Source organism: Elgaria multicarinata, chromosome 10, assembly GCF_023053635.1.
Source record: "Elgaria multicarinata webbii isolate HBS135686 ecotype San Diego chromosome 10, rElgMul1.1.pri, whole genome shotgun sequence".
NCBI classification, from domain to species: Eukaryota; Metazoa; Chordata; class Lepidosauria; order Squamata; family Anguidae; genus Elgaria; species Elgaria multicarinata.
In genome coordinates this window covers 11,561,766-11,633,854 of record NC_086180.1, presented here as the reverse complement: position 1 = coordinate 11,633,854, position 72,089 = coordinate 11,561,766, and the positions used below count along the sequence as shown (strand labels likewise).

General features: G+C 45.9%; 1 protein-coding gene across 1 annotated transcript; it reads left to right on the top strand.

Moving 5' to 3' along the window:
- Positions 1–20,335: 20,335 nt before the first annotated feature.
- NPFFR2 (neuropeptide FF receptor 2) lies at positions 20,336–59,031 on the top strand. The gene is made up of 4 exons (XM_063135207.1): positions 20,336–20,469; positions 54,114–54,456; positions 56,435–56,534; positions 58,145–59,031. Exons 2-4 carry the CDS (start codon positions 54,126–54,128, stop codon positions 58,989–58,991), a joined length of 1,278 nt encoding a protein of 425 aa, XP_062991277.1. The 5' UTR covers positions 20,336–20,469; positions 54,114–54,125; the 3' UTR covers positions 58,992–59,031.
- The last annotated feature ends 13,058 nt before the right edge of the window (positions 59,032–72,089 follow it).

The following is a 72,089-nucleotide window of genomic DNA, read 5'->3' as shown; positions in this document are numbered from 1 at the left end:
TCGTTGACCGGAGTAAGCGTGACATCGTTGACAGTAAGAGAGAATGAGAGGTGAGGAGAAGGTTTAGGAGGAAAAACAAGCAGTTCAGTTTTTGCCATATTAAGTTTCAAACGACGATGAAGCAGCCAGGCTGAGATATCTGAAAGACATGCCGAGATACGATCGTGGACATCAGGAGAAAGTTCCGGAGATGAAAGATATAATTGTGTATCATCGGCATACAGGTGATATTGGAGGCCATGAGATTGAATAAGCTTACCCAAGGGCAGCATGTATAAAGAAAACAGCAACGGGCCAAGCACCGAGCCTTGCGGAACCCCTACTGAAAGGGGAAAAGAGGAGGACGAGCTGCCGTTAGCCGACACGCTGAAAGAGCGACCCTCTAGATAGGAGGCGAACCAGTTATAGACAGAGCCACATCATTCTTCATGCAGCCAATAAAAAAAAATCCACTGGCAAAAGATCTATATCCAGACTGCTGTTTTATATGCTTGCGTGAAAGCTGTTTTCCCAAGAATGTTGACTGAGCTGGGAGAAGGGCATACAAAATAAATGACTCTTCTCAGAAAGTGTCTCTTGACAACAGATCTGTACAGATGCCCGTGTGTACTGTTGCTGGTGCATCGCAAAGTAATGCCTCACAGCACCGGCATCATTTAGTGCAGTAGCAAAGGAGTGAAAGAGGACAAGCTCTTTTAGAAGCGTTGGAGCAATCTTTTCTCTCTCTGTCAAGACTAGAGACTGTGGTGAGTCTTGAAATGATGACCTGAAGGGTGAAACATAGAGATTCAGCCTGTGCATCACCAACTGGAGAGAGAGAGAAAGAGAGACAGACAGACTGACAGACAGACAGACAGACAGAAAGGGCCTTGCTAGAGCTACCGTAGAATCTGGGCCTGTAGAGGGGCCAGGCCGTGCTAGAAGTAGCGCAGCCTGTCGGCCCCATCTACACAGCAGATGCGACGGGGTCTAGGATAGCCCTGTCACGTCCGCCATTTTTAATTGCAGTTAAAGGGGCCACGTGCGCAGGAGCACACTACCGCTCCAAGTAGGGTTTTTTAAAAACAAAATTGGGTCCCCTGCTCCCCCTTCCCCCGATTTCCTACCCCCACAACCTCCCCTGGCCTCCGATCCCCCCCAATCCCCCCATCTCTCCATGTCTCGCCACCGCCACCACTGATGTCCCCACCTCCATGTCCTGCTGCCGCCACCAATGTCCCCACCTCCATGTCCCACCGCCGCCGATGTCCCCAGCTGCCATTTCCCGCCAGGCATCACAGGCCGGGGGACATGGCAGCGCCGGGCATCACAGGCTGGGGGACATGGTGACGGCGGGAAATGGCAGATGGGGACATCAGCGGTGGCGGGAGCACTGTTGCCCGTCCGCTGCTTTTCCCGGCTACTCACTCGTAAATGCGGTAGCCGGGAAAAGTGGCGGAACGGAAAAACCGGGCCAAAAGTGGTGCCGGTTAGCCCAGGGCCAGGGCGGTTTGAACCCTGCCTGAGCCCGGGATCCTCTGTGCGTCATTTGGATGCACAGAGATGAGCCTGGGCCTTGCACCGGGCTAACCTGCCATCTAGCAAGGCCCACAGACAGACAGACAGACTGGAGAGGGAGAGGAACAAGGGAAGACAACATCAGGCATCTGTTCATGCTCCAGTTGGCTGGTTTGGTTTTTTGCATGCATACCAGTTGCTGGGGAACATGGGAGGGAGGGTGCTGCTGCACTCATGTCCTATTTTTGGGTATTGTGTTGACACCTGGTTGGCCACTGTCTGTATGAACAAATGCTGGACTAGATGGACCCTTGGTCTGATCCAGCAGGGCTGCTCATGTTCTTAAGGTGGCATGGCCATAAGGAGAACCTTGGAAGGCCAGATAGGGACCCCAGGTGGTCTGAATTCAGCCTGCATGTCAAAGATTCTGCACACCTCACATAGGCAACCTGACTCTTGTAGGGGGAAAACCTTAAGGCTAAAATTCCAGGGTCCCTGGTATTAAATACTCAAGCACACCCATCTCAAATAACCTCAGTTTGGCTCAAGTGGTGTAGGTGCAGGTGCTCTTGAGGATTAAGAACCTAAGAACATAAAAAGTGCCATGCTGGATCAGACCAAGGGTCCATCTAGTCCAGCACTCTGTTCACACAGTGGTCAACCAGCCATCCACCAGGGATGAACAAGCAGGACATGGTGCAACAGCACCCTCCCACTCATGTTCCCCAGCAACTGGTGCACACAGGCTTACTGCCTCGAATACTGGAGAGAGCACACAACCATCAGGGCTTGTAGCCATTGATAGCCTTCACCTCCAGGAATTTATCCAACCCCCTTTTAAAGCCATCCAAATTGGTGGCCATCACTACATCTTGTGGTAGTGAGTTAAATAATTTAACTATGCGCTGTGTGAAGAAGTCCTTCCTTTTATTTGTTCTGGATCTCCCACCAACCAGCTTCATGGGATGATCCCGGGTTCTAGTATTTTGAGGGGGGGGGGAAATGTCTCCCTGTCCACATTCTCCATACCATGCATCATTTTGTACACCTCTATCATGTCTCCCCTTAGTCTCCTTTTTTTCCAAGCTAAACAATCCCAGTTGATGTAACCTTCCCTCGTAAGGGAGATGCTTCAGCCCCTTAATCATTTTAGTCGCCCTTTTCTGCACTTTTTCCAGCTCTATAATATCCTTTTTTAGATGTGGTGACCAGAACTGTACACAGTATTCTAAGAGTGGTCGCACCGTAAATTTGTATTCAAGACAGAATGTTTCCATTCACCCAGATTACACTTAGATTAAAACATCTATTAAAGAAAAGACAAAGTTTCACACAGTCACAAACCTTTCACCAAGGCAAAGCAAAATGACATAATCACAAATCTTGTAGCTGTATACTCACAAATTCTGCACCACTCATACTGACTCTGCAATGGGACCCTTTCCCTGTAATGGGACTTCCTCCTCTCTCAGGAATAACCAAGAAGTCCCTGAGGCCTACATGCTAGGCTCAGAGCAGCATCCTGGATCTCATGCATGAGGGAAAAGAAATCTCTTCTTCCTCTGTGTTCCAACTTAAAAACTCTTCTCAAAGTGAGGGACCTCCCTCAGAGTCAGAGACATTTATTTATTTTACCATGTCTTTTATTGGTCCACATCATTGGTTTAGACTATCCTCTTCCCATAACGTCTCATCCCTTCTGACGTACTTGTTTATCCCTAAACTGGACATCACTTCTGGGGGAGATCTACACTGGTATATATAACGTTGTTTGGTCAGTCTGTAAACGTAATATGTTAAACCGATTTAAAACGTCGCTGGGCACACGTAGGTATTAAGACGTTTCTTACCATTTTCTTCTCCGGTAGGAATGCAGCACTCTGGGCCACACAATGTATGTTGTGACTTTTTTTTCAATTCCCCATCTGCTTGGGGGGATCTACACAGCGTCATGAAGGCGCTTGCGTGCGCCTGCAGTGCGCCCTGAAACTCATTGTGTAGATCCTGCCCTATCCTGGCCAGAAGAGGCGGAGGAGGAGGCAGCGGCGGCGGCCCCGCATCGCCCCTCATGGGGATGGGGCAAAAAGTTTCCGGGCTCGGCGGCTTCGGTGGGGAATCCAGCCGTGTCCTTGCTGCCGCCGCCGCCCACCTCCCCGCTGGCCTCCTGCTGCCGGTGAAAGAGCCACCTGGGTTGGAGAGCTCAGCGGAAGAAGCCGCCACCCCTCCTTCTTCCGCCGAGCTCTCCAACCCGGGTGGCTCTTTCACCGGCAGCAGGATGCCGGCGGGGAGGTGGGTGGCGGCGGCGGCAAGGACGCGGCCGGATTCCCCAGCGAAGCCACCGAGCCCTGAAACTTTTCGCCCCGTCCCTGTGAGGGGCGATGCGGGGCCTCCTCCTCCTCCTCCTCCTCCTCTTCTGGCCAGGATAGGGCAGGATCTACACAATGAGTTTTGGGGCGCACTGCAAGCACACGCAAGTGCCTTCATGACGCTGCGTAGATCCCCCCTTGTTGTTCCTCCCACTTCCTCTTTTCTTCCATTGTCCCTCCTCGGAGAGAAAAGGTGAAGGGTGGTGTGGTGGAAAGATTTCTCCTCTTTCCACACCTGGAGCCATGGAGGGAGAGAGGGAGGGAGCCTCCAGGCAGGGTTAGGGGATTTACTCTACTCAAAAGTAAATCCCATTGTTTTCAACTGCTAACACGACCTGCTGCCCCTTGGTCTTGGAATAAGTCAAACAAATTGCTCCATCAACTAGGAATGGACTTGCACCCTCCAGTTCAAAATTTAGTTGCTGTGTCCATAACTCCCATGTTCACCCATATTTATTTATTTATTTATTTATTTAAAACATTTGTATCCCGCCCTATATCACTGGGATCTCAGGGCAGCATACAGATAAAACCATACACTATAGAACAATAAATATACACAGCTAAAACAAATTAAAACATGAATCAAGTTGATGAGGAGCTGTTTCATTCTCGTCTTCATGGGTGATTGCTGTGCTTACACTCCAACCCTGCATCAAGAACAGCCTCAGCATTTAAGAGAACGAGGCTTCCAGATTCTCACAGGACTGTGTGTGTATTGGAGACCCAATAGATCAACCAATGCCTGAGTACTCCCCCCACCCGCCCGATGTAAGCCATTCATTTACAGCTCACAGAAAGTTACAGCTTAGCTGATAATTAATTTGTGATGAAAATGAAATGTTGGCTACAAAGGATATTGCAGCTCTTTGGCCGTGTTATCCATGGGTGCACATTCATCCTAGAATTCTCTCTCCTCATAGCTACTGCAAAATTCTGTAGCACTATGGAAACCTGAAAAGCTCTACAGGCAACAGTGAGACAGAAAGAAAATGAACGTGAGTCCTGGGGGGAAAGGCACCACTGGCACATTGCCTTCAACACCTGAAAATAAAATACTGTTTGTCTCTAGCTACAAACTGTTCTTTAATTTTCTTTCCTTAGCTAACTTAAACTGCAAGGTTTTACAAGGCTATTTCATAATTGGGATATTAAACACTTCAGCTTGAACAGGGAGACGAACATCGCATTACTGGGTGGCTTGTTTTTGCTCTAGCTGAAGCCAAAATTCAAAAACACTGTGCTTGTGCAGTCAAGTCACAATCTAGAAGTGAATGACAGTTGTTACTCTCCTGCTGACATCTTATTAATGGTTTTTGGTCTCATGTTCAAACTGTTTGATTTTTTTAAAAAAAATATTTTGTGGGACAATGTATGCTAGTAGCATCTGTTATAGCATCTATGGCCAAAAGCAAACAACACTCCCTACCCGCCAGGATTTCATAGGTAAGGAGGTATGGATTTTGCAACATCTGTTATGTCTGCATTTCACCGAGTGACTCATAGAATCATAGAATTGTAGAGTTGGAATGGGCCTATAAGGCCATCGAGTCCAACCCCCTGCTCAATGCAGGAATCCACCCTAAAGCATCCCTGACAGACATCCCAGTCCAGCTGCCTCTTGAATGCCTCTAGTGTGGGAGAGCCCACGACCTCCCTAGGTAACTGATTCCATTGTCGTACTGCTCTAACAGTCAGGAAGTTTTTCCTGATGTCCAGCTGGAATCTGGCTTCCTGTAACTTGAGCCCACTATTCCATGTCCTGCACTCTGGGATGATTGAGAAGAGATCCTGGCCCTCCTCTGTTTGACAACCTTATAAATATTTGAAGAGTGCTATCATGTCTCCCCTCAATCTTCTCTTCTCCAGTCTGAACATGCCCAGTTGTTTCAGTCCCTGTTCATAGGGCTTTGTTTCCAGACCCCTGATCATCCTGGTTGCCCTCCTCTGAACATATCCCAGATTGTCTGTGTCCTTCTTGAAGTGTGATGCCCAGAACTGGACACAATACTCAAGATGAAGCCTAAGCAGGGCTGAATAGAAAGGAACCAGTACCTCACACGATTTGGAAGCTATACTTCTATTAATGCAGCCCCAAATAGCACCACACTCATTGATGGACTCAGTTTCCTTCCCAGTTTCCCAAACTTGTGCAAATTCGCATATGTGAAAATGTGCAACCCCCCCTCCCCCAAATCCAGACCCCCAAATGTGCATTTTCATGCCTAAGTGGGAATGTGGATTTTTGGCTATTAATTTTTTAATTTGAGATGATGATGATGATGATGATGATGATGATGATGATGATTAAAAACAGCTTCGCAAGTCCGTGGAATCCATGTGATTCGGGAGAAGCCAGCCTGCTGCAGAATGCACAGGTCGGAGTCATAGAAATCCAAAATCATTTGATTCCATGGTATTCTCTGATAGCCCTATTCACACATAGCAATGGGGGACACTCATAACTCCCGTATTCCTATTCCCAGGATCAATGTCCTAGATCAGGGGTGGGCAGAAGATAGATCTCCAGCTGTTTGGGGCTTGAGCTCCCAGAAGCCCCTACCAGCTTGGCCAATAGTCAGGAATGCTGGGACTTGAAGTCCCAAAACCCAGAGATCTACTTTCTGCTCAGCCCTGCCCTAAACTCCTCCCCCAATCAGCACACTCCAATACACATTGCTGAAGAGCCTACTTCATCCGCTGAGTCCTTGTTTGTTTATTCAGCAATAGCTTCTCTTCCACTGTTTTAAAAATCACAAAAAGATGCTGGAAAAATCATATTTGCTCTGCAATCTGTTATCCATAGTAGGAATGTATGAGAATTTCAGAAATGTTTGCAAATCATGCAAATACGCCATGAATGCAACTCTGAACATGAATACCTATTCGCTGCTGGGCCAGGTTTAAGGTTCTTGTACTTGTGTTCAAAGCCCTAAACAACTTGGGACCAGGATACTTGAGAGCGCCTTCTCCCCTACCAACCTGCCCGGTCACTGAGGTCATCCAAGGCCTGCTCCTGGTGGTTCCACATAGACCCATCCTCTGACTGGAGTCCACCAGGGGAAGAGCCTTCAGCGTGGTGGCCCCCCTCCTATGGAATTCCCTGCCATGGGAGGTCAGGCAGGCACCAACTTTGTATTCCTTTCAGCGCCTCCTGAAAACGTCATTGTTCCAGGAAGCCTTTCCTTAATGACCAGCCATTACCAATGACCACTGTACATTTTGCTTCTTTTCAAATTTATTTTAAAGTGTTTTATTCTGTTTTTATTTTATTTTATCTTGTATACCACTCCAAAATTTCCAATGGGGAGCAGTATATAAATATTGTAAATAAATAAATAAAATAAATGTGAGCGGGAGAGCATTTTCTCCAAAAATGCTTGCGAATTCCGAAACTTGTATTCCTGCTGAGAAATACATCATCATCATCATCATCTTTTAAAAAAATCACTAAATTTCTTCATATTTGTAATGGCAATACCTTGAGACTTTAAAAATTTGAATGCAGGACAATGTGAAACTGACCAATCCATCCATTTCTAAGTTCTATAATGCCAAGGATGAATGACCAGGAGGCCTCTAGCTTTTGTATTATAAATCATATATTTTCCTCTTTCTGGTCAAAGCCCTCCCAAGGAATTCTACAATCATAATTAAAACATGAATTGTATTTCTGCACTGCTGCTGATTTTATCCTGTTTGTGTTTTTATATTGCATTTTATATCATGTTTTTATACTGTTTGTTTTGTATTTTGAATGGTTTTTTAATCTGTGTGAACCGCCCAGAGAGCGGTATAAAAATGCAATAAATAAATAACACATAAAACAATCCAATTGCAAAAGTAAATACAGCAACAGTTAAAAGCCTGATGCAACACTTCTACAAAAATGCTGATGGTCACAAAGAAGTTTTTAAAGTCAACTTAAAACCAAAAAATATAGCGCCAAAACTCATTCCAAGCAATAAAGAGAGTGTTCCAGAGATATTCTATTCCCCGTCCCATTTACTCCATTGTTGCTTTAGTTTGTAAGCACTTTGGGAGCAGAAACCTATCCCTCTTTGCCTGTGAAACTCTGTAAAATGCCAGGTAGAAATAATAATAATAATAATAACAACAAAAACTCACTGCAGGGCATTCTTTCTCTGAAGAACTGTCCATGGCCAGCTAGTTGCCAACGCCAATAATACGTATTGATCCATATAATGCCTGTTTCAGATACTGCAATTTCCTTTTCCATTTTATGGAGGACATTTGTCATGGTTAATTTTATTACCATTAATCTTATACATTCTGCAACCTATCATTATTTGAAGTTCGTAGCTTATGATCCCTTTGGTAAGTCGTCATTGGTGCTCTCAGAATGAATCTTTACATTTCACACTTCTTGTTTTGACCTCCTGAGTTCTGTTATTGTGCAATCAATAGGAACATGTGGTAGGACGGCTGAAGACATAAATTTCCTCTCCAGGTAGGGCTGACATAAAGCTGCTCTCAGAAATTCTCTGTAAATGTTAGTGCTGAATGTATTCTCCAAACTATACCCTGAATATAAGAACATAAGAAGATCCCTGCTGAATCAAATGGAAGATCCATTTAATCCACCCACCCATTTCCTGCAGTGGTCAAAATCAGATAATTCCAGGGAGTCTACAAACAAGTCATGAAGGCAGTTCGCTGTCCTGAGAACATAAAAAAGAGCCTTGCTGGATCAGACCATCTTGTCCAGAATTCTGTTCATACAGTGGCCAACCAACTGCCAACGAGAAACCGCAAGTAGGACAAGCGTGCAACAGTACTGTCCTGCCCATGTTCCCCAGCAACTGGCATACATATGCATACTGTCTCTGATACTGGAGGTCCTGTGCTCTTTGCCCCCAGCATCTGCCATTTAGAGGTAGACTGCTTCTGAACACGGAGGATTTATTTATTTATTGCATTTTTATACCGCCCAATAGCCGAAGCTCTCTGGGCAGTTCCCTTTGGTCCAATTTCCCTTCTGCCTAATCCCCCCTTTTTGCTAATCATGAACAGGATATGGATCCATACGGATCAGGGTCAAATTCACCTCTCGAGGTCGAATCCAATTTGAGAAAAGTTCTCAGGGGCCACATGGTTGTAGTAGATGGGGCCAAAGGAAAAAGGCACAGGAGTCAAGGCAAAGCAGGCAGAGCCAACATACTAAAAATATTCATATGTTTTAGCCTGATCACAAGAACATAAGAAGAGCCATGCTGCATCAGACCAAGGGTCCATCTAGTCCAGCACTAGTGGCCACTCAGCAATTTGTGGGAAACCCAAACAGGAATGCAACAGCACCCTCCTGCTTATGTACCCTATTAACAGGCATGTAGAAGCAAGCTATCTTTGATATTAGAGCTAACATATAGCCATTATGATTAGTAGCCACTGATAGCCTTATCCTCCATGAATCTTGGGGCATGGCTAGATTGGGTGATATCCCAGGGATCACTCCAGGATCGTCATTGTGCGTCCACATGACACACAGGGGATCCCGGGAGCGGGGAGGGATGATCTTTCCCTTTCCCCAGGATATCACCCTACCCTTTAGTTGGGGTTTTCCCACGGTCTCGGGATAATCCCAAGACCACAGGACGTGTGGCCTGCTGTCGCGGTTTTGTCCTGGCTCCTTGCAAGTAACCACGAGGAGCCGGGACCCACTGGGGGTGGGGGGAGTGAGAATGGAAGTGGTTTTTTTAACTCACTTTTTCAGTGAAGTGCTCCTACGCTCTTTCTCGATTAAAAAAAATAAACAAAATGGCGGGTGCGACGTCCACCATCCTCCCGGGATGTCATGCACTGTGTGTAGACTGAGGCAGTCAGTCCCCCCCACCCTCTTGGAAAGCCAGGAGGTCTAGACATGCCCTTGCTCTCACTGCCAGTGAAGTTTTAGGAGAAGTATTTCAACCTTTTAGAATGGGAGAAAAATGTCCAAAAGCCACGAAGCCGTGAAATGATTGGTGGTCAGGGAAAGAGAAGCAGTCCAGGGAAAAGGGGCGCTGGGTAACTTCAGAGAGATGGATAGGGACCATGGGCAGCTCGTGAACTGTCACGAGATGCTGGATCCAACTGTTCCATAGAACGGATCTCCTTTTGCATTCTGTAGTTGCCTTCGGGGTTTGTGCTGCAGCTGCTTCTGAACGCCTTGAAAACATGGGAGGTCTTATCGTTTCACCAGATCAGTAGTGGCAGAGGCGAACAGCGATGGAACACAATTCAGTTAAACAAGAAAGGAAGAACCAGCTTACATTAAATCTAACACTTGCATTGATAACGTCGATGTCAACCTCTTCTACGCTGAAGCTGGAAATTGCCTTGTAGCAAACACCTGGGCCATCCTGGGCAACCACCTTTCATTTTAAGTGGATCTTTTGACTACAAACCCTTACTGTGTAATGAAATTCTGTATATTCAATCCTTAGATAAAGCACTGCTATTATACTCTCACCTCTGTATAACCCCAAATGCAGTAGAGATAGACAATCGTCCCCCTCTTTCACAATGTTGGCATTTGGCATGATAAGCGCTGCGTGGGTTTTTCAAAGCCAGATTCAACCTTTTGCAGAAAGTCAATTGGCCTTTTATTGTCACAGTGTTTAATGCATGTCTGCAGCAGAGATGAAGGCTGCACAGGTGCTTTTAATAGGATGGGCCTTTTCTTAATATTTGATGCAAAGTGAGGGTGACCCAATGCAATAGAGGACAGAACCCTGGTGCCGTTAATAGAAAATAGGAAGTTGACTTAGGCCAAGTAATTGTCAGCATCAGTGGTAGACTGTAGTAGTATCCCCTTGAGATCATGAAAGCATAGTTGAAGCAAGAGGGTTGAAATATAAATATTCATTACCTGAGATATCAACTAGTTAAGTTATACCAACAATAGGCCAATGCACTGAAGTTCTCCAAATTACTTCTTCAGGCTCATTCTGAGTCAAGTCTGTATCAGATGGTGAGCTTTTTGTTTTGTTTTTGCATGAAAATCCAAGGGTATGTTTGTTCATCTTTTCCCATATGTCCACATCAATTGCGCACTTTCTCCTCCCATTGATAAAAGTGCATTTATTTGCATTTTTCACAAGTAGGCATTTTTTACAATGTGCATTTTTCAAATGTATGCATGCTGTAGAATACATTATTTTGAGGGGGGGGATGTCCATGAATCACATTGCAAGAACAGAAATGTATGGACTGTGTCTGTAGATTGCATGTGTCTGTGTCTGTAGAGTCCATGTTTGATACGGAAGGTGTGAACTGGATAAATCCTGATCAAAAACGAACCGACGCATATTTCTCAAACATCCCTAGCTCCTCCAGCTCCTAGCCATTATTATTATTATTATTATTATTATTATTATTATTATTATTATTATTAGCATTTGTATACTGCCCCATAGCCGAGGCTCTCTGGATGGTTTACATACTATTATTAAGACACTTAAAAACAATATACAAAAATTTAAAACCACAAAAACATACAATATACACATGACTATTTACTTCCTGCTAGAGATCATGTGACTAGCTGCTTCCTGCTAGAGATCCTCTGGGTGTTGCTCATAAAGCAACAGTAACATATATGACATGGGCAACTGCAGGAGGTCTTAGGGCCATTTTTGCCCCTGGATCTCCACCCACCCACTGTGGGCCAAACTTCATGGGGTGCTGCACAGCCTGTGTGCTGCCCTGATTTTTGATGGTTGTTGTTTTTGTTGGTTTGCCACCAAAATTTGGTCAGCACATCTATGGAATCTGTTCAACTTAGAAAAAACTGGTTTGCGGCAGAATCTGTGGGTCAGATTCACAGAAATCCACACTTCTTTGAAAATGTTCCAGATTTCTTTGCCATCCCTAGACAAGGAAGTTGGCTCCGTTAAAATCCATGCAGTCAGGAGCTGGAATCTTTCTCCACCAAACCCCCATGAGCTCTTCTCATTGATTTCTTCCACCCCCTCCTTTCCCCCCCAAGTCACATCCATAAATTCAGTCAATGACAATCTCTTCCAGGAAGGGAAATGACGGAGTGGAATTGAAATCAAATTTTTGCCAGAATGAATTTTAATTGCTAAAAACCATCCTTCCACTATGGCCACCCCCACACTGTAGACTCAATTTGGGTGATACCCAATCTGCCTGTGTGCCTGCTATTTGCATTGAAAGCAAAAGCTTCCATCCGTGTAAAAGGGTGTGTCTCTTTCAATGCAAAGATCAGGTGTGTGGCCTGTCCCCACACTTGGATTGCAAGTTCCAGATCAGGACCAGAGGGGAGGGTTCTATCTGGATTTTGCGTGGTCAAATCCAGATCAGGACCACAACAGGTGGCAAAGGGTTAATGCCCTCTATCCCACACCAGGATCCCAATCCAGATCAGGCCCATGCCTGCTCTACAACAAAAATTCACACTATTTCTAATTGTGTGGATAACATCATAGGAACATAGGAATCTGCCTTAAACTGAGTCGGACCCTTGGTCCATCTAACCCAGTATTGTCCACACTGACTGGCAGCAGTGGCTCTCCAGGCTTTCAGGCAGGAATTCTTTCCTAGCCCTACCTGGAGAAGCCAATGATTGAACCTGGGACCTTCCACATGCAATCAGATGCTCTACCACTGAGCTATGGACCCTCCACTGTCAGGCACCCAATTCTCTCATGCTGCTGTGAAAAACACATGATATGCCATGTGAAGTCACCCTCTACGGACTCATGCGTTGGGTCCACCTAGTCTGGTACTATCTTGTCAACAGCGGTTTTAATGTAGAGACTATTTCCCCCCTTGATTCTTGCACATTTTAACTGGAAATGCCAAGGGTTGAACTCCAGCTATTCTGTATAAAGAGAACGTGCTCTACTCTCTATCACTCTAAACTAGCCTTTCTCAATCTAGCTTGATAAAGGGGAGTTCTCAGAGTTGTAGCCATAAAAGCATAAGAAGAGCCGTGCTGGATCAGACCAAGGGTCCATCTAGAACCGCACTCTGTTCACACAGTGGCCAAGCAGCTGTTGACCAGGAACCCACAAGCAGGACACAGTGCAACAGCACCATCCCACCCATGTTCCCCAGCAACTGGTGCATATAAGCTTACTGCCTTGGATACTGGAGGTAGCACTTAGCTATCAGGACTAGTAGCCATTTAATACACTTCTCCTCCAGGAGTTTATCCAACCCCCTTTTAAAGCCAACCAAAGTGGTGGCCATCACCACATCTTGTAGAAGTGAAGTCCAGAGTTTAACTATGGCAAACAAAAATTCCATAGTCCCACACACTTGGGAAAGGATGCTGTAAGTAAGGTGTGATGAGTTGGGCCTTTTAAGACAACATACTAGTGAGGTCATGTTGCCATGACAACCACATCTCCCTTGTGGGTGCTCGTAGGAGATATTGGCATTGTCTTTGGGAACTCAGCCCTGCAGATATTGCAACTACATTGCAATGAACACTTCACAATACTGAACTGGGATTAAGGAACAAAGGATGCAGTCACCCATGTGACTTCCAAGGAGACTTAACTTCATTGCTAGCCTTGAAGTTTGTCCTTTGAGCTTTTCCATGATGTCTAAGATGCTTTTATGGCTGTGATTAGCTGCTGTCTGTTTTTATCATCTTTTTTTAAAAAACAACTTTTTTTTTTTGCTTTTGTTTAGGGTGACCATATGAAAAGGAGGACAGGGCTCCTCTATCTTTAACAGTTGCATAGAAAAGAGAAGTTCACCTGGTGCCATTTGTATGCATGCAGCACCTGGTGAAATACCCCCTTTATCACAACAGTTAAAGCTGCAGGAGCCCCGCCTAACATGACCAGATGCAAAAGAGCGCAGGGCTGCTGAAGTTCCCTTTTCAATACAACTGTTAAAGATACAGTAGCCCTGTCCTCCTTTCCATATAGTCACCTTATTCAAATCCAAAGCTGTGGTGTAAATGCCTCAGGTAAAACCAAATAAGTTATGTGATGGAAGGCTGGGGTCCACCCAACCTCCCTGCAAGGTAGGCGCTGGACCAATCACAGGGTAACCCAGATCCCCACCTCCCTAACCCCATACCAAGATGGTATTAGCCAGCCCTTCAGAGAATAACCACGCACACCACAAGCTAAGGACTGAAGCAGTTTTATTTACACACACTAAGTCTAACACGTTAGTCCCCAGTCAAAAGCACAAGTAAAGGAATGTAAAGAGAAGGGAGAGAGGAGGAGAATGAGGAAAGAGGATTGAGGAAAAACTTCCTGACTGTTAGAGCAGTATGACAATGGAACCTGTTACCTAGGGAGGTTGTGGGCTCTCCCACACTAGAGGCATTCAAGAGGCAGCTGGACAACCATCTGTCAGGGATGCTTTAGGGTGGATTCCTGCATTGAGCAGGGGGTTGGACTCGATGGCCTTGTAGGCCCCTTCCAACTCTGCTATTCTATGATTCTAGGTTTAGCAACAATCAAACAGCAACCAACCACTTAAAACATTGGCCCTCCATAAATCATGCCACAAAGGCAACTAGCCCTCCCTGGAGTGTCCAGGCACTTAAAACACAAAAAAAGCCTTCCTAAAACCAAGCCATAACCCAACTCGCCGGGGCTCTCCCACTCCACACGCGTGTAGTTCCAGGGAAGATGGCTGGCCCTTGGTTGTCCACTCGTTTATTCCTTTTTGGGCCTGGCAATACCGTGACCGGTTCCAACCAATCCCAAGCCCCACTCAGGCCTCTGGCTCCCCCCTCCATTGCGAAGGCCCCCGTCCCCACCAGGTCATTTTTTCCGTAGCTGAAGCGAGTCAGGACCCAATTAGCACGACCTTGAGCTAATAACTTCCCAGGTGCTTTTTTTGGGGGGGGGGAGGGAGGGGGATGGAGAGTGTTCACCTTAACGAGCTGTTTTCTCCGAGATGGACCTTGAGAGCTGCTCTCATAAACTCCCCCTCCCTCCCTGTTAGGAGGTTTGAACAAATCTGAGCAAAACCGCAGCCATCTTGGCGGTTCTTCACAGCCGCTAGGGTTGCCAACTTTTCAACTGACTTCTGCGACTGTGCTTTTAACAGCAGCTCGATTCGCAAACTGCAAACATAAAGTTTATCTCCATACTGTGAAAAGTTTCACTTGCTGAATTTTGCAGATCAATCTGCTGTTGAAGAAGGCACAAGAGCTGGTCAGACCATTTTTCCCCCCTGGTCACTTGACAACCCTATTATTAATAATTATTATTAATATTTATTTATAAAGCGCTATCCATTTTCATGGTGCTGTACAGAATAATAATAAAAAAGACAATCTGCCATATGGCTTACAATCTAAAATCACAGTAACAGACACGGGAGGGAGGGGAAAAACCAACCGGAGTAGGGGGCATTACAACTAAAATATAGACTAGTATGACCACGTTATGATTGAAAAGCTTTTGAGAAAAGAAACGTTTTCGAGCGAGATTTAAAAACTGAAATTGACGTAGCGGTCCCCAAATACACTGGAAGAGAATTCCAGGCATAGGGGGCAGCGAGCGAGAACGGGAGAAGAGGAGCGAGGGAAGTGGAAACTCTTGGGCAGGTAAGAGACATGGTGTTATTGGAGCGGAAGGTATGAGCAGGATGATGAAGTGAAATAAGGGACGAAAGGTAGGGAGGAGCCAGATCATGACAGGCTCTAAAAGTGAGAATAGAATCATAGAATAGTAGAGTTGGAAGGGGCCTATAAGGCCATCAAGTCCAACCCCCTGCTCAATGCAGGAATCCACCCTAAAGCACACCTGACTTGTCCAGCTGCCTCTTGAAGGCCTCAAGTGTGGGCTCTCCCACAACCTCCCTAGGTAACTGGGTCTACTCTACATAGGGCTCATATTGGATACTACGCATAAAATCTGATAAGAAGCTTTGTATCGGATTCTATAAGAGATAGGAAGCCAGTGGAGGGATTTTAGAAGCAGGGCGACATGATCAAAACGACGAGCCAAGAAAATAATCCTAGATCTTGCTTTATGGCAAGGGTTCCTTTGTAATTAAATCTTTCTCCCTTCCAGCCTCTCAGTCCCGTTGCCTTTGTGAAAAATACATTGCCAGTGATTGAGAAGGGTTTGGCTTTTAAGACCAGTATAGGTCAAGTCACATTTGTGTAAATAGGGAATTGATTGTATTAGGCTGTATAAGTGCTTATTTAACACAGATCAATTAACAGGGAGGGGGGAAATGAGGTGTTCTTTCTTCTTCTTTTTTGAAAAAAACACACACACACGTAATGATGAGATTGGGAATTCATTTTGAAGCATGAAAGGCTCTGGCATATTGGAGGATGAACATGAAAAAAGAGACCTCAGCATCCATGATCATTTTATGAAGTATTAAGGAACACTCCAGGCTCACTTTAAACAAAAGACATTTACTTCTTCTGAATCTGTTTGGTGTGGACTTGTAGTTAGCAGTGAGTGAGCTGCCCCACGTCTGAACTGCACTGGCTTGAATTAAGGGCTCCTCGAAATGAGTGATTGATTGCATACTCACAGAAGCTTTTGAGTCAATTTCAGGACAGTGTCAACAACCAGGACATCGCCCACTGAATCCTCCAGAAATTTTGCAATAAAAACCCCACTTTTAAAGTGGTAATAGTTGGGAAACAGCAGGATATTCCACCCCCAGATGGTGCTGTCTTAATAAAATTCAATGGAACTGAATGGAGGGGAAGCATTCAATTCAAACCCTTTCTCACCCCTCTCCTCCCATGTAATGCAGCCCATAACAATGACGCCAAAGCAACAGAAAGCACAAAACACTCCAAGTGAAACACCGCACCTGTTCAGAAGTCACCTTAAACCACAGTGATTAAGGCTTTTTTGTTAACAAAAAAAGCCTTAACCACGATTTCCTGATTTGTTGGGGAAATAACTCTGCGTAGGGCCAAAACAGACATTCCTTTAAATTAGGGCTGTGCATGGTTTTCCTGATCCACCTTAGAGGCCATTTTGGAGCCCCCCAAATGCCCCCGATTCGCCTCAGGGGTTGCCCGCTTCGCTTTAGTGACTCGGCCTTGTGGGTCCCTGGGTGCCAGCCACGCAGCCAGCACCCAGGAAAGCCGGGTGCAAGTCTGGGCAGAAATCCATTGGACTTCTGACTCCGTATTTCCCCCTCATCCCCCCAACCCAGAGCTGCTGCCACTGGGACTTACTTGCTCACCTGCTGCCACTCTGCTGCCGCCACTGCTGCAGTTACAGTTACTCTTCCTTGGAAGCCCTTTAGATTAAAGGGGAATCGTGTTTGCTTACCGTCGCTTTGCTCCCTGCTTCTCTTCCGCATTTGAAATGAGCTGAATTACACAGGGGAAGAGCACAGCAACCATGTGGTCCGTAAATTAAAACTTCCAAGCCCATATAGTTCAATGGGACAGGGCCCCCTGCGGGTGTTTTTGTAGCGCAACTTCAACTGCACACAGCAGGACCCCCCAATATATTTCAGAAGAATCGGGTTTTCCAAGGTTTATTTTTAAGCGGGATAACAAAGGGAAGGAGCGGGAGACATGCAGGAGCCCCCAGAATGACCCACAAACTATAATGTGCTATAAATTGCTCATTTAAAGAAGCCCTGGATCTATTATTACCCAGCCCTGGCTCATGAGGCTGCCATCAGTGACCGAAGGTAAAAATGACTTTGATCAGCGATAGTGCTGCCACTCTTCTCACACAGTACTTAATTTCTACAAAGAGTATTCTGGGAGCTGAAAATGAACCATCTGCCCAATCTGAATGTCTCTTTTTTTCCTCCACTCCCATATGCACACTGAAGCTGGCTGTGGTTAGTCTAAAGATAAGCAAAGGAACTCCGTGCATGCACGATAAGCACTCCGTCTTCTTTTGTTCTTTCAAACGTCTCGGTGGCTAGAGTTATGGGATTGTAAACCCGTCATCTGCATGTTGATTCTCTAAGTCCCATCTGGAGCAATGGGATTGATACCTGAGTCATCCCTGAAGAAAGGATCCCAGCTGTAGCACAACGATAAGGGCTCCTGCTGAATTCTGACTGAAGGCCGGGAAGTAGTGTGGAAAGGTAAGCAATTGGAAACACCTTTCGATTATCCTGTTAATTTTTATTGCCAAGCTGTACATGTACTGAACGCATTTTCCTACATTCCCGCCTCCTCTCCCGTTTCCACACTGTCTGTTTTATAGATTGTAAGTTCCCTAAGGGCAGGGACCTGTCTGTGTTGTCTGCATAATTCTATGAGCCATCACTTTAGTTGATGGTGCAGTGGAGATGATGATGAATATGATGATGGAACAGGTGAAGATTATTCCTAACAGTGGAGTTCCCTAATCAAAATCCTCACTTGGTGGATAGCCCTCACCATGCCTACAAGAGCACAGATAAATGTTGAATCCAGAAAGTATCTGATTGCCTGCATTTCTCGTAAGGCTACAATCGAAAACGATCTTGTTAGGGGAAGAAAAAACCCTCACACTTTCCTTGGGGCTTGCTAGGACTGGATCATAACACGGTCATATTGTGCAAGGCGATTCAGAAGTCAATTTCACAGAGTTTCAGGGGATTGTGTAATATTATTTTTTGTTTATTACATTTCTATACAGCCTAATAGTAGGGTGACCATATGAAAAGGAGGACAGGGCTCCTGTATCTTTAACAGTTGTAGAGAAAAGGGATTTTCAGTAGGTGTCATTTGTATGCATGCAGCATCTGGTGAAATTCCCTCTTCATTGCAATAGTTAAAGCTGCAGGTGCCCTCTTCTCTTTAGTATCTGGTCAAGAGGCCAGGACTCCTGCAGCTTTAATTGTTATGATGAAGACGAAATTTCACCAGGTGGTACATGCATTCAAATGACACTTGCTGAAATTCCCTTTTCTATACACCTTTAAAGATACAGGAGCCCTGTCCTCCTTTTCATATGGTCACCCTACTAATAGCCAAAGTGCTCTGGGCAGTTCACAAATATGCAATCCTCAAATATGTCTGTTCAGAAGTCAGTCCCATTTAATTCAATTGAGCTTACTCCTGAGTAAATCGCATCAGGATTGCAGGCGAAGTGTGCGTCTCTCGATGCAATCTTACTTCGAAGTTAGCCCCATTGTATTTTGTAGGACTTACTTCTGAATAAGGCAGGATTGCACCTACCATTCTGATCCTATGCAGTGCTATGTGTGCTCCCCACCCCAGGAATTATAACCAGTATTTTCCCCAGGTTTTATAACATAGGATCAGACTTTTAACCTCACAAATCTATGCATGCCTACTTAGAAGTATGTCCCCGCAAAATCAGTGGGCCTTACTCCTAGATAGGTGGGTATATGACTGCAGCAGGTTTAGGACGAAATCCTATTTTATGCGGAGATAGAAAAGAATCCTACAATTCTCGCATTGATGGGAGTTGTAGGACTTTCCCCGCCTGTGCACAGGATTCCGCCGTAAATTTAGAATCCAAGAAAGTTCTATTTAAAGCAGACCCATTGAAATGAATGGGACTCCAATGCATTTCAATGGGTCTACTTTAAATCAGCCTTTTGTTGGATTCTACCCTAAGTACAAAACCCAGCTTTCAGACCTCGATATGCCCAACCAAACCCAATGGCATTTCCTTCTGACAGGCCACACTCTCCGAAGATCGCAGAGATCAAAAAATCGTACCGCGTTTTCTTTACCAACAGAAAAAATCTCTCGCCTTTTCGGTGGTGGCCCCCAGACTATGGAACGATCTCCCTGACAAGGCTCGCCTGGCACCAACGTTGCTATCTTTCCGGCACCAGGTTAAGACTTTCCTCTTTGCCCAGGCATATGGCGGCACATCTTAATCACCCACATGTTTACAGTTTTTAATGCTTTATGTGTGTATGTTCTGTGTTTTAGAATTTAAAATTTTGTATACTCGTTTTTATCTTAGTTTTAGAATTTCTGTAAACCGCCCAGAGAGCCCTGGCTATGGGGGCGGTATATAAGTGTAATAAATAAATAAATAAATAAAATACGCACTGGGCGACACTTTCCACGCCCGTCTATACAGCCACGTGGACTAGCGACTTATTCAAACCGAACTGGACGGCGCCTCGCTTCGGATCGGGAACGCGACCAGTCCGGGGAGGTCCGCCGCCTCGTCTGGAGGGATGCGGCGGAAAGGAGCGTAAATTCCGTCCCCCGCCCCTTTCCCCAGGCGATCCGGGGCGCGCGCGTGTGAGCCGCGGAGGGCGGGCCGGTGGCAAGGGGCTTCTGGGTCGCCTCCGGAGGACGCGGGAGGCTTCGGGTGCCGCCCAGATCCGCCCCCTTCGCCCGATGCTCAAAACGCCACGGGGGCGGGCGGAGCGCGCCAGAGCCGAGCGCTTGGCTGTCGCCGTCTGGTCGCCGAAACGCGCGGCGGCGGCGGCGGCAGCAGCAGCAGCAAGAGCGCCGCGCCGTCCAAGCTGTGCCGCCTCCCGCCCAGGCGAAAGCAGGCAGGCAGGGAAAGGAGGCTGCTAGGAAGTCGATCCCAGGCCATGGAGCACGTGGAGCCGGGAGCGACGGGGAGCGCTGGATCGCGTTGGGGCTGCGCGCCCGCCGGGGGAAACTTCGGGGAGCCCTACCCAGCGGGCGCCCGCCGCTCAGGCACTTCGCTTCCGTGGGGCGCCTTGCCCTAATCCGGTGAGTGCTTCGAAAGAGAGCGAGAAGTTGGGAGCGGGGGTGGGGGGCGTGTTTGTTTTTGCTGGGGGCGGGAGCGAGAAGGGGAAGACGTCTACAGGTTGGTCGCAAAGCCGGTTGAAAAGTGGTGGTCCTGGGTTCAGGAGAGCTCGCGCGCATCCGTCTTGCGTTCTGAAGTTCTAAAAGCCCGGCGCACACGCCTGGAGGGATCGCAACACACCCCTTTCCCTCCGCTCCCAGGACGTAGCTAGACCTAAGGTTTATCCCAGGATTGTCCTGGGGTCAAACCTGTTCATCTAAGTGCCACACAGGGCATCCAGTGCTCAGGCAGGGACGAACCCGGGATGATCCTGGGATAAACCTTAGGTCTAGCTAAATCCCCAGATGCCTCATGTGTTGGGGCTGCTGCCGTCCCTCCCTAAGCCTAATAAGCGCTCTGGACATGCACCGAGGCTCCTCTGTTTCTGGAGGCTTTGCACTGACATCAAGCCTGGGGAAGGGTGGGGGTGGGGGTATTTGATTTCAATTCATTCCAAGCGTTTGCAGCCAAGGTTGGCACGTTTCAAAAACAACTTTCCTTGGCCATCTCTCTCTCTCTCTCTCTCTCTCTCTCTCTCTCTCTCTCGAGAGAGAGAGAGAGAGAGAGAGAGAGAGAGTTGAAACTTGATGAACCAACAGTAAAATCAGCAACAGATGAAAGAACCACATAAAATAAAAATAAACACCAGGAACAACCTGAGACTGGGTTTTCGGTGGTGCGATCAAGACTGCATTGGCTGCTCTTGTTGGGGATGGTGGGAATTGTAGTCCAACACTTCTGGAGGGCACCAGGTTGCGGAAGGCTGGCTAACAGCCAGGTAAGCATAGGCGGCTACATCGCCTGTTTCCTTACTTGTGAGTAGCCCCCTGCCCCACTCAGAACAGCAGGGATTGTTCCTAAGTCCAACAATGCTGATAGGAGGACAGCCTTTGCGTTCCAATGGTTTCCCTTAAATGTACTCCTGGAGGACGGGGCGGGCGGGTGTGTTTGTAATGGAAATGTAAGGAGTGGTTTTTGCTTAAACTTTGTTCAAAAGAACGGTTCGGAAAATAAATCTGCCCATATTGGGACTGGTCTCAGGACAGGGAAAAAATGCTGGGTGCTTGAATGATGCTGAGGAATGAATTGGGGATCTTTCAATTCCGCCTAGAAAAGAAGAGGAAGACTCATTGCAAGGCTCTGATCCATAATATGGTTAAGGCTTAGCGCTTACCTTCTCTCTCTCTTTTTAGTACACCCCCCCAACCCCCAACTAAGTCTACTCTGGAAGATACTTTCAATGAGATCTCAGAGATAACTCTGCTTGCTATACAGACTTGAGTTTAAATGAGACATAAAAAAACCATTTTAACATTTGGCCATCAACTTAAGGAGCTGGTTTGAATACTCATACAGGATTCTATATAAAGAGTTGGTGTATTCATCCTTCTCCATCCAAGTGCTCTCTCAAGATGTCTTGGGTGACAACTCCTATCATCCATGCTGGCTGGGGATGATGAGGGTTGTAATCCAACCTAACTAGAGGGCACCAGGTTGAGGAAAACTGAATCAGTACTCCTTCACACAGCACATAGTTAAACTATGGAATTCGCTTTCACAAAATGTGATGGCCATCCATTTGGAGAAGGTTGGCAAAGGCTACTAGTGTTGATGGCTGTGTGCTATTGCTAGTATAGCAGGTAGTATGTCTTATGTATGTTAGTTGCTGGGGAACATGGGTGGGGGGGTGCTGTTGCACCATGTCAGAGAATGATAGAATACTAGAGTTGGAAGGGGCCTCTAAGGCCATCGAGTCCAACCCCCTGCTCAGTGCAGGAATCCACCTTAAAGCATACCTGACAGATGGCTGTCCAGCTGTCCTGGGTTCCTGGTCAACAGCCGGTTGGCCACTGTGTGAACAGAATGCTGGACTAGATGGACCTTTGGTCTGATCCAGCATGGTGCTTCTTATATTCTTAAAACAAAACCTTTGCCCCTGGCAAAGCAATCCTGCTGCCTAATTTACTCAGAGCAGAGGTAAGTCTCATGGTGTATGGTTGGACATTTGTAAATGTGTACGGGGTTCCTTCTTTCTGGGACAAGAGCAGAAGCCTGTCTTGGGAAAGGAGGTGCTAAAAACCTGGCTGCAAAGATCACCGGCTGATGACATGCTCGATCCTTCTTAAAATCACATTTACTCTGGCCAAGTGATTGCTGTACCTTAATTCCCCTTAGCTACTGCCAGCCGCCATTGCATATTATTACAGTATCATAGGTGGGTCTTCACAGAGCAGTATAAGAAAGGAGACAGGTCTCTGCCCCTAAGGAGTTTACAAACACAATTTCCATAGTATAGGAGGCAAAAATAAACAAACAAAATGGTGAGTGGGAAAGAAGGAAGAGGCCAGGGTAGAAAGGGACAATATTGTATAACAGAATGAATATTCTTATAGTATCCACAAACAAATCAAGTGAACACCCAAAGGGACCACTTTACAGCCTAAAGGGTATGAAATGCCCCCCTTTTAAAAGATGGACCTCTCAAATCCAAAAGGACAAGTAGACCTGTATTCTTGAGATGATCATCTTTCAATGATCCAGCTCGGTTTTGTTTTCCTCAGCTACATACTTAAAATCCTACTGACTGAAGAGGGTTGAAAATTAAGAAGAATCCGTATTAGGTGGTGTGAAAGCCTTGATGAACCAATTTCAATGAGCCGTGGAGTGTATGAGTTTTTGAGTGGTTGTTGAAGGAATAAGATTGGAGTGGAGGATGCTTATAACAGTTTGTGCCACAATATTCGGGGGAAACAGCTTGTGTAGATGTATCTTGGCTTCTGTGAGGTTCTGTGGTCCCTATTCTCTATCCAACAAATATTTGGTTTAGCATTCAAATAGCCAATGAACTAACTAGTTGGTTTTGCTGAACATTGAATTTTGAGTCTTTGAGAACTCTCTAACTGCCGTTTTGGGGGAAAAAAAGTCAGGATTTCAAATTCCTAAGCATTCCTTCGTAAAAGGAGCCACACACATTTCATTTTGGTTCCAGACACAAGCTCTATTCTAAATAATATATATTTTCCTTTATGTGTAGTTAGAGTTGCTCTCTGCATACCTGAGAGATGTCACTGATGTCCTCATTTGCTTGCTCTGCATAACCTGAAAATCTGCAGGTAAATCTGTGCATAGGAATGCAGCCTAAATCCACGAGATGATGGCTGGAATCCTAAATGTAGTTCTTAAGATGGAAATTCTGTTGGACACTGACATAGACTTGCACTAACAGCAAGAGGTTTTATCTTATATCCAAATATCAAATATGGAGATTAAACAAATTCCTTTCTTTTCTAGCTGGTGCTCTTAATTACACTTTTGTGGTAATTCTGAAATGCACTTGTGCTGTTAAACTCCCTAGTAGAATTGTAGAAGTATAGCTTCCAAATTGCGGAGGTATTGGTTCCTCTCTATTCGCCCCTGGTTAGGCCTCATCTTGAGTATTGCGTCCAGTTCTGGGCACCACAATTCAAGAAGGATGCAGACAAGCTGGAGGGTGTTCAGAGGAGGGCAACGAGGATGATCAGGGGTCTGGAAACAAAGCCCTATGAGGAGAGACTGAAAGAACTGGGCATGTTTAGTCTGGAGAAGAGAAGATTGAGGGGAGACGTGATAGCACTCTTCAATTATTTAAAAAGTTGTCACACAGAGGACAGCCAGGATCTCTTCTTGATCATCCCAGAGTGCAGGACACGGAATAATGGGCTCAAGTTACAGGAAGCCAGATTCTGGCTGGACATCAGGAAAAACTTCCTAATTGGTAGAGCAGTATGACAATGGAACCAATGACTTAGGGAGATTGTGGGCTCTCCCACACTAGAGGCGTTCAAGAGGCAGCTGGACAACCATCTGTCAGGGATGCTTTAGGTGGATTCCTGCATTGAGCAGGGGGTTGGACTCGATGGCCTTATAGGCTCCTTCCAACTCTACTATTCTATGATTCTATGTACTATCAAACTAAACCATAGTGCTGTAATGTAACTAAAGATAATCTTGTCTACCTGCCTGCTAGGAAATGGGATCCCATCTGCTAAAAGCAACAAAGTGTCTTGTGGCACCTTAAAGATGAACAGATTCGTTCTGGCATAAGATTTCATGGACTGTAGCCCACTTCATCAGATGCATGAAGTATTATGGAGAGTTTCAGGTGCATAAACAGTACAGTCGCCTTGAGTTCTGTGAAGCTTTGATGGTATTAGTATGTTTAAGATTTCAGCCATCTCAAAATCAACAAACACTTTTTTTTAAAAAAAAATCTGCGTGTTTGATCTGAGCATCAGATTGCCTTTTATCTCAGCTTTTCATCTTTGCTGAACATTTCTTTGAGTCTAAAAGGATTGGCATTTATCAAAGAAATGTGCAAAAAAAACAACACCCACGTTTTAAAAGGTGTTTCAACTCGGGGAGGAAAGTGAAAAAGAGGTTACTAAGATATTGCTGTCTTTTATTTTTTTGTAAGAAGACCTTGCAATTTCAAAGCTAGTTAAACTGCAGTTTTGGGGCTTAATGTCATGTGTTTTCAGGATTACACAGTGGAGGCTGGTGCCTCCGATGTCAGCAGGGCAGTGAATTTCCTCTGAGTTTTAGTCAGAACCAGTCAGAATTTCAAAAGAGCTATCTGAGGTGCGAAGCTTACATCTAAGTTCTTTGAGGTTTGGTGTTGTAAACAGGACTGGATGAGCCATTTGTCTGGTTGTTGTTTTGCATGACAAAATATGCAAATCTCTGTACAAATGAAATGGAAAACCTGAGATTTAAAGAAACTCAAAGATGCAAAATTGAAACTTTCATCCATCCCTAGTTGTGGGTGTGGCTGAAAAATAACCTTTGCATACCCTATGCATGTATATTTAATGCTGATTTATAGTTCTCCTTATCTCAGTGAATTTTTGCAGGTAAAGATTTTTACTCTCTTGTGGTAAGATGATATGACAAGGGGCTTTGAGACAGGGGCTTTTATTACAGGAGTAGGCAACCCAGAGCCTTCAATGACATTTTGGACTACTCCCACAGTCCCTGTCCATTGCCCACACTGGCTGGGGGCTTATAGAAGTTGTAGTCAAAACATCTGGAGGAGTACCAGGTTGTCATAAGAACATAAAAACATAAGATGTGCCATGCTGGATCAGACCAAGGATCTATCTAGTCCAGCACTCTGTTCATACTGTGGCCAACCAGCTGTCGACCAGGGACTGACAAAGCAGGACATGGTGCAACAGCACCCTCCCACCCATGTTCCCCAGCAACTGGTGCACACAGGCTTACTGCCTCGAATACTGGAGGTAGCACATAACCATCAGGCTACTAGCCATTGATAGCCTTTGCCTCTAGGAATTGATCCAACCCCCTTTTAAAGCCATCCAAATTGGTGGGCATCACTACATCTTGTGGTAGTGAGTTCCATAATTTCACTGTTGTTGTTGTTATTATTATTACTATTATTTACATTTGTATACCACCCCATAGCCAATGCTCTCTGGGTGGTTATGTGTTGTGTGAAGAAGTCCTTCCTTTTATTTGTCCTGGATCTCCCACCAATCAGCTTCCTGGGATGACCCCATCGGGTTCTAGTATTTTGAGAGAGGGAGAAAAATGTCTCCCTGTCCACATTCTCCGTACCATGCATCATTTTGTCCACTCCATCTATTTTATATATAATTGATTGTAACTCTCTGTTACTGTGTACATGTACTATACAAGGTACGGTAATGCAGCTATGTGTTATTGTGTCAATTTCTCCCTCGTTCCTAAGTGGTTACTCGATTCAGCAGATTCATACTTCTTAATGATCCTTGCCATGTTGCACTTGGGCTGTTGCTCATATTCTGTATTGGAGATCAACAACTGGTGGCACGTGGGTTTAAACTGCCACACACACACACAGTCACACACACACACCATTGTCAGCCCAGAGGAAGGCAAAGAAGGCTTTGTTCAGAAAGCATCACCTGTGGTCATGTTTGGACTTCTCAGCAGTTACTTTGAGGAGCCCCGGCTTTCTACTCCATTTCCAAAATGAATCTAGTTTGCCAGAAAGGTAGTCGCTGACCAGGGTCCTGAATGCTGAAATACATCCCGGTACTGCTGGAGAACGAAGGACTGATTTGAACATGCTTGTAAAGGTAGCCCGAGGGTGTGTACCCAGCTTCCATCCCTGTCGCCGCTGCCTCTGGGAGAGGACACCAGAATCCTGGCACAGTAGCCCTGGATTTAGCACTGACCCAGTAGCAAGAAGATAGCAGCACAAGCAACTGAGGTAGAAGGAGTTTATTTACAAGTAAGGGTAAGGGTTTTGGGGAAGAACGAAAAGTAAAACAACCATGTAAGCATGCATAACATAGGAAACCCAGTAACCTTAAAACAATAAAACATAGCTAGATTCTCTACTTACTGCAAAGGAGAGCCAGTGTAGGTGTAGTGGGAGAGCCAGTATGGTGTAGTGGCTAAGGTGTTGGACTAGGAGTCGGGAGATCTGGGTTCTAGTCCCCACTCGGCCATGGAAACCCACTGGGTGACTTGGGCCAGTCACAGACTCTCAGCGCAGCCTACCTCGCAGGCTTGTTGTTGTGAGGATAAAATGGAGAGGAGGAGGATTATGTATGCCACCTTGGGTTCCTTGGAGGAAAAAAGGTGGGAAATAAATAAATAAACTAATAAATAGGGCCTTGTAGTCTGAGCCACCCACGGACACCCCCATCCAAACCATATGGAAAGACTTAAAGACTTTGTTAAGACTTGAAAGAATGTATTCTCCCTTATGAGCCTGCCTGTGCTTTGAGATCTTCTGGAGTAGCCCTTCTTTCAGTCCCGCCATCTTCACAGGCATGCTTGGTGGGAACATGGGAGAGGGCCTTCTCGGTGGCTGCTCCAGTGCTTTGGAACTCTCTTCCCGGGGAAGCTAGGCTGGCTCCCTCCTTGATGGGCTTTCGGAAGCAGGCTAAAACTTTTTTGTTCCAGCAGGCCTTTGGAGAATAATCTGGCCCTCCATCTATGTTAATGTCTTATAATTTTGTTGTGTATTTTAAACGTTTATGTCCCCCCCCCCCAATATATGTTTTAAACTTTGTAAGGCCACCTTGAGGCCCAGCATTGGGCAAAAGGCGGGATACAAATAAATATAATAATAATAATAATAATAATAATAATAATAATAATAATGACAAGACAAAGACTGGGGGGTGGGGTGGGGTGGAGGGGAGTCCTCTAAACTTTATACCCTCCAAGTTCTCATGTCCTTTCATTTCCCCCCTCCCTCTGGAATAGCCCCAGAGACCTGGATTCACACCTCTCTTCCTGCCACCCCTGCTGGTATATGGCCTTGAGGCCAGACAAGGGAACTCAGCTCTGTTTCCAAGGTCTCTCCTCTCTTTCTGCCTCCCTCCCCAGGTATCCTGATGTTGAATCTTCAGGCCGGCACCCTCCTTCTACTATATCTTAAAAGTGACATGCTAAAAGCTACATTTTAAACATGTCATGCTAAAACTACCCCAATTGTTTAACCCCTTCCTTGTTACTAGTATACGTGTAGTCTCTGTGAGGTCCACTCCTTCAGAGTGCCACCCTTGAAATGCCTCTCAGATGAGCTGCCACTTTTGGTTCTGGCCTAATCTACACCAGGCAGGATATTGCACTATGAAAGCGGGATATAAAAGGCAGGAGCCACACCAAGCAGGATGTAGTGGTATGAAAGTGGTATACGATATGTGTCAATGGGCCCCAACAGTTGTCAGTGCACTTCAATATCGCTATAAAGCAGTAGTGTGGCTCCTGCGTTTTATATACTGCTTTCATACCACTTTCATAGTGGAATATCCTGCTTGGTGTAGATCAGCCCTAGGTTCCAGTCCTAAAATGTGCATGCTCTCAGGTCTGTGGCACTGACAAAGTTATGGAGGTGTTTGCCTTTGTGTGGCTTATGATGCCAGCATGTGCACACTTACCGAACGTGGAGCTGTCATCCAGATTCCATTTAAGTTCCTGTCAACCCCACCTATCCATCCACCCAATTTCTTTTGAGGGATTTAGGACTTCTGGTTTTAAATCTGAGTTCATTTTTAAAACTGCAGTATACAGTAAGATTGATAGTGCAGCAATCTTCATCTAAGTATAGCCACGTGAAGGTGCGGGGATATGGATTCACATTCTCTCATCATACACACAGAACTGTTAGATTTTGAAAAAAAAAAGACAAATGCATAGAAACTAAACATATTCTCTTCGTGTCCCTTAGATAGGAGCATGGCGGATTTGATTTAAATCAACTTGATTTAAATCGCAATTCAGAAAGTCTCGATTTAATCATGTGCACTCTATTCATTGAATTTTTTTTTAAACTTAGCACTTAAGAGGTAAGGGGTTGATTCCGTGTACATAGATTTGCAAAGGAACAATGGGATTGTGATCTCTGCAGACACAAATTCACAGTTTTGGGAACTGTAAAACCAAGCATCTGTGATAATATCTTCTAGATAGAAAAAAATGCCCAATAATCTTACAGAAACCTCTGGAAGAGCATGACATTGTGAATGGATTAATGGAATTCATTTACCGAAAAATTTAAACATGGCATACAGCCTCCTGCTACGTAATTAAAAACTAATCCTTATTTCATGATGAATAACCTTTGGACTATGATGTATCTTAAATAGAAAACTATCTTTAGATGGATTTTTCCTCAAAAAGCATTTTATTAAAAAAATCTGATTTAAATAAAAAAAATCCATTTTTTTTATTTAAATCAGATTTTTGATTTAAATCTGATTTTATCTGATTTTTTAATTTTTTTAAAAAAATAATTGATTTTTATCCGCTCTGCCATACACCCAGAACTAGATTTGGGGGGGGGGGGAAGACAAGTACATGGGAACTAAGCATATTTTCTTCTTGTCCCTTAGCTAGAAGTGTATGGATTGTGTTTAATCTGTTCTCCCTATGTCGCGGCTGGTCAGGCCTCTTTCATTTCATCATCCGTTCATTTAGGGACTCAGATCTCCCCTCTGGTGCTCCATTCAGAGATGTGTTGCCTTCCCCGTTCCTTGGTCACAAAACCCCTTCCAGTAAGTTTACCCTAGAGAAAAACCACAGAAAAAACCCCTATTCATTGCTTTGAGGGATCATGTGACTGATGGATGATGTCCCAAACTGGCTTAAATATGGTGTTTCAGGCAGGGCACTCACATTCAGGGCTGTCTTGGACAGCCCCAGTTTACACGAATCGCCAATGAGAAGTAAAACGTAATTCTATTGCTTCAATTCAGGGGTGGCGGGGGGCAAAAGGGGTGGCTGGTGGATAGCATGTGGTCTGCCAGGTCATTTCTGGCAAACGACCAGACCATCCTACATCTGGCACATGGGTGGCACTGCCCAGGGTTTCCATACTAATACTAGTACTATCAAGGGAATCCCTTCTTTTTCTCCTATCTCTGATGAGAGAGCAGAGATACGGAAGTGTTCCTCTTGGTAGCATTAGCAGGAGACTCCCAGGCTTGGTGTGTATGTGTGTACATGCACACATTTGTGTATGTGATCTCCTGATCCCCCCAGGACCAGCCAATGTGCCCCTTGGGGCCAAAAAAGTTGCACATCTCTGCTTTACTTGATTGCATATGGCAGTCTGTGTAACAGTGATGCCCGAAATACGTCCTCTGCCGAAACCTATATTTCTTTGAGATCTCATTGTGCTCTGAATTGCTGGGTTGGGAATTCTTAGCTCAGTAAACCGTCTCTTGCAAGGCTTTCTGTTCCAACTGCTAATTACCTGGCATAGGACTATTAAAAGAAAAGAAAAAAGTTTGCAGGCTGCCAAGCCTTGAATCATTTTTGGGGAGATCCACCCCAGGCAAGGTTAGGCGAGCAGCACTGATAACAGGCATTGTATTATGAATTGCCTGCCTTGATATAAGGCTCCTCATTGTGAAAGTGCACGGGCTTTGATCTGTATCTTCTTCCTGCTACAGCCAGCCAACTGTCTGTCTGCTGGTGGGAACATCTCCATGGGGTGCTTGTGTGTGTGTGTTGAGGGGAGGTGACCAGGAGAATTCAGGTTATCTTCTACAGGGCAGCACAGACTGTTACTTACTTGTTTTCCTTTGCTTCCTTTCTTGTCTCTATATTTGCATAACCATGGTTACAAGTGAGCAACATCTTAGACAAGCCCCATCTTGGTGTGTGCGTTTTCTTACATTCCCATTTTACCCGCTGATATTGAAATGCAGGCTTTTGGAAGCTTCCTACAGTAGGGATCAATACATTGGGCCCTTGTGGAAGAGTATCAGTGACTCCCTAATTTAGGGGCGGGTGAAGTCACCTGTGTCCACCCCGCCACCGTCAGCTGCGTGGGCTTCTTCTGTGGCTCTGTTAGGATTGCACTCGAGGAAGCCTCCTCAGATGAAGAGGAGGCAAACTTACAAGTAGTAGAGGGTGTCTCCTCCCCCACAGCCAGACCAGAGACCGGTGCACAGTTGGAAGGGAGTCGTGCAATGGAGGAGGATGCAGGCCCCGTGGAGGAGCCACGAGTCAGTCAGTCACTCCCTCTGCCTGCCTCTCCTGAGGCTGAGTCAGAGACGGAGGTGGTTCGACCACCCAGCCCCCGCGAAAGGAGACGTAGGAAAAGGGCAGAACAAAGGCAGGGGATCAGGCGAAGTACGCGCCTGCAGAACAGGCACGGAGAAAACGCTGAGCTGTAGTAAGGGGAATGAGGCACAGCTGGGAGCTGGGTGGGGTCATGCTGGCAGGGCTTGAAAAGGGGAAATCTGACCGCTGGTCCACTGTAGCAAACACCTTTCGTTCCTCCGGTTGCTACTGTGCCCCACGCCTTACCGTTTGTCTGTGACTTTGGTTTCCTGACCTGGACTGGCTTGATTGACTCTGCTTGAACGTTTATCCCTGGCATTTTGGACGACTGACTTGGCTCTTGATATCGGACTGGACTTGACCTTCGCTTGCTCTTGGCTCCTTGGCCCCAGCACCCTCTGTTTGGTTCTTCGACCCGGATCGGTAGGCTTGCACTTCAGAACTTGTCTCTGACTAGAACTATTGGACTTTACTTAAAGGACTGTGTTTTTCTTAGACTGCAGCAGTTCCCTCCTGCATTCTTGGCCAGAGATTTATGGCTGGGTAATTGGCAATAAAACACTAAAGCAATAAAGCATTCAGCAGAACGCCTTGACTCGTGGCTGGTCATTGAAAGGCTCGGCTCGGCCTGGCCTGACGAGCATCTGCCCCCGTGCCAAAATTGGGTACTTGCCCCCAGTGTGTCAATGGGGCCTTTGCAGCCACCATCAATGCAATGGGGAAAATTGCGCACTTCCCCTGCCATAAAGGCTCCATTGAGGCCATGGGGGGAAGTGCGAAATTCCCGTAGCGGGAGCAGATGGCTGCTGAGTGCTCTCCAGGGCTTCACAAGAGCTCTAGTACAGGTCCGTACTTGTGCTTCAGGTGCCCAACTAGGTCCAGGGGAAAGGATGTGGGGGAGTCCGTTGGACCCTTGGACTCAAGCCGGGCGTTTATGACATCCCCGCTTCCGATCTCATCTTGAGACACAAGTGGTGCGAGGAGGGAATCTTTTCTCGCTGGAAGATCACATTGGGGAAGGAGGTGGCCCTTGAGATGGGTGAACGAGCAGCGTTTGTGCAAATGGCAGATCGAGCAGTGATCAAATGGGAGATTTGCCCAAATCTCCCCAAATTCATGCAAATTTCCTAATTTCCTCCATAGATTAAAGTGGCCCCGATTCAGCCTACTGAGGAAATTTGTGTGAATTTGAAATCAGGTGAAAACAAGCTTGTGTTTTACAGTTTGCAAACATTATTGGCAGACAAGGGCCCCAGCTCGGGTTCTTGTTCATGGCTTGGAACGAGGCCTGCTTGCGTGTTTTGTGAGCAAACATGAAGTTTTCCTACATCCCTAGTTGGCCCAACCCCTCCTCAAAGTGTTCCTCCTGGCGTAGTTGGCTCCAGGGTTGAAGAGTTGCGGTTCAGGGGCCATGAAGTAAGCACCAGCAGCCTTGCTGCTGGGAAAATGCAATGGCTTAGATGTTCCATCATTCCAGGGCATTATGGGTAAAAAGAATGGCCACTGCCACAACAGCATGGTGCCCACCCACCGTGGCAGCCATGTTTTTGTGGTATGGACCATTTGTTTCCTCTGAAAACCCCAGGGTCCCCAACCCTTGTGGGGGAGTGGGAATATTTGAAAGTAGAGTGTTGTAGGCTGCCTCAGGAAATGGCGTCCATGGGATGGGTTTGCTCAGTCATAAATGGCTGCCATGGTGGGCATGGCTGGTCCCAATACTGTCATTTCCCAGAAGGCAAACTGGTAAGATTAAAAGACAAATAGCTTACCCAAGAACAAGGCAGAGGTGGGGTCTGGGGCCAAAACACACACTCACGCTTATGGACCTAAATAGAAATGGTGCTGTAGGGCGCAGACTTTGCTTCGCACCATGGCACCCTCCCAGTTAGTATATACTTGTTCAAAGAGCTTTAGAATTAAAATTGGGATGGCCGGGGAGCCTGGTGGGTGCCAGGAGAGGCACCATATTGGAGACCACAGTCCCAGAGTGATGGAACTTCTAGGGTTTTGCCTTTTGGGGTGAGTAAAATGGAGGACACAACTGGGGTCTTAGTTGGAAAAGTATTTGGGGGGCAGATTGCCCTCCTGAATGGACTTCCACAGGCCAGAAGGTATCAGTGGGTGTGGTCATGGCCACTGATTTCATCACCCCAGCCTGTCCATTTTAGCCTCTCTCCATGCTGTGGGAAGCATGGAGTTGAATGCCTATTCCAGGATATAGAAAGGGACTCATGATGGTGCTGGCTGGGTTTCCCACCACCCATAGCCCTGCTGTTATCTCCAATCAGAAGTTGGTAATAACAGTCTGGAGTCCTGCTATGGGGTATTCCCCACTCCATTTGGCCCCATGCGCTAGATTGGGTACTCTGGCAGCCCATATTAGGCTAGTGGGCCATGGTAGCTCTGATCTAATTTTTTACAGAGTATAGTGTCGGAAAGATGCAGGAAAGAGCAGCCCAAAAGATCAGAATACTGGAGCAGTTCCTAGAAAACCCAGTTCGTTTTTGACTCGACGGAGTAATGTAGCATACATAAGTTGATTTGCATTTGCAAGCTGAGCTGCAGGCTTTCCCTCAAATTCTGGGGAACTCTTTCATGCTTTTTCTTTCCTGCAGGTTCTGCAAAGTGCGTGAATGTCTGAGAAATATCGACAAATTGCGAAACCTGCAAAAAAGAAAAAGCCCCAAATGCCCAGAAAACACACGAACTGGCTTGATTGACTGCAGATGGAGTCAGCAGGAACCAGAACGAAGTCCGGGGTGGGGTGGTGGTGGTAATGCCGAATTTCGGCAAACTGATCAAGCTCCAGCCCACAAATGGATTTTTCCGACATCCGTAGCAGTTCCCTTATGAGAAGTGGTTACAGTATTTAAATTTTTGTTTTGCTTTTTAGTTTATATTTGGTCTAAACTAAATGGCGTTTGAAGGGGACAGCAATAGAAGGCTTTAAAATGTTTCTAGATGGCTTCGAAGGGGACTAATGGAATAATGTATTAATGGAGAATAACACTGTTGATGGCTGCAAATGTCAGCTGTATGATGCCTTTACACTGCCTCCCAGATCTAAATCAGCATGCCTCTGAAGACTAGTTGTTGTGGAACAACAGCACGAGAGCAGAGATGTGTGAAGATTTTGTTCAATTTGGTTTTCTGATAACAACTTCATTTATTTTTATTTATTTGAAACATTTCTTGGCCACCTTTCGGAATAGAAGTCCTCACAAGGCGGCTTTCAACAATAAAATACATAAAAACAGTTAAAAATCTTAAAAACAACGAGGAACATAATCACAATAAAATAGCAATTAAGAGCAATAAAAACCAACAATAAAACCAGCAAGAACTATAGCAGCTATAACAGTTCTCATTATGGGAGGGCCACAGTAAAATGAAATGTTTTCAAGGCCTTCTTAAAAGCCTACAAGGATAGTGCATGGTGGACGTTCCACGGCAGTTTGTTCCATAGGTGAGGGGCCACTGCTGATAAGGACCTCTCCCATGAATTCACCCACCTAACTGTGCTCATGGGAGGGCAAATGAGAAGGGCCTTTTTATGATCTTAAACTGTGGGCAGGCTAGTTGGGACAGAAAGTGAGATTTAAGTACATTTCAACATGGGAGAATGTGAAACTGACAGATTTGTCCATCCAAGTCCAAGGCTTTGAGCTGTTTAACGTCTGATTTTGAACCCTTGTGTATTGTTGTGATCCATCCAGGGAGCGTCAGCTGTTGGGTGGTATAGAAATGTAATAAATTTGTACAAACATATTCATTCAGCCATCTTTTGGGTGCTGAGTGTCTTTCGTTTTTGACAAGCTCCTCATCTCTAACAGGTGCAGCATGTGGTGGTAAGAGGACCATATCTTTCTCAGTAGAACATAGCTTCAGTTGATGACTCATCCCAGGAACTCAGAGTCCATTTCTTCTGTGTGAACCTACCCGTGCACTCCGCTTGTCAGGAGAGGCCCTGTTATGTGTCTTGCTTGCCATGTGAGGTGAGGGATGCTGGATTGGGCCTTCTTTTTAGCAGTGCCCAGTCTGTGAAGTTCTAGTACCCTGGGAGACTTCACAATAAGTTTTTCCTTCACGTTCAGGAGACACATCTCGAGAGCTTTGTTCAAGCCTGCTTTTTTTTTTTTTCTTGACCTGTGGCTGCTGTTTGTTTTTTGTTTGTGGGTGTGCAGTTGAAGATGTTGCTGGATTTGCTGGGATTTATGAAGTGTGTGCTGTTTTTATTGTTTTTAATATTGTTTTCTCGTTTAAAACATGATTTGTATACTGCTCCGAGGGCCCTATTTAGGGCAGGAGAAGCCGGGTATAAATGACTTTATAAGCAAACTCTTGATGGGCTATGGAAGGCTCTACAATCCATGCTGGTAACTCAACTTGGGCTTGTAAAAAAGTAGCCTGTGGAAAAGTTAAGAGCCCTGGGCTAAAAGTAGCCCATCAGGGAACATTCCATCCTTCAAAAGCTGCAGTGTGTAGACATTCACTGTGACAGCTCCACGTAGAGCACATTACAGTAGTCTCGCCACATGGTTACAGAGAAAAGAATGATGGTTGCTGTCAGGTTCACACAGGATATCTAGCTCTGAAGCCTTCCCTCCAGATGGAGCTGGTGATAGGGGTTAAGCAACTGAAGCAGGAGTGTTGTCAGGCCCTTGAAAAATTCCAGGCTGAAAACACAAATTTTCTGAAAACGGGCCAAGGTTGATTTATATCTATATATGCAGATGTCAAAATAATTGCTCAGATTTCTTTAAATATCACCAGAGTCAAAAGCAGCTAATTCATTTCTCGTGCAAATCATCTCAAGTAAAGTAATTAATCGTAGAATCATAGAATAGTAGAGTTGGAAGGGGACTCTAAGATAGGGTGACCATATGAAAAGGAGGACAGGGCTCCTGTACTTTTAACAGTTGCATGGAAAAGGGAACTTCAGCAGGTGTCATTTGTATACATACACCACCTGGTGAAATACCCTCTTCATCACAACAGTTCATGCCACAGGAGCCTTGCTCTCTTCTGTATCTGATCAAGAGGGCAGGGCTCCTGCAGCTGTACTGTTGTGATGAAGAGGGAATTTCACCAGGTGCTGCATGCATACAAATGACACCTGTTGAAATTCCCTTTTCTATAGAGCTCTTAAAGATACAGGGGCCCTGTCCTCCTTTTCATAGGGTCACTCTACTCTAAGGGTTCCCCTGCTCAATGCAGGAATCCACCTCAAAGCATCCCTGACAGGTGGGTGTCCAGCTGCCTCTTAAATGTCTCTAGCGTGGGAGAGCCAACAATCTCCCTAGGTCATTGGTTCCATTGTCGTACCGCAGTAACAGTCAGGAGGTTTTTCCTGATGTTTAGCCAGAATCTGGCTTCCTGTAACTTGAGCCCATTATTCTGTGTCCTGCACTCTGGGAGGATCGAGAAGAGATCCTGGCCCTCCTCTGTGTGTCAACCTTTCAAGCACTTGAAGAGTGTTATCATGTCTAATAATTTGCACCCTGCTCCAAATATTCCTAATTGAAGTGTAATTGCCATGCAGAGAGAATTTTTTGGGGGGTGGGGGTGTTGTAACATGTGGGGAGAGGAGAGTTTACCCTTCCCTCTCGCAATTCCCCTTGAAAATTGTCTCCTGTATGGCAATTAAGCTAAGGGAAAATAAAGCTCTCTTTGAAAAATGTGGACATTCAGGGCTCTAGGGGAGAGACCCATTAGCCCAGGCCTATCAAGGCCCCTGACTTGCAGCGTGAGCTCTCCTTTGGAATGTTCTCTTTGGTGTAGCCCAAAGCACATCTGTGATGATGATGAGAATGGAGATTACAAGATGGAAGTACTAAGCCTTCCATTCTGCTGCTGTTTCCATCCATTATCTTCTTCTTTGAATTATCACAGTTTAAGGAATTCTGTACTAAAGATTATGAAGCCACAATGCTACACCACCACACCACATTGAGAGCCAGTGGTGGTGTGGTGGCTAAGGCGTTGGACTGGGAGTCGGGAGATCCAGGTTCTAGTCCCCGCTCGACCATGGAAACCCACTGGGTGACTTTGGGCCAGTCACAGACTCTCAGCCCAACCCACCTCACAGGGTTGTTGATGTGAGGATAAAATGGAGAGGATTATGTATGCCGCCGTAGCTTCCTTGGAGGAAAAAGGGTGGGATATAAATGCAATAATAAATAAATAATCAATCCATTGGACTTCACTAAGAATGAGTCTGACTTCATTAAGGGCGAACGAATCCCATTAGTATTGCCTGGCTTGTTTCGTCAAGCCGTCTGCCCCACAGTGGCCAATCAGAAGCCTCTGAAAGTCCCACAAGTAGGACAGGAGGGCAGTAGTCCTCGCCTGCTCTTGTTCCCCAGCAACTATATCCTGAGGCCTACTGCCTCTAACACTGGTGGTGGTATATAGACATCATCACTAGTAGCCCTTGGTTGGCTTCTCCTCCATGAATTTCTCTATTTTAAAGCTTTCCAAGTTGGTGGTCATCACTCCATTGTGTGGGAGCAAATTCAGTAGTCTACGGGCATGTCTGCACCACGCCTTATCCCGGGGATCGTCCCGGGATCATCCCTGTGCATCCACATGATGGGAGGCAAGATCCCTTCATTTCCCTGAGATAACTAGGATGGCTTTCAGCACGATTTTCTCCACGGTCTCGGGATCATCTGGAGACCACGGGAGGTGTGGGCAGCCGTCCCGGTTTTATCCCGGCTCCTCGCGAGTAAATGCGAGGAACCGGGAACCACCCATGGGACACGGAGCTCTTCAGGTGCCCCGGGCCCATTGGGGGTGGGGTGGGGTGGGAGGAGCGGGAGCATTTTTTCCTCTCCATACCTTTGGCGGAGGACTGCCTGTGCGCTCCTCTCCTGGTTTAAAAAACAATGGTTGCCACACTGTCCTTCCTGGACGTTGCACAGCCATCTAGACACCCAGGGAGGATCGCGGAAGCCGGTAAGTCCGCGATCCTCTCACTACACCCATGTGTAGATATGCCCTAAGAATGCACAGTGGGGAGAAATACCTGCCCTGATTCTCCCACCATTTGGATTCATAGAATCATAGAATAGCAGAGTTGGAAGGGGCCTACAAGGCCATCGAGTCCAACCCCCTGCTCAATGCAGGAATCCACCCTAAAGCATCCCTGACAGATGGTTGTCCAGCTGCCTCTTGAAGGCTTCTAGTGTGGGAGAGCCCACCACCTCCCTAGGTAACTGGTTCCATTGTCGTACTGCTCTAACAGTCAGGAAGTTTTTTCTGATGTCCAGCTGGAATCTGGCTTCCTTTAACTTGAGCCCGTTATTCCACGTCCTGCACTCTGGGAGGATCGAGAAGAGATCCTGGCCCTCCTCTGAGTGACAACCTTTTAAGTATTTGAAGAGTGCTATCATGTCTCCCCTCAATCTTCTCTTCTCCAGGCTAAGCATGCCCAGTTCTTTCAGTCTCTCTTCATAGGGCTTTGTTTCCAGACCCCTGATTCGTTGGGTGACCACAGGTTTTAGTATTATAGGAGAGCTTTTTCCCCAATCCAGTTTCTCCACAGTGCACCTAATTTTCTCTTTCTTTCTTTCTTTCTTTCTTTCTTTCTTTCTTTCTTTCTTTCTGTTTTTTATGCTAAAAAGACCCCAACCTTTCCTCCAGATCCTTGATCACACTGATAGCCCTTTTCTCCAGCTCTGCTTCCTTGGGGCCCGTGGTGGATCAATCTTAAGTAGTGAACAGTTCCTCAGCCATTTTGTGATGGCCAGCACCTTGGGCAAGACACCCTCGGTGGGCCTCCTCCTTCGCTGAGTCAACTTCACCACCATGGTTACTAGCTCCTCTTGCTCCTCGTCCATCCAGGGAGCAAGTACGCAGAGCCATCCACTTCTCCTCCTTCTCACCACCACTGTTTTCTGGGCCAGAGTGAGAAGCAGGTGAACAACCAGATTGCAATGATAAGGAGGAGGGATGTCTCCAGAGGCTCTTCTCAGTGGACCCCTGCTTTGGTGTGGCCCCTTGGCAGTGGCCCAACTCTGCATACTCTTGATGCTAGCCCTCATGTAGGGCCCATTCTCAGGGACCATTGGAAGCTTCTCTCTTGGGGCTAATCATAGTTGGGGGGATGGAAAGGGTTAAAGCCCCTTCTGCATGCCTACTATTAACTGCTTTATTTATTTATTTATTTATTATAGCAATTATATCCTGCCTTTTTTCCTCCGAGGTGCGTGTGTGGGCAGGTGGGACTCAAGGTGGTCAAGACATGTTCAATATTGCTGATTCGTCAGACAGATGTTGACATCTCTTTATTTCACGGACAAATAATTAAGCTATAAAGGATCATAGCCGACATTGTTGTGAAAGATGTATCATAATCATAGGCGCGCTTGAATGGGAAAAAGATGAAAGGAATCCAAGAACTAGTAACCGATCAAAGAAAAATGGTTGAACATTTATGGATGGGAGTCTCGATGTGCTCTATTTGCTCGGTAGGGCTCAGTGAGCTTTCACAAGTTTGGCCCCAACCCAACATCCACCACCTGGCAGGTTCTACCACCTTGCACGGTGATGGTGGCAGGGTGGGAGGGGAGCACCATGGCACTCCCTTCCCTTTTTGCCACTATCACCAGCACAGAGGTTGGGAGAGTTTATTATTGCATTTATATCCCACCTTTCTTTCCCTCCAGGGAACCCAAGGCAGTGTACATAATCCTCCTCCTCTCCGTTTTATCCTCATAACTACAACCCTGTGAGGTGGGTTGGGCTGAGAGTCTGCGACTGGCCCAAAGTCACCCCGTGGGTTTCCATGGCCGAGTGGGGACTAGAACCCAAATCTCCCGACTCCTAGTCCAACACTTTAGCCACTACACCACTATTTATTTATTTATTTTATGTATTTTACTGCAATGCGTTATACGTGGGGCTGCCTTTGAAAACAGTCCGGAAGCTTCAGCTGGTACAAAATAGGGCAGCAAGGTTATTAACAGGGACTGGCCGTCGAGATCACATTACGCCAGTCCTTTTACAACTTCATTGGCTGCCAGTCCAGGTCCGGGCCCAATTCAAAGTGCTGGTATTGACATTTAAAGCCCTAAACGGTTTGGGGCCAGGTTATCTGAAGGAACGCCTCCTCCCATATGTACCTGCCCGGACCTTAAGGTCATCTACAGGGGTCCTTCTCCGGGAACCCCTGCCAAAGGAAGTGAGGCAGGGGGCTACCAGGAGGAGGGCCTTCTCTGCTGTGGCACCCCGGTTGTGGAATGAGCTCCCCAAAGAGGTCCGCCTGGCGCCTACACTGTACTGCTTTCGTCGCCAGCTGAAGACCTTTTTATTCACTCAGTATTTTAACACTTAACTTTAACTTAAATTTAAATTTTACTGTTTTAAGTCTGTATTTTAATCTTATATCAACTTTGCTGTGTGGTTTTATCCTGGTTGCGCTTTTTATACTGTATTTCGTAATTGTGTTTTTAACCTGTTGGGTGTTTTATTGTGGTTTTAATTTTTGTGAACCGCCCAGAGAGCTTCGGCTATTGGGCGGTATAAAAATGTAATAAATAAATAAAATAAATAAATAAATTATTTATTACATTTTTATACCGCCCAATAGCCGAAGCTCTCTAACATAGAGCCCTCCACTACTGGCTCTTTAACATAGACTCCATAGCAAATGATGTTTTATCATCATTTTTAGTGGCCCTTAGTCATCAGAAATTTCATATCTGTTGATGGGTTTCCCCATTGAACTCCCTGTACTCTCTCCTGATGTACAGCCAGCCCTTGCTTTCCATCTCCCTTGTATTCCAGTCATAATTTTCCACTCTGCGCCATGACAAGCCATGTAATTTAACTATACACCCACCAAATGAATGGTAAGTGCCAAATGACAAATTTGGTGATCACTGTTCAACCCTCAGCACACTGACAAGGCAAACTGTTATGAAATATAGACAAAAAGCAGGATGGCCATATGAAAAGGAGGACAGGGCTCCTGTGTCTTTAACAGTTGTATTGCAAGGGGAATTTCAGCAGGTGTCATTTGTATGCATACAGCTCCTGTTGAAACTCCCTCTTCATCCCAACAGTTAACGCTACAGGAGCCCTGCCTTGTTCTGTATCTGGTCGTTCTAGTATAGCTCCTGCAGCTTTAACTGTTGTGATGAAGAGGGGATTTCACCAGGTGCTGCATGCATACAAATGACACCCGCTGAAATTCCCTTTTCAAGGCAACGGTTAAAGACACAGGAGCCCTGTCCTCCTTTCCATGTGGTCACCCTACAAAAAGCCATTCACAAAATGGAAATGTGGGCTGCTTTAGCCCTGCAGTGTCTTGAGTTAACTAAATACACAATGCAAACACTTTATTCCTTCTGCTTCCTTTAAACCGTAAAAGTCAAAATACCCAGCGTTCTTACGAAATATAATAATTTTAAAAAACAAGATTGATTGCAGGAAACGGACTTAAAGCTTTCAGAACACTTTTTCATTCACTGGCTTCCGATGAGCAATAATGCACCAAGGCCCAACCAGGCGTAATGAATATCTACCACTTTGACCCGATGATGTGTTTTAAGTGGTTGTTTCTTCTTCCGCGAGGGCGCTTGCCACAAGAAATCCATTATGCATGAAATGACCAGGAAATTCTAAACAGGCACTTAAGTATTTTTTTAGCTTGGCCTGCAGAGCCAAGGAGGTATTTAAATTACAAAGTATTTAAAGAGTAATGAGAAGACAAAGCAATCTGAAGGCAAAGTAGCAGAGGGGAACGTGTGTGTGTGTGTAATTTGTTGTTGTTGTTATTTTAAAATCATAGAATCGTAGAATAGTATAATTGGAAGGGGCCTATAAAGCCATCGTGTCCAACCCCCTGCTCAATGAAGGAATCCACCTTAGAGCATCCCTGACAGATGCTTCTCCAGCTGCCTCTTGAAGTCCTCTAGTGTGGGAGAGTCCACAACCTCCCTAGGTAACTGGTTCCATTGTCGTACTGCTCTAACAGTGAGGAAGTTTTTCCTGATGTCCAGCCGGAATCTCGCTTCTTGTAACTTGAGCCCATGTTTCCATGTCCTGCACTCTGGGAAGATTGAGAAGAGATCCTGGCCCTCCTCTCTGTGACAACCTTTCAAGTATTTGAAGAGTGCTATAAGGCGTCTTAGGCTACCATTCTGTTGTGCAGAAAGTAGCCTGTATGAACATAAGCAGTGGTGTAGTGGCAAATGCAGGAACTCATCATGAGATCCTCCAGAGCCATAATCCCAAGGAGAATCCAGCATCACATCCAAGGAAGGAGTGTGTGTGTGTGTGTGCATGTACCTACTGGACAGATAAACTAGGAATGGGGAGGGGCTGTTGAACGGAGAGGCCGTGCATGTACCTACTTTGATTTACACCCACACCTGGCTTTCTATGAGCAATAGGATGCAAGGGCCCAACCAGGATTCATATCACAGCATGACCGCCCTCTTGTGATAATCAGCTGAAAGTATGCTCCACTGAACTCAGTGGTTCTTACTTCTGACTACATAGGTCCAGCGTGTCAAACATGCTGAGCTTTCACAAAAGACCTACAGCCAGCTAAAATGCCTCTTTTAGCATCTAATTAGAAATGCAAACAACTCGCGAAGATGTATTACCATTTAAATTACTAGCATGAAGTAGGCACTCCATCAAAGAAAAAGAAAGATGGATCCAGCTCCTGCTTGATTACAGTCTTCATTTTGTGACTTCCTACATCTATCACAAGCAACAGTAAAATTATAAAGCCTCTTTATCATCACATTAGTCTGGCATTCTGCTCCCACAGTGGCCAACCAGATGCCTGTGGGAAGCCCACAAATAGGACATGAGTTCAATATCTCCTTCTTACGTTTGTTCCTCAGAAACCATTGAATTTGGGAGTTTGCAGCTACATTGATAGAAGAAATAGCCTTAAGTTGCACCATAAGTCAGGTCCATCACTATAGAGCAGTGATTCCTAAACTTTTTCAGGTAACCGCCCCCTTGGTTCCACAAAGTCATGCCCAGTGCCCCCTACCCTACACTATAAAAATCGTTATTCAGAATAGCGGTTTTCAACAACCCACTAAGGAAGATAATAATAACATTCAAAACAGTAACAATTAATTGAATATTTATTCAAAATCCGAAGCACCCACTGCAGGCTTGCCGAGGGACAGAGGGAAAAGAGAGTGAACGCCTCTAGTTTGCAGCCGGCATGGCGGGGCATACCAAGCAGGGTATGTCTCTTCATTAGCATTTTGGTGTTTTCGAAACATTTCAATTCACCGTTAAAAGGACTCTTCTTAAATGATATTAATGCATGTGTGGATTCTTCCTCTATATGGCTTGGGACCAAACTTTTTAGACCTTCTGGAGAGGCGCTTCTCAGAAAAGACCACCTCGAGTGCCCCCCTGCCGCCCCTTTGCCTATTAGCGCCCCCTGCTGACCCCTTGCCTCTTTATTATTTATTTATTTATTTAGAATATATATATATCCGCTCCCCATTGAAAAGTTTCAAAGAGGTATACAAGATAAAATGAAAATAAAAACAGAATAAAACAGTTAAAACAAAATTTAAAAGAAGCAAAAACAGAGATTCAAGGCTGCTCTTAACGCCACCCTATGCAATCCACCCACCCACCCCAAGGGGGCAGTACTGCCCACTTTGGGAACTACTGCTATAGAGAGTTGGGGGGCTTCAATGCAGAATTGTTCATCATGCATTCATGAAGGTAATTTATTATCATGATGCAGCCTAAATCTCATCATCTTGATGGCCTCAGAGCTCCGTTCATTTCCCTACCCACTGCCTTTAAGGAAACTACAATTGTGTCCCTTGGGAATGTACACCGGAGCTCTAAGTGGTATTATATTTAGCAGCCAGATCTGCACCACTGAAAGTGTTTTGAAAAAGGTATGTGGAACGTGTCATGAGCCCCAACTGTTGTCAATGCACTTCAATACCATTACAAAGCAGTAGTGTAGATCTGGTCTACGGCTACATAATAAAAAGTTTCTCTGGGGGCAAATGGGAAATAACAAGCAAGTCAGTCACGGCAGGTTGGTATCCATGTGATGTATCATTGTTTGTTTTTTAATTGCATTTTTCACTTTGAAAGTTCAATGCCTTGTTGACTCTTCTGCAGCAGCAGTAGGAGCAGCAATTATCATCATACATTACAAGGGCCAGGCAATTACAAACATTTTGACAGTTGGGATTTCACAAAGTGGCAAGGTGGGCTAATTAATGTCACCTGGACCCCTCCCCCAAAATTGCCCACCTCTGTTTTAGGGATTCCACCTTCTTCTTGGTGTCTCTGGGAGTAACGGACAGTTCCAAGCACGTAGTGCTGTTTTCCACATCAATTCCATTTAATTGGGTTGACAATCACATTCATGCAGGTGGATGCTGGCTTATGATGAACCAAGAGTTGGGTTTTTCTATTTGTCCTTTCTCCTCCCCTATCTCTCTCCCCCCCCCGGGATCCCCCCCGGCGCTCGTATGAGTGCTGTGCCCAGTCCGTGGCTTCGCCTGGCTACTCGCGAGTAAGCGAGCAGCTGCAAAAAGCCACGGACCCTGCTAGACATTCCGTATCCCCAGCCTCAGGCCGGGGCTGCGGAAAAACCGGGCCATAAGCGAATCCGCTTATGCCGGGTTAAGGGAGGTTTTAGCGCGGCCTGACCCCGGATTCCCCTGTACGTCATCTGGATGCACAGGAGGGAAACCGGGCCTCACACTGCGCTAACACCTTGTCTAGCAATGGCCATAGTCAGTTGATGTATATTAAACAATACTGATAATAAAGAAAGCTCAAGAGTGATTGTGTGAGAGAAAGGAAAGCGTGTATGTGAAGAGAGAAAGGATTGGATGAGAGGTTTTAAAAAGGTTTTGAAAAGTTTTGTTTTGAAACAAAGTTTGTGAACCTTAAAATAAATTTTTATTCAGTTTGTTTTAACTACCACAAAAATCCCACGTGTCTCTTTAGCAGTTATCATCTGCAGTTATATACATTTAACACCCACTCTGACATTAAATCACCATCAGCACATATAATTCACAGGGCTTTGATTTATTACTGAAATCCTTCCAATTTAACCCCTTTCTCCACATAGTTTGGAGAAAGGCGGTGGTTGTCCCTCGCCTCAGGCTCCTCAAGTGGTGGGGCTTAGCTTGAGCAGGGAGTGTCCGTGGACAGGCCTGTTGTTCAGAGACTGTGTCGTGACACTCGCCAAGCTGTCAAGGAGCTCACACAAACAGCACCAGGGGGGCGAGCATCCGACAAGTTGGACCTGGGTGAGTTTGTCCATCCCTACGTTCCATAAGGAAGAAATCCTCACAGTTCTGAGCAGGGCCAAATTAAGGCCAGCTGATGCCTTAAGCACAGCCCTGTAATGGTGCCCCTTTGGCCCTTCCGTTGCTTAGATGGCAAGACATACAGGGCTTTGCTAGACCTACCTGGGAATCAGTGCTGGAGAAGCGGCGATCCTGCGCTACAAGTAGCACGGGCCATTGCTCCAATCCAGAAGTCAGACGTGACGGGCTGCAGGAAAGCCCCGTCGCGTCTTCCATTTTGTTTCCCTCTTAAAGGGCCGGGTGCGCAGGAGTGCACCAGAGGAAAAGGTAGGTGGTTTGTTTGGTTTTTTTTTAAAAAAAACTGTTCCCCGCCCCCCTGCCCCCGATTCCCCCCCCGGCAATCTCCGATTCCCCGCCGCGATCTCTGCTCCCTGCCACCGTGATCTCCAATTCCCCCCATCTCCCCCCCTGCCCTGATGGCCACAGCCGCTTTCCCCAGCTACTCGTTTTTAAATGCGGTAGCCGGGAAAAGCGGCGGACCAGGCTACACGCCCGCGGTCTCAGGCTCAGCCCGAGACCGCAGGAAATACTGGGGCACAAGTGGTGCTGGTTACCCCGGGGCCAGGGAGGTTTGACCCCTGGCTGAGCCCGGGATCCTCGTGCATCATCTGTACACGCAGGGACGAGCCCGGGCCTCGCACCGGGCTAACTCTTTGTCTAGCAAGGCCCTAAGTCTCAATAAGTGCTGAAGGTGAAATAAGACATTAAAAGCTCAGTTTTCTTCAAGGCCTTCCCCTACGCCAGAACACACAACTATATTAAATATAAACTTTTATTATATTTATTTAAAACTAAATAGCAGCAAGCAATGTAAGCCAATTACTTATAACTAGGGCAACAGAAAAAAAATACAATTTTTCATCACTGTTTTATGCATTTTTTAAAATAAAACTGTTATAAGGGTAAAATGCAAATGCAAAAATTTATTGAAAATGATTTTTAATCTGGAATTCCTTAAAATTAGATGGCTGCAGCTATGGTACTGGTACTCTGTGGTGCCCCCCCTTCCTTTGGTGCCATAAGCATGTGCTTCTATTGCTTAAAGGTTAATCCGGGGCTGATTCTGAGAACGATATGGGGTGGGGGAGAGAACTTTTGTGCCCATTTCTCATCAGTTTATCTTCAATGGCCCATCTACACATTTAAGTCATGACTTGACCCTGAAGTCCTCAACACAGGAACGACCCTGCATAAATCCACCCTATGAGGTTTGTGGATTGCTGTCAAGACCCAGCAGTGGTGCCAGGAAAAAAAAAATTGTATTGGGAAGGACATAGGAGGGTCAAAGTACATGGTAGAGGGAAGCATTTCCTTCAAGTAGCCACAAGGTCACAAGGCTGGTGTGTGTGTGGTTTGTCTTGTAAGTCATGGTTCTGCCTATATCAACACCACTGATGTGATCAAAATGTAGCAAAAGATATTTTCTGTGCATGTTAAAGGATGCCTGGCAATTTCTTTTGATTTGAATGATCACCCTCCCCTGTGTGTTCCTCATGGCTAATTCTGCCCCACCCCTCTGAAAAGAGAGCAAGGGGTGTACGGCGTAATTCCAATTACTGACAACAGCAATCCTTTTATACGTCTGTTTCCACATGTATATATTTTTAAATAATATGGTCCTTCTTTTTCCTGGGCGTGCTTCCAGTTCTGCTTCAGAGAAACAGTGAAAGATGGCTTTACTGTTCCTCACCCTTTTAGCAATTTACTTGTCATCAAAGAGAAATGACTAAGAAGTGAAGGAACCCTGCCATCTCCTATTGGCCCTGGCAATTTGGGAAAGTCAGTTAAATAATGTTAACAAACAAACTTTGCAAGGGGCTACAGGAACACTCTCTCCACTTTCTCTTTCTGCAATCTCATTTCCCTCCAAACTGCAACTTCATGATATGGTTTCGTCAGTTATAACACAGGCCTCATCTACACCTAGAGGCCTTCTGAGATGGGAGGCGGGGAGAATCCCAGGCTTACCTGCTTCTGGGATCGTCCCCCTGCATCTAAACACCAACGTGTCATCCTGGACATGAAGAGGGACGTTTGTGGCACGGTCTTGTTGTTTTTGGGGAGACATTCACAGAATTGTGGGGGGGCAATCCAGTGCCACAGTGAGGTTCTTTTTAAAAAAATATTGGAAAAATTCGGTGCTAGAAAATGCTGACTGCCATTTTGGGGATGGTGAAAATGCTGCCACCCACCTGATGGGCATGGAACCCCCCTGCACAGCTCCATATCCATTAGAAGAGCCCTGCTACTCACAGGAAGCAGGAAGGACTGCTTTGAGGCCAACAGTTTTCTGTTACGCTCCTAGTTAAGAGACACTGTTTAGTTGCAAACGAGTATGCTTTAATTCTTTCAACCCAAGCAAATAGCATGCAGGCCCACGTCTTCAGGATATAAACGGCTTGCAAAAATAGGAAACTCAATTGAAATCATGGAGTGAAATTGGTCTTGATTTGAAGGGCATGTCTACACCAGGCGATATTCCGGGGATCGTCCCTGTGCATCCACATGATGCACAGGGGATCCCAGGAGCAGGGAGGGATGTGTCAGGGTCCGGGGCGTGGGCAGCAAGGCCTCAGTGCAGGAAGACCAGGGCCAGGATGGAAGTGGAACTGACAATAGAGCCCAGGCAGGGCCGGAGGCAAAGGCAAGGTCCAGAATCCAAAAGCAAACAGAGTCCAAGCAGGGCCGGAGGCAAAAGGCATGGTCAGGCACAGCAAGGTCTGGAATCACAGGAACAGGCTACAGGAGACCATGTCGCTGTGGCAAAGGCTGGGGTGGAAATGCTGTTCTTATATAGCCTTTTCCTGGCTGTTCCCAGCTGGTCTGCATCAGCCCATCTAGGAGTGCTGGCTGATATGGGCCTGGGTCCTGCAACTACTCTGCAGCTGGCAAGGTGCACTGCGGCTGCCAGGTTGTGCTTCAGGACAGATCCTGACAGGATGATCCCTCCATTTCCCCGAGATATTGACATAGCTTTTTTCCTCGGTTTTTCCCATGGTCCCGGGATGATCCCGGGACAATTTCCTTGTGGTGTGGCCTGGCTTCTTCCCTCTTCCCCATGAGTAGCAGGGGTTATCAGAGGGAAGGAACCGGGTTTGGGAGAGTCCAGGGCCATCAGGGGTGAGGTGGGGTGGGGGTGGGGTCAGGGCAGGCACGACATCCTCCTTCCTCCCTGCACAGAGGGGGAGGATCTCGCGATCAGCATATCGTGAGATCCTCCCCCAGTGTAGACATACCCAAATAAATCCATCCTGTGCCTCCTTGCAAGTCATTGCTGGGTGGAACGGCGTTGACTTGCATTGTCAGAAAGCTGTGAATTTTGCTCATTGGATTATTTTTAATTAGTTTTTTAAAAAAAAGAGTCTGGAGGCTGTCCCCCTTCAGCCCTGCCGTTTGCTTCTATCTCTGAGTTTTAAGCAGTTCATTATGAACTTCAACAGATGCTCTTTGTCACATGTACACATTACAAGAGCCAGTTCCACTCTCCCGGCCCAACACTTGGCTATAGGCAATAATAATGACATTATTCCATTTTCCATTTCCTCGGCTACTCGTGTGTCTGCCCTGGCTCATTAGCATTCTTATTTTAATGAATAAAAAGCTTTTCAGAGGTAGGCTGTGAGCAAAATGAGAGAAGGTGAGCGTGTTAGAGAAGGCTCACGCTAGAATGAACCCCTGTCTATCCCAGACCGTTGTCTACAGTTTAGCCCTTACATTAGGGCTGTAGAACTTATTTCGGATCGAGGCCCAAATTAAATTTTGGAGAAGTGCTCAGAGGCTGCATTTCAGGGGTGGCTGGGACCAAAGTATCAAACAAACCATATTTTAGCCTGAGGCTCTTACTGCACTATTCAAATTCTTATAGAATCATAGAATCATAGAATAGCAAGGCCATCGAGTCCAACCCCCTGCTCAATGCAGGAATCCACCCTAAAGCATCCCCGACAGATGCTTGTCCAGCTGCCTCTTGAAGGCCTCTAGTGTGGGAGAGCCCACAACCTCCCTAGGTAACTTAAAAGGTTGTCACACAGAGGAGGGCCAGGATCTCTTCTCGATCCTCCCAGAGTGCAGGACACAGAATAACGGGCTCAAGTTAAAGGAAGTCAGATTCCAGCTGGACATCAGGAAAAACATTCTATGAATGAAGCCCTTGGGAGAAGCTTTTCAGCCTTTTACAAAGGGAGAAAAATAACTGCATATGAGCCAGGAAGCCACCAACGAAATTAGCTGTGCGGGGGGAGAGATGTAGCCGTATGTGGAGGCCTGGAGGGTCAGATTCGACTCACAGCCAGTGATTCTTCACCTCTGCTTCATGCCATTGTAGCTTACCCCCTCTACGTACAGAGAACAGGATGGTGCTCTTTGCCAACTTGTTCTTTGCCTTAGTCAGCAAAATGTCTTGGGCCAGCTCTAAGAGTGAGGTTTCAGATTGCCATATTTAGACCTTTGTTTTTAGTTGCTGGAGTGAGAATTTGAATTGGTTCCTTAATCAATAACAGCATGGGATTTAATCACTGAAATAAATATCATTCACACACACATGGGGAGAGAGACACTGGCGGGGGGGGGGGCAGTGATCAGGCCAGACCACGTGGTGGGGATTCAGGTCCTTAAAGTCTAGGAGGGCCCAGAACAATGCTTTGACAGCTGGCAGCAGCAATAGTATCTGCTGCACTGCCAAAAAAAAAAAAAAGGTAATATAGAGTAATTTGGAAAATGTATTTTTTAGGGAAGGGAAAAAAATGGGTGGAAAGTATAGGTAACCCGCTCTTGAGGTTTCACTGGGAAATTTGGAGTAAATATAAAGGGGAGTTGCTCCCGAGTAACTCACCTCTATCACCGGTAATAAAGCTAAAGAATTTCCCGGACGAATTAAAGAGTAGATTAAGTAAAGTCTTAATAGAAAAAAATAAAATGAAATTAAGGGAATGGTTAAGAGAAATGAATACAAGAGAGGATTTGGAAGAGGTTTTAAAAGATAAAAAATTAACTTGGTTAAATTATTGGCAATTAGAACAGTGGACCAAAAAGTGGGTAAGAGAAAATGGAGATTGTAGAGAATTGACGAAGTTTGAGGAATTAATAGTTAAGAAAGAAAATGATAAGGGAAAAAGAACAGCGTTGAAAAGGTTAATGAGTGAAATATCTAGAATATTGTTGGAGAAAGGGTCGATGGATAGTTCAGGTAAAATGGTTTGGGAGACGGATTTGAATGTACAAATAGGACAACAGAGCTGGGAGGGACTATGGAAACAAAGAGCGTTGAGAAATATGTCAGTAAGAATAAAAGAGAATTATTTTAAAATTATATGGAGGTGGTAACTAACCCCGGTTAGATTAAATAAGATAAATAATAAGCATTCAGTAAATTGTTGGAGAGGATGTGGGGGAAAAGGAATGTATTTACATATGTGGTGGGAATGCAAATATGTTCAAAAATTGTGGAAGATGGTGTTTTTGGAGATTGAAGAAATTGTGGGAATGAAGATAGAACGAACACCGAAAGTTGCATTACTGTCACTATTTGAAGATTTAAAATGTAAAAAAGAAATTAAGGAATTGATAACGAATATGCTGACTGCAGCAAGATTGATTGTAGCTAGGAACTGGAAGATTCAAGGGGAATATTCTATTGAAGAATGGTACAAGAAGTATGGGATATAGCTATTAATGATAAATTGACTTGTAACATTAAATGGAGAAGAGGTATAGCTAAAACAAATGATTTTGAAGGAATTTGGAAACAGTTCCTAATATTTGTGTTTTCTAAGGGAAGTGGGAAACCACCAGTAGAAGAAAGTATGAGATTTTGGAATCAGGAATGAGATCCCGAGGTGGGGGGTGCATGTATATGTTAAGTTAATTATGTTATATAGAGATGATATTGATGTTATTCAACATTTATGTAGTATGTTTTTGCTTTAATTGTATTGGTGTATGTTTAAGTATTGTAGAAAATAAATATATATATATATAAAAAAAAGGTGTCTGGAGGAAAGTGGGAAGCCAATTGATGCTGCAGGCTGGTTCCCACAGTGAAGCATCTTAAAGTAAATACTTTTTATTTCTAATTTTCAGTAACAGTGATCTGAACCGATCAGACTCTGCTTTTGGGGATCACGTCTCATGAGGGCACCGGAGCAGAGCAATGTTAGGGACGGGTGAACGAGTGATGTTCAGGACCGCTAGGATTCTCCAATTGTCACCTCGCCATTCGTCTCGTGCCGAATTCCCTTCTGTGTTGGCAGTTGGTGTTTCCAGAAATCAAGCAGCGGTCGGATGGGAGTTTTGCGCGAACTCTGCAAATTTGTGCAAATTTCCTCCATACACTGATACGGGGCTGATTCAGTCTACTGAGGAAATTCACACACATTGGGAAAGTCTCTCAAATCAAACTGGGAATCAGGAAGAGGACAATTGTGAGCGTGTGTTTGGCAATTTGTGGATTTTTTTGGCAGACCCAGGCTCAGGCTTGCGTTGGAAGTTTTGCGCATGTTTTGTGAGCAGAAATGAAATTCTCAGACGTCCCGATGTGAAGATCACCTGTCCGGTGCCCTCAGTGGCTGCGCCCTCCCTCCCCTCCCGTTGTTTCTTGCTGCAACCTCCATCCTAACTCAACCTAGTGCTCTAACCTATATGCACTAACCTAGATGTAGTGCTCATGGATCCCACTACATCACACCAGCTCATAGGACACGGCCTTATATCAGCACCAGCTATTGATTTGTTTAGCCCAGTAATACCTTACCTGGTTGGCAGTGGCTCTCCAGGGATTTTTGACAGCCTCTGCTACCTGAATCTTTAGATTAGAAATGGGACTTCCTGCATGCAACAAATACTCTACCATTGAGCTACTGTCAGCCAATAGGTGAGAGCAGGAAGAATGCACAGAAACACCAGAATGTCCAAGAATCCTGGAAATGATTTTAAGGTGGGATTCAAGGTGGTCAAGACATGTTCAATATTGCTGACTCAACAGACAGATGTTGACATCTCCATTTAACGGAATAATAATAATAATGATAATACGTAATTTTTTCTCACCTCTCCATTCTGATCGAGGTGGGGAACAACAGTAAATATAAAATACATAAAACTGAATTAAAATATAATATACATTGTTAAAACATCCTAAAATCATTTTAAGAACATCCTAAAATTCCACTGGATAGGCCAGCCGGAAGAGATCAGTCTTAATAGCTTTCTTAAATGCTGATAGACTGTTAAGTTGACGAGTCTCCTCCGGCAGGCCATTCCAATTAAGCTATAAATGATCATAGTCGGCATTGTTGTGAAAGATGTATCATAATCATAGGCACGCTTGAATGAAAAAAAATGAAAGGAATCTAAGAACTAGTAACTGATCAAAGAAAAATGGTTGAATGCATATAGATGGGAGTCTCGACGTGGTCTGTTTGCTCGGTAGGGCTCAGTGAGCTTTCACAAGTTTTGTCCCAACCCAACATCCACCACCTGGCAGGTTCTCCACCTTGCACAGTGATGGTGGCAGGGTGGGAGAGGAGCACCATGACACTCCCTTCCCTTTTTGCCACTGTCACCAACACGGAGGTTGGGAGAGTTGCATACAACAGTGGTGGCAGCAGCAAGAAGGGACGGGAGCCTTGGCACACAACTCTCCCATTCTTTGTTCCAAACACAAGCTGAACAGGAGGCTCCTGGGAAATCCATCAAGCCCCGAGATGGCCGGCGTTCACCATGACAGACATTCCTACTTATAGAACATCCATCAGCTTTGAGTAGAACAGCATTTCCCTTTGCATTCATTACTAGGGGTGTGCACAGACCCCCCACTCTGCTTCACTTTAAGATCCGCCATTTTTGAATCGGCCCGCTCCGCCCCGCCCCCACTCCGCCTGTGCCCACTCCGCTCCGCTCGGAGCTCCGGATCCGGATCGGAGCTCCGGTCCCCCCCCATAGGGGGGGTTACCGGGCCCTGCCGCCATCGCCGCCCATGCGGTGACGGCGGCAGAGCCCGGTAAGGAGGAGGGGGGCCTTACCTGCCTCCGTCCGTGGTCCGTCGCCGTCTTCAATTGAGCCCGTGGTTCCACCAGGAAGTCTGGGCCGCAGCCCAGACTTCCTGCTGGAACCACGGGCTCAATTGGAGACGCTGACGGACCGCGGACGGAGGCAGGTAAGGGAGAGGAGGGCGGGGGGGTTACCGGGCCCTGCCGCCATCGCCGCCCATGCAGCGACGGCGGCAGAGCCCGGTAAGGGACCAAGGGGGAGGGGGCCTTACCTGCCTCCGTCCGCGGTCCGTCGCTGTCTTCAATTGAGCCCGCGGTTCCACCAGGAAGTCTGGGCCGCACTTGAGACGCTGACGGACCGCGGACGGAGGCAGGTAAGGGAGAGGAGGGCGGGGGGCGTTACCGGGCCCTGCTGCTGTCGCCGCATGGGCGACAGCGACAGCGGCAGGGCCCGGTAAACCCCACTTACCTTTCCGGCGGAGCTCCGGATCGAGGCGAAGGATCCGCCTTCACCTCGATCCTCTTCGCCACACTCCGCCGGCCCCCCAATCCTCTTCGCCTCCGCCTTAAGGGCAGGCGAAGCCCCCCCGCTCCGCTACTGCTTCTCCGGTCCGATTAGAAGCGGAGCACATCCCTATTCATTACCCTTCCTCACTGATTCTGTTTTATTTCCGCTGTAAGGCACAATTTAACATGGATACCAAGAATCCGGACCTCAGTTCTTCAATCAGTGGACCGCCTGTGAGGAATTGCAGTGCCCATATAAGCACCTGTAACATGGAGACCAACATTTCCTATGTGGATTTTTACCTTCACCAGCCACTGGTAGCAGCGGTCTTCATCATCTCCTACCTTTTCATCTTCCTCCTGTGTATGATCGGCAATGGAGTGGTGTGTTTCATTGTCCTGCGGAGTAAACACATGCGGACCGTCACCAACCTCTTCATCCTGAATCTTGCTGTCAGCGATCTGCTAGTGGGGATATTTTGCATGCCCACCACCTTATTGGATAACATTATATCCGGTAAGTCTTGTCATGGTCCTTGATGTTTGGAGGGTAGTATTGCTTCGGGCAAGGTGGCCTGCAAAATCTGATCAGAGTCAGGTGAACGGTTGCATTTTTCTGACTTACGGCATCCATAGTAGGGATGCATGAGAATGTCGTTTCCGTTCAAAAATCACTTGAAAATGCCTCTTTTGCAATCCCAAACTCAAATGCAAACGGGTGTGCGTTTTCTCTGAAAGTGTTCACAAATTCTGAAAATTGCGCTTGCAAAATGCGTACTTGAAAAATGCACAACTTTCTGAAAATGTGCAACTTTTAAATCACTCGTGGGTCAGGATTGGGCCCAGCATCTCTACAGAGACCGAGGCAGAGTCCGATGAAGAACAGTGCGAAGCAGTGAGGGAGGAACCAGATTCTCAGGGAGGCGACAGAGGAGGGAAGATCTCGCGTTGTGTTTAACGCAAGATCCCTCCTCTGTTTACACACGACGCGCGACGGCCTCAGAAGGAGAGGCGTCGCGCCCACCATTTAATTTTTTTTCTTAAAGGACCAGCAGCACGCAAAGGCTTGTGCGCAAAAGGTAAGGTTTTTTTAAAAATTTAAATAACTTTCCCTGCTCCCCACCCCACCCTACCCCCAATGTGCGCACATTCACACTGGTCACACATTCTGCGGACCCGGGCCAAAGGGGAGGGCTATACCCTGGGGCAAGGGACGCCCCGTCTAGCTATGGCCAGGGAAGAATCTAGATCAAACCCCAACCATAACCTCTCCATTGATGGGAACACAGCAAGTCACGTGGTGGTGGTGGGGAGGTGGGTGTGATAGATGCAAGGATCAGACGTAGGGTCAAATGGGAAGAGAAGAGCAGGGATGTAAGGTGTTCTACAAGGTTGGTCCACCATAAGAGTTTCCTATGAGTAGACGCTCCCTGAGGTTGGGACTGAGAAAGCCTTTCAGGTTCTGTACTGCAGACTGGCGCCAGATTTGCAACGCCTTTCTCTCCTACAGTAGTGTATCCCTCAAAGGTAGGCTATTTAGTGTTGTGCCAGCTTAATCAGGGATGTTAGCCTTAGGTTGCTTTAGGATCACAAGGTCTATAACCTGAACTGCTGTGGACTGATTGGTTTGCATAATAAAGCCTTTTTACTTGGAGGGCCTTGGACTGGTCGCCATGCTTTAGTTTATGGGGCAAATTTGTGCAGATTTGGGGATATTTTGCACAATTACCCCATTTGCGCAAAACAAACAGCAATCACAAACGCAAGTGCAAATCAAGGAGAGATGAGCAGGGAGCTGATGTAAAGAGTATCTTGGTGAACTCAAAGATTGCCTATTTGCCCATCCCTAGTCTATAGAGGTCCTTCCATAGCATTACTGACGTACTTTTCCCCATGGCTTTGGATCCAGACTGAATGTGAGTCCCATTGAACTCAATAGGACACATCGGTCATGATTAAACTTGAGTCCCCTTGATTTTAATAAGAACTGAACTACCTTGGTCTGGATCCACCCAATGCCATTCCTTGAAGAATAGGAATAAATATGCCCACGTTTTACAAATAAATTTCAAAGAAGTCATGTGGTTGCATCCTAGCTCTGCTTTTGATTTGTATAATCCAGAGGTGGGCAACCTGTGGCTCTTCAGATGTCATTGGACTACAACTCCCATCATCCTTCATCATTGGTTATGCTGGATAAGGCTGATGGGAGTTGCTTTTCAACAGTATGTGGAGGTCCACAAATTGCTCTTTCCTGCTATCATTCTTCAAGAGCCTGCACTGACCAATATAGATTATAATACTTAGCATTTCAGATATTCAAAATGCTCATCAACCCTTTCATTGTAACAATCAGACACACCCCACCCCTGACATGATTAAACATAGGTGGCTGCATCTGTCACGTCTAGTTGTACCTTTGTGTGTTGTTGACTGCTGAGATGATATGAACAGAGTTTTGATATCTTTATCTGACACAAGGTTTTATATTCCAGGATGGCCCTTTGGGAACGTTGTCTGCAAGATGAATGGGATGGTCCAGGGGATATCTGTCTCAGCTTCTGTCTTCACTTTGGTGGCAATTGCAGTTGACAGGTAGGACTGTGTAAGAACCTGGAGATCAGTGCAAAAGCACCCGTTTGGCTGTCCAAACTATCACTCATGGTTACAGGCATTGGGAGCAATAGCATTGTGCTGTAACATCAAGAAGAAGACATACATGGCAAGCAACATAATTGCAGAGTGAAGGGGTGATGTGAAAGCTTATTGCTCAATTAAAGGGTACTTAGCGAGGAAACTTGGACCTTTCAAAGGTGGGATTTTGTAGTCACCGTTCAACTAATGGAAGTCCTACCCAAAACTTTTGCAATTCAGGCTTCATGGGAAAAAAGACGAACAAGGATAAAGAGCGGAGATTCCAGGCAAGGAGCCTACCAGTGTAGGTAGATAGTTCAGCTGGATCTGGGCTTCATAGACACGTGTTCGTAACACAGGGGTAAAGCACATGCTTTGCATGGAGGGCCAGTTTAAGAAATGAGTCAGGTACTAGGCTCAGGAAAACTTCTAACTGAGATCTTGGGAGCTGTTTACAAGCAGAGGGGCAATATGCTGGCCCAGTGATCACTGGCTAACGCTGAAACATAGTTTAGAACTATGTGAATGAGCAGAAGCAGGACTGATGCGCTTCCATGCCTTCTCTGATATGACCCCAAGGAAGTGATTTATACCATCCACTTCCTGTTTTAAACTACCTGGAACTGATCATTAAGGGGTAAGTCTGATTAATGTAATCTATGGGTTCATCTACACCAATCAGGATATTCCACTATTTATTTATTTATTACACTTATATATTGCCCCACAGCCAGAGCTCTCTGGGCAGTTTACAGAAATTCTAAAATTGAGATAAAAACAAGTATACAATGTTTAAAATTTAAAAACACAGAACATACACACATAAAGCATTAAAAACCGTTAAAAAAACTAAACATGTGGGTGATTAAGATGTGCTGCCATATACTGGGCAAAGTGGAAAGTCTTAACCTGGCGCCGGAAAGATAGCAGCGTTGGCGCCAGGTGAGCCTCGTCAGGGAGATCGTTCCAAAGTCTGGGGGCCACCACCGAAAAAGCCCTGTCCCTCATTGCCACACTCCGAGCCTCTCTCGGAGTAGGCATCCGAAGGAGGACATTAGATGTTGAATGTAGTGACCGGATATATTCACGTCGGGAGAGGCATTCCTTCAGGTATTGTGGTCCTAAGCCGTGTAAGGCTTTATAGGTCAAAACCAGCACCTTGAATTGAGCTCGGAAACATACAGGCAGCCAGTGCAAGCGGACTAGAGCAGGTGTTATATGGACGAACCTTCTGGTTCCCGAAATCAATCTGGCCGCTGCATTTTGCACGAACTGCAGCTTCCGAACCGTCTTCAAAGGCAGCCCTATGTAGAGTGCATTGCAGTAATTTAACTTGGAGGTTACCAGAGCATGGACAACTGAAGCCACTATGAAAGCGGTACAAAAAGGCAGGAGCCACACTACTGCTTTACAGCAGTATTGAAATGCACTGACACCTGTTGGGGCCCATGACACATACGATATACTGCTTTCTTATCGCTTTCATAGTGGAATATCATGCTTGGTGTAGACGAGCCCTGTGTTTTCTTAACAAGCCAGCATCATAATGGTGCCTTCTCTCTCCATCGCAGGTTCCGTTCCATTGTTTATCCATTTAAACAAAAGCTCACCGTGTGGACGGCGGTTGTCATAATAGCCGTCATCTGGGTCCTGGCTATTGCCATCATGTGCCCCTCTGCAGTGATGCTGAAAGTGGAAGAAGAAAAACATTTCAGAGTGATGCTTGGCTATGGCAACAAAACCAGCCCCATCTACTGGTGCCGGGAAGACTGGCCCAATCAGGACATGAGAAAGATCTATACGACGGTCCTCTTCGCTAATATCTACTTGGCTCCTCTTTCTCTCATTGTCATCATGTACGCTCGGATAGGGATCACTCTTTTCAGTATAGCAGTGCCGGCCGCTGGGAAGCAAGGCCAGGAACGGCACTCTGTTTACAAGAAGAAGCTGAAAGTCATCAAGATGCTTCTCATTGTGGCCTTGCTTTTCATCCTCTCGTGGCTGCCTTTGTGGACCTTGGCGATGCTCTCGGACTATGCCGACCTGAACGAAGAGCAACTGCGGATCATCAATATCTACATCTACCCTTTTGCCCATTGGTTGGCCTTCTTCAACAGCAGCGTCAACCCCATCATCTATGGCTTCTTCAATGAAAACTTCCGCCGAGGATTCCAGGCGGCCTTCCGGCTTCAGCTCTGCTCAGGGGACGCAATGCCCAGGGAGACCTGTTCCCAGAGGGGGCAAAGCAACGCCGTTTTGCCAGCAGCTGTCCCCCAGCAGCCGGGCCATCACCTGACGGCGACTGCGACGGGGAGATCGACTCAGAAAGAGCACTGGGCAGACAAAACACAAGCGTTGATGATGGAAAACCTCGAAAAGGCTTCTAACAACAACGGCATTAAACAAGACTTGGTATAAGCTACCTCAACGGTTCAGTTTGGTGACGTTGCTGAACTACTCATGACATTCAAGCCCTGTCTGGCAAAAACAACAGCAACTGTTTTAGGACTTCACTGCCTGTACAGTGTGTAATTTTTGTATCATATTGGGTTGTTGGGAGAAGCGTGGGGGTGGGGGTGGGGATACGGTTCCTGTGTCAATATGAATCAGGAGTGATTCTGTCTTCATCTAAAATCAGTGTTTGGATTGCACCATCGCAACAGTCCCAAAGGCCTACCTACAAGCGGGCTCTGGATTCTAGCAGGATGCAGCTAATTGCAAATGCAGCTAGGAATGGGCAAAAATGTCCAACTGGGTTCATGAGGGCCAGGTGTGTGTATGTGTGTGCGTGTGTGTGTGTGTGTGTGTGTGTGTGTGTGAGGAGGGTGTTTTAGAAAGGCTTGAACAACTTTTGCAAGAGATACTTTCATTTAGTTGTCTGAAACTCTTCAAATTTGGAATTTTCCCACTCTTTAAACACAAGAGATCACCTGGATATAGAGTGAATGCACCCAAGCACCCCATGGCCTTAACATGGAGGATACTGCATAAACATTTACCTCTACTATGAATAGTTTTAAAATATGTCATATCACTGAAATAGCAGAGATTGCCTCCCTGAGAATTCTGTCTGTCCGCACAGAACGGTCACAGATTTGCCCTGTTGGCTCCCATTGCCTGGTCTGAAATCCTGCAGGTGTATTTATGTAATATTTATTTATTTATTTATTTATTTATTTATTTATTTATTTATTTATTTATTAAATTTATATACCGCCCCATAGCTGAAGCTCTCTGGGCAGTTTACAAAAGTTAAAAAACAGTGGACATTAAAAGTATATAAAAAATTTAAACCATCAAAAAATATAAAAACAACAGTATACAGTATCCGTTTTAAACAACAACAGTTCTGTGGTCCATTAAAAAGCATTGTAGAGAAATAGAGGAGGAAAACAAAAAAAGGGAGAACAAAATTCATATTCCAAAGTATTCCCATCAGTGGTAGGCCCTGAAACAAGGTGTTCCAGCAGATATGTGCCTTCTCAAAAGCAAGGTGAATGAATGTAATCCAGAGGAAGTTTGTATTACATCTTTATACTGCCCAATTCCTGCATTGGGCAGGAGGTTGGACTCGATGGCCTTATAGGCCCTTCCAACTCTACTAGTCTATGATTCTATGATAAAAGACTCTTGAATGATTCACAACAGAGAGTTCACAGCCTATTGGCAAAGGGAGAAGCCCAAACTCTCTTGACTAAATGTTAAAGCTTTTCACCCCCTCCCCCAGTAATGAACCTTCTGGCACCTTAAAGACTAATAAGTCTGATGGCATAAGCTTTTATGGACTAGAGTCTACTTCATCAGATGCAATCTCTTTTTTATATCACCTATTTATATTAGGCTGGGCAACATCTATGACCCTTAGAGCCACATATAGGGTTGGGATGGCAGGTGAGGGCTGTAAACACCAAAGGCATACGCTCACACACAAACAACAGATCTGTAGCAGCAACGCTGGCATTGGGGGGAGGCTTTAACCTCCGTATTACTGCTGTTGAGTAGTATTGCCAGGATGGAGATGAAGCAGGGATGTTGGAGGAATCCAGTTAGGAGTGGAGCTCAGCAAGTTTTCACCAGCTCAGCACCCTGGATGGCAACTCTCAGATCTCTGGGATGGCTCGGCTCAGCACACGCCAACGTGAGCAAGCTTGCGGTTTCCTACTTCTTTATTTGCAGAAATCAGAATTTGTGCAAATTCAGGACCATAAATAGTGCAATTTGTGTAAAATTGTAGGCGTAAAGGGCCGTTTACAGCCACAAATGTCTGCAAATCCCACTTTCCTTAAATACTCCCACATGTGAATTTGCACAAATTCACATTTGCACATGTGGGAATATTTAAGGAAAGCGGGATTTGCGGACATTTGTGGCTGTAAACGGCCCTCTACGCCTACAATTTTACACAAATTGCACTATTTATGGTCCTGAATTTGCACAAATTCTGATTTCTGTAAATATTCCCAGCTGCAAATTTGTGCAAACCATGGCTTGTGGGGGGAAAAAGGCATGAGCTTTCACCAGGCCCACGCTGAATGTCAGGCAACTGGCAGGAGTCTGGTGAGCAGAGCGCAAACAGGATGCAGGGCTGTTTGCCCATCCCTTGGATGAAGTGAACGCCTCATCCCCACATCAGTGATGCTACAGATCGCAGAAAAGAAAGCACCACTCAAAGCAGAATCAGCACTGCCACACAGGGGGAAAAGTGGTTGGCAATCTTCATAGAATCATAGAATAGCAGAGTTGGAAGGGGCCTACAAGGCCATCGAGTCCAACCCCCTGCTCAATACAGGAATCCACCCTAAAGCATCCCTGACAGATGGTTGTCCAGCTGCCTCTTGAAGGCCTCTAGTGTGGGAGAGCCCACAACCTCCCTAGGTAACTGATTCCATTGTCGTACTTCTCTAACAGTCAGGAAGTTTTTCCTGATGTCCAGCTAGAATCTGGCTTCCTTTAACTTGAGCCTATTATTCCGTGTCCTGCACTCTGGGAGGATCGAGAAGAGATCCTGGCCCTCCTCTGTGTGACAACCTTTTAAGTATTTGAAGAGTGCTATCATGTCTCCCCTCCATCTTCTCTTCTCCAGGCTAAACATGCCCAGTTATTTCAGTCTTTCTTCATAGGGCTTTGTTTCCAGACCCCTGATCCTCCTGGTTGCCCTCCTCTGAACACGCTCCAGCTTGTCTGCATCCTTCTTGAATTGTGGAGCCCAGAACTGGACGCAATACTCTAGATGAGGCCTAACCAGGGCCGAATAAAGAGGAACCAGTACCTCACGTGATTTGGAAGCTATACTTCTATTAATGCAGCCCAAAATAGCATTGGCCTTTCTTGCAGCCATATCACACTGTTGGCTCATATTCAGCTTGCGATCTACAACAATTCCAAGATCCTTCTCGTTTGTAGTATTGCTGAGCCAAGTATCCCCCATCTTGTAACTGTGCATTTGGTTTCTATTTCCCAAATGTAGAACTTGGCATTTATCCCTATTAAATTTCATTCTGTTGTTTTCAGCCCAGCACTCCAGCCTATCAACATCACTTTGAAGTTTGTTTCTGTCTTCCGGGGTATTAGCTATCCCACCCAATTTTGTGTCATCTGCAAATTTGATCAGCGTTCCCTGCACCTCCTCGTCCAAATCATTAATAAAAATGTTGAAGAGCACTGGGCCCAGGACTGAGCCCTTACCTTTGTTCCCCTCTTCCCCCAGAGAATCACCATCACATAGGAAAGAAAATGGCCATTGAACTTACCGCTCTCTCCTAGAAAGCTATAAGATACTCTGGTCTACTCTCACAGCGCTCTGGTGCAGGGGGACACTCTGTCACCATCCTGTACCATAGAGCTGATGGTAAAGAGCTCAGTAAAATCAACTCTCTAGTCCATCGTCAGGCCCTATGAGAGCAGACCAGAGTGTCTTATAGGTTTACAAGGGGAGCAGAGACAAGACTGCCGGCCACTTTTCCCCGGTGTAGTGATTCAGTGGATGACTACAGAATGGTGCAGCTGCCTTAGTGGCTGCTGCTTATGACCTGGGTGGGGGCATTTCAGAGCTGATTTAGTGGCACCTCAGGGGCACCCTTGGGAGTGCAAAAAGGTCTTGATGGATCTCATGGGCCATGGGTTGCCCACCCCTGGTTTATACATGGCAAGTGCCAAACTACCTGGCAAGTTTACAGTCAATCTCTTAGTAAGTAGTCTTTATTATGCAAATCAGTCAGCTCAACAGTGCTTCCGGTTACAGACTTCCTCAGTCTCCAGTAGCCCAGAGCTAAGATCTGTGTACACAGAGTACCCAAAGATCCCTTTGACAAATGCACAATTGCCATAAAAGTTGCAACAGCACTGGCACCAGCCCCCAGTACTGAGTGGCTTTTCTGGGCCTGCCCTCAGGGAGGGTCTTCCCCTAGGGACCTCTTTTAATGGGCCAACCTTGTAGAATGCTTCACTCTCTGAAGTTGCTCCTCCCTCTTTATCTGAAGTAGGATTCTGGCATCTGTCACTCTCAATTCCTCCCTCCCCCATAAGATCTTACATTCCCGTATTTCAAGTAGTTTCTCTTTGGCTTTGCGCCATCTGATTAACTGGTGTCTGGAAAGATTCCTCACATCCGCTCCCTGCTCTATCTACTGAAACCTTGTTAACTCCCCCACCATTTCATCCTCTTCATCATTGAACTCTGAGTTGGTTCCTATGCTTCTGCAGAGGGGTTGGGCCCAATCCTTACAACATGTGCATGCACACAGGTGTATATGTGTATGTATTTAGATTAGGGCTATGCCGGCTCTGGATTTGGATTTCTGAAGCATTGGTGGCCATTTTATGTAAAATCCGCCATTTTGTGCACAGCCCTAGTGTGAAGCAGGGAAGGCTGAAGCTTCAGAATGCAGAAGTTTAGAATCATAGAATAGTAGAGTTGGAAGGGGGCTAAAAGGCCATCAAGTCCAGCCCCCTGCTCAATGCAGGAATCCACCTTAAAGCATCCCTGGGTGATGGCTGTCCAGCTGCCTCTTGAAGGCCTCTAGAGTAGGAGAGCCCACAACCTCCCTAGGTAATTGGTTCCGTTGCTGTACTGCTCTAACAATCAAGAAGTTTTTCCTGATCTCCAGCCGGAATCTGGCTTCCTGTAACTTGAGCCCATTATTCCGTGTCCTGCACTCTGGGAGGATCGAGAAGAGAGCCTGGCCCTAATTTAGATACATTTGAGTTTCTATCCTGGAAGATCAGGATGAGTAACAGCTGTTGTTAAAAAAAAAACCAATACAACATACTTCTTCAAAACTATTCTCCATGATGACCAGGTGCCTGCCTATAGCAGTAATAATAGTAATTTTGGTGTATCAAATAGGCTCTTTCAAAAGAAAAAAAATGGAAATGAGAGGATATTCAGCACAGCTCTAGCTTCACACCTCTTTGGCTCCCTTCCTTCCATATGTGATAACAATTCAAGGTAAAACTATTCTCCGGAGAGAGAGAGAATGTGAATATGACGCACTTACCAAAAAGAACCTCTATGTCCATATTCTCAGGATGGTATTATTAATAAAGCATCTATCAGTCTAGGGAATAATAGGTACAGGGAAGGAGGCAGTCTCTCAGGCTGTGCTGTTTGGGGATTATGGGAGTTCTACTCCAACTCACCAGGTAGGTGAAGACCACAGAACAGCAACTATCAATATCAATTTATTTTACTGTTTCTGAAAGTTTGGGAGCACTGGTTTTCATGCCTCTGAGTTATTAGTCTCACTCTACAATGTCCCCTAATGCAAGCATTCTTACACAGGGATATATATATATTTAAAGAGTTTCCATAAATACTGGAAGTATCCTGTGCAGCTAATTTTTACCTTGCTTGCATGTAATTAATATCTACCGATCACTTTTGTAAATGTGATGTATGCCAAAGCCCAGCTGGTGCACGTCCTACTCTTTCTAATATTTGGGAAACGTTTTGCCAAAGTGGTGGCGGGGAAAATAACCGCTGTTCTAAGTCTTGCAAGATCTCAATGTGAATTTCGGAAGTAATGCTGTTTGCACATCGTAATGAGTGTGGTGCTTTTAATGGAGTATATTTTAAGGGAGGTTGTGTTTGTAATTTTTTTCAAAATCACACATTTGTATCAGGTTTTCCCCAAGTAGCTTGGAATGGCATACACAGAACATGCTGAATACATGGAAGTCAGTTGTAACACTTAACTGGGAATAAGACCCATTAAACATGATGCCAACCTTCTGCAAACTGGTGCCCTCCAGATGTTTTGGACTACAACTCCCAGCATGCCTGGCCATTGGCCATGCTGACTTGGGCTAATGGCAGTAAAAGTCCAAAACATCCAAAACTTCTGTGTTGAAGAAGGCTGTGCTATGCGCTGGAGCCAGGCTTAACCATGAGAGTAGACCCACAGAAATCAAAGAGACTTAAGTTGGGTCCAACCCATTTGATTAACTTTCTGCATGATTATACATTCTGCCGACAACATGCCTAACCTGTTCTGTTGTTATTGATGTCATACCTAACATCTGACTGGGGTCAGAGTATCCTCACACAGTCAAGCACATCTTCTTCACAATGGCTGTCGAGAGAAACCAGGCCAAGAGGTCTTGGTCAGCCCAATGACTGAATGAGGAGGAGGGTTGAATGAAGTGAATTGAACTTTCCTGAGTTTCAGTGTTCATGTGCCAAAGAGGGAGAAGCTCTTGTAGTTAGACTAAGCAAATCAAAATGGCCTGCCTCTAATCACTGCTCAGTCAGAGCTGTGCAAAAGTCCCTCGGGGCATAGATCAAGGAGGACCTACGAATAAGAGAGCTGTGGAATTCCCTAAATTGTTCACACAACCCCCAAAAGCTCCTTAATTTAACTGAACCTAAAGCTTGGACTTTGTTTAGACTTGACTAGACGAACTTAGGGATCATAGAATAGCAGAGTTGGAAGGGGCCTACAAGGCCATCGAGTCCAACCTCCTGCTCAATGCAGGAATCCACCCTAAAGCATACCAGACAGATGGTTGTCCAGCTGCCTCTTGAATGCCTCTAGTGTGGGAGAGCCCACCACCTCCCTAGCTAACTGATTCCATTGTCGTACTGCTCTAACAGGAAGTTTTTCCTGATGACTAGCTGGAATCTGGCTTCCTTTAACTTGAGCCTGTTATTCTGTGTCCTGCACTCTGGGAGGATCGAGAAGAGATCCTGGCCCTCCTCTGTGTGACAGCCTTTTAAGTATTTGAGGAGTGCTATCATATCTCCCCTCAATCTTCTCTTCTCCAGGCTAAACATGCCCAGTTCTTTCAGTCTCTCTTCATAGGGCTTTGTTTCCAGACCCCTGATCCTCCTGGTTGCCCTCCTCTGAACCCACTCCAGCTTGTCTGCATCCTTCTTGAATTGTGGAGCCGAGAACTGGACGCAATACTCTAGATGAGGCCTAACCAGGGCTGAATAGAGAGGAACCAGTACCCCACATGATTTGGAAGCTATACTTCTATTGCACAGGTCCTTTGCTCCTGAGGCTGGGAGTCTTAGGTGTCCTAAGGATGTGGAGTTCCCAACAGTCTCAAACACCGACATTCTTGGGGCTTCATATTCTTCCTTCAGATACCTCAAACTTATAAGGTGGCCACTTATGGGGCGACCACACTTAGAATACCATGTACAGTTCTGGTCACCACACCTAAAAAGAAAGATATTGTAGAGCTGGAAAAAGTGCATAAAAGGGCAATTAAAATAATTAAGGGGCTGGAGCATCTCCCCTACAAGGAAAGGTTATATCAACTAGGATTGTTTAGCTTGGGAAAAAGGAGGCTAAGGGGAGACATGATAGAGGTGTACAAAATGATGCATGGTGTGGATAGGGGGGCTTTTTCCCCCTCTCTCAAAATACTAGAACCCAATGGGGTCATCCCTTGAAGCTGATTGGTGGGAGATTCAGGACAGATAAAAGGAAGTACTTCTTCACACAGTGCATAGTTAGATTATGGAACTCACTGCCACAAGATGTAGTGATGGCCACCAATTTGGATGGCTTTAAAAGGGGGTTGGATAAATTCCTGGAGGAGAAGACTATCAGTGGCTACTGGCCCTGATGTTTATGTGCTATCTCCAATATTTGAGGCAGAAGCCTGAGTGCAGCAGCTGCTGGGGAACATGGGTGGGAGGGTGCTGTTGCACCATGTCCTGCTTGTTCATCCCTGGCCAATGGCTGGTTGGCCACTGTGTGAACAGAGCACTGGACTAGATGGACCCTTGGTCTGATCCAGCAGGGCTCTTCTTATGTTCTTATGTTCACTTATGCATTGCCCCAAAACAGGAAATGCATCACGAAAAAAGAGGACAAAGACTTGAATATGCTGACTTATATGTATAGGTCCACATTTATAAAGAATTACTTTAAATAGAAGTAATATGTCTCATCATGGCGGAGAAGAGTGTGAGCATATGACCAGTGTACTTGCTCTCCAAGTGCTAAGTGCTGATGGGTGACTTCAGGAGTCCTGCTCTGCCTCCTTATGGCTTTTGATCTCTAAACCAGCTCTGGATTGGACAGCCCTTCAAACAGTGGACTGTCTGTCAGAGGAGAGATGGCTACCCTAGACTTGGTTGAAAAGTGAACGAAATGTTGAGGTGGTACTCCAAAGCACGCTGGGGGAATAATGCAGCCCCCTTTCAACAGGAACGGAAATGAAACTAAAATGATTGTTTGGGTTCTTTTCTAACACTCTAGTCCAAAGTTCTATGTACTATGCATTTGATTTTCATAATTTCTTTAGGTTGCCATCCATAAACTATTTCCCCCTGTAAATTCCGTTGAGTTGCCCTAAAGCAGAGGAGGGCAGACTTCAGGCTTCCAGGATCTACTGCCTCCCCCACCCCACAAGAATCGTGAAATCCAGCAATGAGAGCCAGGTCCCAAAGGCATACATTTAGAATTCAAGAATTCTGCATCCAGGAATTAGTTTAGAATACCAGGACACAACAATCCACCCCTTGTCACTAGGGCTGTTCCGAGATCCAGGGGGTGGAGTCCAATGGACTCCTCGGGGGCCCCGACCTGCTTGCTGAGCCGTGGAGTGCTCACGGACCCATTGGTTGGGCACCCCCATGACTTAGCAACAACCCGACAAAGCCGCTTGTCCCTTACCAAGCCACAACAATGGTGGCTCAGGAATTTCCAGGATGGGAATGTTGCATAAATTGTGTCCTATAATGTACAGATGGAGCTCTTGCACCCACATGCTACCTCGTTCACTTCAGTGGAAGGAACAGCCCCATGTTCATTGATGAATGTGTGAACTGATCTGTCAGCATCCCCCCCCCAATTGAAATGAAAGGGGGAGACTTTGTGTGTGAACCCAGGATCTCCAGGTTCCATGTCTTTTTCAACTGCAGAGTAGCCCCAGCAAAGTGGATTATTTTTATCACCATTTTATGGAGGGCAGGAGATTGAGAGTATTCCAGTGAGTAGGGTGACCATATGGAAAGGAGGACAGGGCTCCTGTATTTTTAACAGTTGCATAGAAAAGGGAATTTTGGCAGGTGTCATTTGGATGCATGCAGCACCTGGTGGAATTCCCTCATTGTCACAACAGTTAAAGCTGAAGGAGCCCTGCCCTCTTGTATCTGCTCACTCTAGTATAGGTCCTGCAGCTTTAAATGCTGTGAAAGATACAGGAGCCCTGTCCTCCTTTTCATATGATCACACTTTTCATAGCATCCTGCTTTTCATATGGTCAACCATATCATATGGTCAAAGATACAGGAACCAAAGCTGCCATGGTGAAGTCCATCATGGAACAAACCACCTATGTTTTCTTGTCTCCTTGCACCCATTCTGCGGTCATCTTCTCGCACCTGCTGAAGTGTGCAGGGATAGGGTTGCTCTTCATGTTCCTACTACCCCAAGCTCTTGGCTGTTTGTGAGTCCTGCAAGGCTCTTGTGCAGTGCAATTGCACTATCCTGAGGTGCTGCACTCATCCAGTGTCGTTTTTGTCTTGCACAACACGCCGTAGGACTGTGACTATAAGGATGCTTTCATATATGACCCAGAAAATTCAGGGCAGAAGAATATGAGAGTGTGTAGTTGGCAGGGTAAGAAGGCACACTGTGCAGGCGCGGATTGAGAGACTAGCTCTGGTGCCGATGAAAGTGTTTAAAATCTTTAATAATTCTCATCTGTGTCCAGAATGCTCGACGTTTCGGATTAAAAATAATCCTTCCTCAGGAGCTGACGCAGGAAACCTTATTCTTATATGTTAAATATTTTCTGGAGCCTTTTTCCTTTTTGAGCGTTCGGCTGAACTGCCTCTAATCAAAGAGTTCAAAGTGTTCAGACTTGCAGCTACGAGCCAGAACTCTTTGATTAGAGGCAGTTCAGCCGAACACTCAAAAAGGAAAAAGGCTCCAGAAAATATTTAACATATAAGAATAAGGTTTCCAGTAGGGGTGTGATCCGCTCCGATTAGGAGCGTAGAAGCAGTAGCGGATTGGCCTGCTCCGCCTTACCCAGAGGCGGAGTAGGAGCGGACCGCGGACCCCTAGAAGCAAGGCGAAGAGAAGCGGCCATTTTCGGAGCACTTCTCTTTCCGCGGAGCGCTCCGATCGCCATCTTGAAAACATTTCGCCATAGGATTGCATTGCGGCAAATAATCGCGGATAACTACGTTCTTTTTGAAGCTATCATTCTGGAAATTCTTGTGCTCAGAGAGTCGTGGATGGGGGTCATTTTGAGACCACTCTCACCTCTCTGCGTCGTGCAGGTCGCGTGCTATATTTTTTTGAAAATCGGGTCAACCGCGCGGCTCAAACGGCGTTTTCGGCTTTTCGCCCATAGGATTGCATTGTGGGAAAGACTCGGGCATAACTGGGTTGGTTTTTAAGCTATTGTTCTGAAAATTCTTGTGCACAGAGAGTCGTGGATGGGGGTCATTTTGAGACTACTCTCACCTCTCTGCGTCGTGCGGGTCGCGCGCTAGAATTTTTTAAAAAATTGGCGGGAAAAATACCTTTTTCAAAGGGCTGAGGGGCAGAGTCAGCTCCCGGTCATGATCACATGATCCCAAAGTTAGAGGAGGGCATAGGCAAAACGGGTAACTTGGGATTCTGGGAAACTTCTCTTTCTTCATCTGAACGGACTTTTCCCAGTGTTTTTTTAACACAGTAGCCCCACCAAATGCACAAACACAACCTGAAATCATATACTAAGCCAAGAATAAGAGATAGAAACACAGCACTGCTCCCCACCCTAACTTTGGGGAACAACTGAAAAGATGTGGTGCAAGGGGATGAGCTCCCCTAGGGCATCTCATTGTGGACGTGCCCCCACTCTCTCCTGCACTGGAAGGCCATTAGAGCCTTCCAAAGAGAGTAAAACGGTGGAGCAATGCCTATCATGAGTCGAAGTGAGCGTTTACTTCTTGGTGGTGGAGCGATGCCTATTATGAGTTGAAGTGAGCGTTTACTTCTCAAGCTCAGAGCTGTTGGTGAAGCAATGGCTGTCTTGAGTTGAACTGGCAGCTACTTCCCCCTCCCCCGGGCACGTCCCCCTATTGCTGGTAAAAGACAGATATAGCCTTTTTAAAAAAATTCTTCTTGCTGTTTATTGAGCAACACTGCTGCTTTTAATTACACTCCTCCTTTGTTTATTTATTGATTTATTCCATTTTATATGCATTACTGTCTTATCCTTGGCTCACTTCCTTATGCCCCCAGAAATGCCAGCTGCATGCCTGCCTGCCTTCCCTCCCTCCTCCCCTGCCCACCTCGCAGGGATGTTGTGTGTGTGTGGCTTTGACTCAGGGGAGAAGTCCTTCCTGCACTCACTTGGAGTTTTGGAAGTTCCAAATTTTGCAGGTTTAAGCCCCGCCAAAAAACAGGGGATGATGGGACTGCCTTGAGTCTCAGCGTGCGGCATATGTATCCCTGGATAAGCTGTCATGGTGGTGAGTTTGAGGTTTTTTTTTAAGGTGCAAAATTGACGGAGCTATGGAAAGGGGTGTTGGATTTTCATAAATTCCCCCAAAATCAGGGGATGATGGGACTGCCTTGAGTCTCGGCATGCGTATGTATCCCTGGATAAGCTTTCATGGTGGCGTGTTTGAGGTTTCTAACGTGCAAATTGACGGAGCTATGGAAAGGGGTGTGAATGGGGTGCCCGATTTTCAAAAATTCCCCAAAAATCAGGGGATGATGGGATTGCTTTGAAACTTGGCGTGCGTGTGTATACCCCCATGAGGTGTCATGGTGCCAAACATGAGGTTTCTAACTTGAACAGAAAGAAAGTTGTATAATTTTTTAGCTTTCAATGCAACCCTATGGGGGGAAAAAACGGAGCTCCGATCCGGATCCGGAGCTCCGAGCGGAGCAGAGAGGAAGTGGGCGGAGCGGGGGCGGAGCGGAGCGGCCCGATCCGAAAAATGGCGGATCTGGAAGTGAAGCGGAGCGGGGGGTCCGTGCACACCCCTAGTTTCCAGTGTCAGCTCCTGAGGAAGGATTATTTTAAATCCGAAACGTTGAGCATTCTGGACACAGATGAGAATTATTAAAGATTTTAATCACTTTTATCAGCTCCAGAGCTAGTCTCTCAATCCGCGCCAGAAGTATATGAGAGCCATGGGTCTGTCGAGTTACGTCCTATCTGAACATGTGCCTGTGTCATGATGCTTTCATGTGGTACATTTCCTACTCCTAGGAATGGGAGAATGAGCAGTGTTCAAGATCGCTAGAGTCCTCCCAAGATAGAAGTCTCCTAATTCCTTTCTGGAGCTGAATCTTCTGCAGCTGCTTCTGAGGACAAGAGGTTGGAATCCTCTGTGAATCATGGTTTTCTGTTACTGATCCATGACATCCATGGATTTTTTGGTACTGATTCTGAATACCAGTTGCTCAGAAGTAGAGATAGACAAATCTCTTGAGTTCACTTTCTCCAACATCCTATTTTTTTAAAAAATCACCAGTGACCTTTGCTTATCAAATATGTCTTCATTTTTCAAAAATGAATGGGAATGAAATTCTCACCCATCCCTACTGAGGAACAGTAATGGTGAAGGACCATGGACCTTCTGCCATGATTGGGGGCAAGACAATGGAGCAAATGGACTTGAGCTGATCCAGCAGGGCTCTTCTTCTATTCTTATGCCCTTCCAAGACTGTTCAGTGCCAATACCAAATGTCAGCCCCTATGGTGCTTTGGGATGGAGTGGAAAACCAGTAATTATTTAAAGAGTTTCCAAACTGCTTTCCATTTGTAGTGTTGTTGTTGTTTATTCATTCAGTTGCTTCCGACTCTTCATGACTTCATGGACCAGCCCATGCCAGAGCTTTCTGTCGGCCGTTGCCACCCCTAGCTCCCCCAAGGTCAAGTCTGTCACCTCCAGAATATCATCCATCCATCTTGCCCTTAGTCGGCCCCTCTTCCTTTTGCCTTCCACTTTCCCTAGCATCAGCATCTTCTCCAGGGCGTCCTGTCTTCTCATTATGTGGCCAAAGTACTTCAGTTTTGCCTTTAATACCATTCCCTCAAGTGAGCAGT

Coding starts and splice junctions, on each gene's coding strand:
- NPFFR2 (XM_063135207.1), top strand. CDS start 54,126: ATGGATACCAAGAATCCGGACCTCAGTTCTTCAATCAGTGGACCGCCT. Junction 54,457..56,434: donor ATTGGATAACATTATATCCG/GTAAGTCTTGTC, acceptor TTTATATTCCAG/GATGGCCCTTTGGGAACGTT. Junction 56,535..58,144: donor GTGGCAATTGCAGTTGACAG/GTAGGACTGTGT, acceptor TCTCCATCGCAG/GTTCCGTTCCATTGTTTATC.